Below are 72089 nucleotides of genomic sequence, written 5' to 3'. Positions count from 1 at the left end.
GATCTAAAACTGCTGACTTTGCATCCCCTATTATCCTCTATGTGTAACTTAGGGTATATAAACCCCTGTTAAAAATAAAGCTACAGGCCTTGCTCACCAACGCTTGGTCTCCCCGTGTCATTCTTCCCTTTAATTTCCGGCTGAAGTCTCCATCTGGAGCACGGATATCCTCTGCGACCATTTATTTGCCTGGGCTTCTAAGACCCACTAGAGAAGGTGTCTAAGGTGGGGCACCTTCCGCTATTCGAGAGGGCGTCTGCGGCCTCCGTGGTCAGAACTAACCTGGTGTCACGGGTTATATTGATTTTCCGTGTAAACCAAGCTACTCAGCCTCTTTTCTCCACTGAATTTTCCTACTGAGCTATCCTCATTCTATTACTCTTTATATCTCTAATTACCATTTGAATAGGTCGCCGACGCCGTCTCCCCTTCGAGTACCCTGGATCAGCCGGGGCTGGACCTCGGCACATATCTTTGAGTTGCTCTGCAGAAACTAAGACTCCCACCTGGTGGAGGATGGTGACTACTTATTGACCACAAGCATGCAAACCCCAGGCTGCTTAGAAGCAGAAGGTTGACGATTGAGATTCCTGAAACACCACCCTATTACCTCACCTCCAGCCCTTCAGAAAAAAGTCCCTAAACTGAGCAGGCATCCTACAACCCTCTCCCCTAAAACTGTCTTTGATAACCCTTGCCTAAGAGCCAATAGGGAATTCAAATCTTTTGAGCATGAGCTACCCATTCCCCTTGCTTGGCACCCTGCAAATAAACCCTTACTTTGATGCAAACATCCACCGTCAGAGTTTGACTTTCTATACCGTGGGCACACGAGCCCTTGCCTGGTGACACAGGGTCCTGTGGATCTTTCTGCCTGCCTTCCTAAGACGGCAGCCTGAGAATGGAAAGACAGAAAGGAAAAGATCAAAGACAGCTGGCCGTATCAGTAAATCACCAGCCCACTACTTTCAAAATCTAGATGATGTTAGACACATGTTAAGTTTAAAAAAGACAAAAAATAATTTAAAATCAGTTTGGGGTTGATAGTGGGGGAGGCCATGCCTGAATGGAGAGCAGAGGACATGAGAACTCCCTGTTCTTTCTGCTCAATTTTGTTGTGAACCTAAAACTACTCTAAAAATAAAGTCTACTTAAAAGGGGGAGAAAAGAGGTTTTGGCTCAGGTAGAAAACCAAATTCTAAGCATAGTAATACAATGGCCACCATGTTAGAGTGTGCAGTTTAGTTCCTTTTTTCTTTTCTTTTTCTTAAGCTATAATGAGACCTAATAAGAAAGGTGTTTCCAAAAGTCCAGCTGCTTAAACGAAACAGACACAGAAAGAAAATTCAATTTGAGAATTGCAATTAGCAAATCAATACTGTTTGAATGTCACTTAGGGCTGACAGAAACAAAACCAGGCCTAAGTTCTTGTGTGTGTGTGTGTGTGTGTGTGTGTGTGTGTGTGTGTGTCTTTGTCTGTGCAAACCAATCTAGGTCTGATTTTCAATGCATGGATTCTATATTATGTGCCTAGTAAGACTGAAAAGATATCAGAGTTAAACTTGTACTAGTGTCCTAGTTTAGGTTCTATCAAAGCTGACTCTGAGATAATTCAGGTCGAGTTTTGGGGGCAGGTGACCTCAGGAAGTGCTGGTGAGGGAGCAGGAAAGTAAGAAGGGGTTGAGAGAAACCCAATAAATAAATGGTACATAAATGAACAGTCTTCCCCTCAAGGCATCTGGGGCTCAGTCTCACTAGGGACCCTCTGAGGAGCCACGGAGAAGCTTCTCAGAATGGTCCCACCAAGAGGGGAAGCTGAGCCGTTTATCCACAGGCTCTTTCCCCACTGGCAGAGTGCTGAGTGAGGTTATTAAGTTCCTAAGTCTTCCAGGCCTCCTTGAGCTACACAAATAGAACAAACACCAAAAATCTTTTTTAAATTTAATTTCATTTTTTAAATTTCTTGGCACAGCATGCATTAGCTCCCCATCCAGGGATCGAACCAGTGACAGCTCCCTACAGGGGAAGAGTGGAGTCCTTAACCCCTGGTCCATCAGGGAAGTCCCAAAACATTATAAAGAAGAATTATATTTTTTTCAGACACCAAAAAATTTTAGAACTAGAAAAAAATCCCTGACAAGAAGTCCCTGCTTTTTAAAAAAATTTTTAAGGTAAGAGTGAATTATAATATTCTATAAGTTTCAGGTGTACAACTAATTTGTACAACTAATTCAAAAAGATATGTGCTCTATTCATCACAGCATGACTAACCATTGCCAAGATACAGAAACAACCCAAGTGCCCATTAACAGATACATGGATAAAGAAGATGTGGTGTATATATATACACAACTGAATATCACTCAGCCACGAAAAATATGCCCACCCCTTGAGGTGGGAACTGTCCAAAGCAGCTGCCTATGAACTCCAACAGGGGCCAGCGGAGACAAAAAGAGGAGGGGCAAGGAGAGGGAAGGAAGTTGATGTCTAGTGTTTCTGTTTAGCCTGGAGGAGAGCATAGCAATCCACTCCAGTATTCTTACCTGGAGAATCCCATATGAGCACAGGACACAGCTCTGTTTAGAAAAAAACTTTTCAATAGATGGATATTGTTAATTCATAATGATGTCCTGACATTTTTTGTTGTAATTTGTTTCCTTTCTTCCTTTTTTTCTCTTTTCTTTTCTCCCTTCTCTCTCTCTCTCTCTCTTTTTTTAAGTTAAAACTGAGCTTTGTCAGATTCCAACATTTCCCTGGAAAGCTAGCCTAAGCATCCAAGCTGGCTTACCACCACCTGGTGGCAGTTCCTGGGATTGCAGGCAAAGAGCTTTGGTCAATAACATCCTAGAAATACCAACAACCTCAGACAGGCAGATGATACCACTTTAATGACAGAAAGTGAGGAGAAACTAAAGAGCTTCTTGATGGAGGTGAAAGAGGAGAGTGAAAAAACTGGATTGAAAACTCAGCATTCAAAAAACTAAGATCATGGCATCTGGTCCCATCACTTCATGCAAACAGATGGGGAAACAATGGAAATGGTGACAGATTTTATTTTCTTGGGCTCCAAAATCCCTGAGGACCGTGACTGCAGCCAGGAAATTAAAAGCTGCTTGCTTCATGCAAGAAAATCTGTGACAAACCTAGACAGTGTACTAAAAAACAGAGACATCACTTTGCTGACAAAGGTCTGTCTAGTCAAAGCTATGGTTTTTCCAGTAGTCATGTATGGATGTGAGAGTTGGACCATAAAGAAGGCTGAGCATGGAAAAATTGATCCTTTTAAACTGTGATGCTGGAGAAGACTCTTGAGAGTCTCTTGGACAGCAAGGAGATCCAATCAGTCCATTCTAAAGGAAATCAGTCCTGAATATTCATTGGAAGGGCTGATGCTGAAGCTGAAGCTCCAATACTTTGGCCACCTGATGAGAAGAGCTGACTCATTGGAAAAGACCATGATGCAGTGGAAAATTGAGGGCAGGAGGAGAAGGGGGCAACAGATGAGATGGTTGGATGGCATCATCAACTCAATGGATATGAATTTGAGCAAACTCAGGTAGATAGTGAGGGACAGGGAAGCCTGGTGTGCTGCAGTCCATGGGATCACAGAGTCAGACATGACTTAGTGACAGCAAGTCACTAGAAGCTATGAACTACCCAAATATATCAAATTCTCATTACTATTGTAATACTAACATCTTAAAGAGGTTTCCTTTTCCCTTTTTCTTCCAATAAATTCTTAAGCCAAATCAGAAGAACTGTCTAATTATTATATTCCTGGGAGACAAGTGCTTTGTAAACATGGTGACTAATTAGTGTTTCGGTCTATTTATCATGCTTTGAGTAGTCACTTTTAAAATGCCAAGTGGTTATTAATCATCCTGTCAATTACTGATCAAGGGGAATGAAGCTTAGTTTGATGTCTGTGTCTAAGAGCAGGTCCACTGATAAAGTAATAACTTATTTTAATGTCCAGAATTCATGGCCATGAGGTTGATTGATTTATCACATTGGCTGGAGAAAATGAAAGTCCTGTTTCAGGAAATATCCAGCCTGGCCTAATTTCCCTGCAGAGCTGTGAGCTGTGAGCTGTGAGAATCTGCTTGGTACAATGCACTAGTGTTGTGCTAGGGAAATTCAAGGGTTTGGAGATTGCCTAGAGGTGCAGAAGGAGAACTCCAGGAGCAGAACTCAAATATACTGAATGGCCTACCTCTAACATCACTAACATGTCCTTAATGAACCAGAAAGAAACTACCAGGGTCAACGATTAAATTAAACCAAAGCTGTTTGTTTCAGTCATTCAGGTAGCCACTTGACTGTCTGAATAACAGCTATTACTATTAACCATTATTTTAAAATTAAAATAAAAAAGGAGGGGGGTACTTTCCACTGATCCTCAGCATGCCCATTCAGAACTACATGGTCCTGAGCTAACTGAAGCCTTATGCAGCCTCTCCTGGTTCCTTCAAGAGCCCTGGTCCTCCTCTAAAGCAGTGACCAACTGCAAAGAGGAGTTTTGCCATCCAACTCAGGGGACATTGGATTTCCCTAGTGGCTTAGCCAGTAAAGAATCTGCCTGCAATGCAGGAGACCCAGGTTCAATCCCTGGGTTGCGAAGATCCCCTGGAGAAGGAATGGCAACCCACTCCAGTATTCTTGCCTGGAGACGTTCATGGACAGAGGAGCCTGGAAGGCTACAGTCCATAGTGTCACAAAGAGTCAGACATGACTGAGTGACTAATACTAATGCTTTTTCTTTCAGGAGCCATTGGACTTACACTCTGTATATATTCAATGTACTTTCTTTTCAACACATATCTCACCCTTTCAATTTCTATTCAGAAAGACCCACTGATTTTGCATTTGAATGATGCAACTCCTCTTGTCAAGCAAGCCAGTAAATCCAACTTTGTTTCAGATAGCAGTATGGCCATCTTTGTTTCTTTCTTTCTATGCCGTCCAATATTAGGTTCAGTTCAGTTCAGTCGCTCAGTCGTGTCCGACTCTTTGCGACCCCATGAATCACAGCACGCCAGGCCTTCCTGTCCATCACCAACTCCTGGAGTTCACCCAGACTCACGTCCATCGAGTCAGTGATGCCATCCAGCCATCTCATCCTTTGTCGTCCCCTTCTCCTCCTGCCCCCAATCCCTCCCAGCATCAGAGTCTTTTCCAATGAGTCAACTCTTCCCAGGAGGTGGCCAAAGTACTGGAGTTTCATTAGCATCAGTACTTCCAAAGAAATCCCAGGGCTGATCTCCTTCAGAATGGACTGGTTGGATCTCCTTGCTGTCCAAGGGACTCTCAAGAGTCTTCTCCAACACCACAGTTCAAAAGCATCAATTCTTCAGCGCTCAGCCTTCTTCACAGTCCAACTCTCACATCCATACATGACCACAGGAAAAACCATAGCCTTGACTAGACGAACCATTGTTGGCAAAGTAATGTCTCTGCTTTTGAATATGCTGTCTAGGTTGGTCATAACTTTCCTTCCAAGGAGTAAGCGTCTTTTAATTTCATGGCTGCAGTCACCAAGTAATATTAGGTTACGTGCATGCTAAAGTCACTTCTGCCATGTCCAACTCTCTATGACCCCATGGACTATAGCCCAGCAGGCTCCTCTGTCCATGGGATTTTCCAGGCAAGAATACTGGAGTGTGCTGCCATGCCTTCCTCCAGGGATTCTTCCCGACCCTAGAACTGAACCCTCATCTCATGTCTCCTGCATTGGCAGGTAGGTTCTTTACCACCAGTGCCACCAGGGGAGCCCACAATATTAGAATACCTAATAGGAAATCAAAGACCGATTATTGTGAACATTGCCGGGTCTTATACCAGGGACTGAAAATCCATAGACCTTCAGGGCCCAGGTCAGTAACACAGACCACAGGAGAGGCTGAAGTAGTGCCAAGAGGATGGAGGGAACTCTGCAAACTGGTGAGAAAGTACCTCTTCTTCTAAAGCAGACTTTGATTCTCAGCTCCAGAAACTGTGGATTCCTGGCAATGCTAGTCCACTGTTGAACCATGTTCTGATTTTTTAAAAATATTTATTTCTTTGGCTGTGTCAGATCTTAGTTGCATCATGTGAGATCTTCATTGCAGCATGCAGGATCTTTCATTCTGGTGCATGGGCTTCTCTTTCTAGGCAAGTCCGCATCTTCTGATTCTTTCAGAAAAGTTATAAATCTGTATTTTAATGTGAACATCCTAATGTTCAAAAGAGCTAAAGAAAACATAGCTACAGGCTATGTTTTAGAATACTTTAGACATTGCGCTGGGTAGTGGTGCTAACAAAGGAGCCTGCAATCTAGAAATGAAACAGACATGCAGCTATAAAGGCATTAAATAGAACACTATAATTGAGGACTTCCCTGGTGGTCCAGTGGTTGAGAATCTGCCTGACAAGGCAGGAGACATGTTTCTGATCCGTGGTCCAGGAAGATCCCGCATGCCACGGAGCAACTAGGTGGCGCAACTACTGAACCTGAGATCTAGATCCTGGGCTCCGCAACAAGAGAAACCACCTCAAAGAGAAGCCCGAGTACTGCAAAGAGGAGCGGCCCCCGCTCGCTGCAACTCGAGAAAGCCTGCCCATGGCCAAAAATAAAAAGTAAATAAATTTTTCTTTAAAAAAAGGCTATAATTGAAAGATTCAAGGTTGCCAAGGGGCACAGAGAAACTAGGAATCCTTCTAAAGACTGACTCTGTCTCATTTTGCCCTTGCAATATGTGTCAGACTATTTATTAGGAACTTGAATGTGTGCAAGCCATGTCTCAGGTCTATAATGTTAGTGCAAGAATCCAGGGCCCCAGTAAAGTAAGACTGTTTCCTATTACAAGAACATTCATCTTAGTAACTGGCTGTTGACCTCCCTTCCTCGCCCCTCACCCAGCCCAAGAGAGTAGATTTGACTAAAGTCACACGATGGTTCTCCACCAGCAGTGATTTTGCTTCCCAGGGAATGCTTGGCAATCAATGTCTGGGGATGCTTTTAGTTGCAACAACTGGTGGAAGAGGGAAGATGCTACTGGCGACTGGTGGTGAGTGGCCAGGGATGGTGGATTTTAGTTAGACATCCTACAATGCACAGGACAGCCCCAGTGACAAAGAATTATCTGGCCTAAAATGTCAAAAGTGCCAAGGGTAAGAAACCTCAGCATCAGGTTTACAATCATACGTCCTGCAGGAAATATTCAACATTTCATTTTTATTTACTTTTTGATATACTGTGAACAAAACATTGTCATCTGCCATATCAGTAAACAAAGGATATTGCAACTATCACATCATCGGCTTCTGCAGCTGACCCCAGTGGTGCACCCTGAGGGGATTCAGGATGGAGAAAAGCAGATACTGACCCTAGATAGCTAAGGTGCACATCATCGGAATGATTTCAATGAGCCCAGACTCTGACAACTTCCCATAGAAGAGCACTAAATTCATTAACTTCAGATGTCTGTTTTTCTTTAATTAAGAGTAATCTTTTGATGTTTCCACCTACAGGTTTTTTTAGCAAAAACTCTTCTATAACCTGGCCTCTCCCTTGACCTCTTCAAAGCTGTCCTTTGAAGCTACCAGAGAGGCTGCCTCCCGGGCTCAAGTCCTCAGCAAGTCCACCAAGTAAAACATAATTTTCCATCCATCCCACCCGGACAAATGGAGAGAATAGCATGGAAACATACACGCTACTATACATAAAATAGATAGCCAGGGGGAATTTGCTCTAGGACTCAGGGAATTCAAACCAGGGCTCTGTGACAACCTAGAGCGGTCGGATAGGGAGGGAGGTTCAAGAGAGAGGGGACATATGTATCCCTATGGCTGATTCATGTTGATGTATGTCAGAAACCAACACAATACCATAAAGCGATTATCCTCCAATTAAAAATAAATACAATTTTTTAAAAAAACCATAATTCTCAACTTTTAGTTGTGTCTTTTTTTTTTTTCTTTTCAGTCAACAATATCATGACTGAGAACTTTTTCTCTCTCTCTTCTTCCTCCAACAATGCCCAGCCTAGTTGGGTCTTCTCTGTTATGCAGAGAGATTCAGCTTTGTTCTTGTTTCTACTCCTAAACTGGCACACATAAAACCGATTCATTGCTCAGCTAGACAAATAGCCTCCTGTTAATAGGATTCAGGCTCTACAAAATTGTGTTTACTATTATTAACATGACTGCTGCGTAATCATTTCCTTGGGATCCCACGCTCCTAACCCAAGTGGCTTATCAAAATATCACTTTCCAATAAATCCCGTGTTTTCTCAAGAGGAATTCTGGTAAATTGAATTTTCCTTAACTTTTTACTAGTTGTTTTAACTGATTGTTGTGAACTTTGAAGTGATATTTAACAGAAAATCTAGCTCATCATTGTGGTACTTTTTCATAAATTGTATGAAATTCTGATCTTACTAAAGTATAGGGATTTTAATACATAAAATATATTGTAAGAATTGAAACAACTCACATGACTGGACATCAGATTAAAGCTGACAAATGTGCTATTTTTTCCTGTTTCCCAAAACAATGCAGAGTGTTGTGAAGCTGGCCTAGTTTTTCTCACTGCTCTTTGTCGATTTTTGACTAAATGAAGGTTGTGTTAGAGGAGATGTGGGGAGAAAGGAGAAACCGTGTGTGTGTGTGTGTGTGTGTGTGTGTTAGTTTGAGGAAAGGAAGTGAGACCAGTTACCTCCAGGCCTCACAAGATTGAGAACATAAGGAAACCTCCTCCTGGATATATACTTCTTGCAATACTAAAACAAAATATTCACACGTTACAAGTCAGGTGAAGAGCCCAGAGAGTGACCTGATCTAAGTTCAGAGAACTGGCGTGAGGGGCTACAGTTCCCAGCTGACTGCTCATGCCAGTTCTAACATTGTTGGTTCCACCATCTCTCCTTTTTCTGCCGTGGCTCTCACTCAATGAACATATGATATTAAAGTAAAGGTAAGGTTCTTCCCTCCTCACCTATGAGAATAGAAACAAACAAGGGTGTGCTCGTGGTGTTAAACAGTGCTGAAATAGGGCACATTGCTCTGATGTTACATAAGAAGTGAAATTATCTCATTTACTTGCTCCAGGAAATAAATTCTTGCTCCTGCAAAAGACAGCTATGAGTCAATTAAAAGAGCTTACTTATCTAAACTAATATCTTATTCATCAAGATTAACTTGTGCATTGCAATCAGGGAGAATGCCATCAAAGATGTCAGTTGTGTTTCCCGCTAGAGAACCTATCCTTTGTGCCTTATGGATAGAGAAGAGAAATAGTTTCCTGTGTATGGTCTGGAAGAAAAGTGTTATATTACCAAATAAATATAAAGGAAAACATGCCATATAAAAAAGTAACAGATAATCCTGGAAATAAGCCACTTATGAGACTTCAGAACTTAGCAAAATGGGAGATGGGAAACATGTCAGGGGGAAAATGCATCACTAGCAAAAGGAGAGGGCTTCCCTGATGGTTCAGACAGTAAAGAATCTGCCTGCAATGCTGGAGACCCGGGTTCGATTCCTGGGTTGTGAAGATCCCCTGAAGAAGGGAATGGCAACCCACTCCAGTATTCTTGCCTGGAGAGCCCCATGGACAGAGGAGCCTGGCAAGCTACAGTCCTTAGGGTTACAAAGAGTCGGACATGACTAAGCAACTCACACACACACACAACAAAAGGACAAGGTGGCGACAGAGGATGATGTGGTTAGATAGCTTCTTCGACTCAATGGACGTGATTTTGAGCAAACTCCTGGAGATGGCGAAGGAAAGGAAAGGAAGGACAGCATGCTACAGTCCATGGGGTTGCATAGAGTCAGATGTGACTTAGTAATTGAACAACAACAATAAAGCACAATAACTCTTAAAGAGAGAAGAGGGATCTTTGATACCTAGAGGAGCCATAGTAGTAAAGGAAAAACCCAGTGTCTATATTTTGAGGGCTTGGAAGGTGGAGATGTCTGCCCCATGACACAAATTATTTTTTGTATAAAGTAATCCTTAAGCCAAGTGATAGGTGGTTGGGGCATTATTTTTTTGAGCAAATTCATAGAGAGAAGTCAATTGAGGTGGTTTGAAAGTGATAAAAATGTAATCTGAGAGCAAATACAACACTCTTTCTTAGAATGTTCCTTGAGGAAGTGCTCCAGAAAAATGAAGGAACAAACAAAGAAAGCATAGAATTAAAGCAAATAATAATAGTGCCCCACTAAGTGGTGAAGGGTGGCTTTAGAAGGAGAACTGTGCTGATTAGTCGTGGTTGGGACAGAAAGACGGAGTAAGGGCCATGGAAGGAGGTGCTTGTGGGGGAAAGGGAGGGGAGTCTTCAATGGAATATCTAATCGGTGAAAAAGTTTAGGGGGAAATTGTGATTGTGATTAAGGAAAACAGTTCAGGAGTCAGGGGAAGGGGGTGGAATGAATTGAGAGATTGGGATTGACATACATTCAGTTCAGTTCAGTTCAGTCACTCAGTCGTGTCCGACTCTTCGCAACCCCATGAATCACAGCACGCCAGGCCTCCCTGTCCATCACCAACTCCCGGAGTTCACTCAGACTCACGTCCATCGAGTCAGTGATGCTATCCAGCCATCTCATCCTCTGTTGTCCCCTTCTCCTCCTGCCCTCAATCCCTCTCAGCATCAGAGTCTTTTGCAATGAGTCAACTCTTCGCATGAGGTGGCCAAAATACTGGAGTTTCAGCTTTAGCATCATTCCTTCCAAAGAAATCCCAGGGCTGATCTTCTTCAGAATGAACTGGTTGGATCTTCTTGCAGTCCAAGGGACTCTCAAGAGTCTTCTCCAACACCATAGTTCAAAAGCATCAATTTTTCGGCGCTCAGCCTTCTTCACAGTACAACTCTCACACCCATACATGACCACAGTAAAAACCATAGCCTTGACTAGATGGACCTTTGTTGGCAAAGTAATGTCTCTGCTTTTCAATATGCTATTGAAAATTCAATATGCTATTGGTTGGTCATAACTTTCCTTCCAAGGAGTAAGTGTCTTTTAATTTCATGGTTGCAGTCACCATCTGCAGTGATTTTGGTGCACCCCAAAATAAAGTCTGATGCTGTTTCCACTGTTTCCCCATCTATTTCCCATGAAGGGATGGGACCAGATGCCATGATCTTTGTTTTCTGAATGTTGAGCTTTAAGCCAACTTTTTCACTCTCCACTTTCACTTTCATCAAGAGGCTTTTGAGTTCCTCTTCACTTTCTGCCATAAGGGTGGTGTCATCTGCATATCTGAGGTGATTGATATTTCTCCCGGCAATCTTGATTCCAGCTTGTGTTTCTTCCAGTCCAGTGTTTCTCATGATGGACTCTGCATATAAGTTAAATAAGCAGGGTGATAATATACAGCCTTGACGTACTCCTTTTCCTATTTGGAACCAGTCTGTTGTTCCATGTCCAGTTCTAACTGTTGCTTCCTGACCTGCATACAGGTTTCTCAAGAGGCGGGTCAGGTAGTCTGGTATTCCCATGTCTTTCAGAATTTTCTACAGTTTATTCACTACTATGTATAAAATAGGTAACTAATAAGAACCTATGCATAGCATAGGGAACTCTACTCAATGTTCCGTCATGACCTAAATGGGAAGGAAACCCAAAAAAAGAGGGGATGGATATATGCATGCATGTGGCTGATTCACCAGTGTATCTATATATAGCTATAGATATATACCTGTATATCTATATATAGCTATAGGTGTATACCAGTATATCGATATAGAGCTAGAATCATATACCAGTACATCTGTATGTAGATATAGGTATATATCAGTATATTTATATATAGATATATGCCAGTATATCTATATATACATGCGGAAAATCAAAAAACTTTGCTTGCAAGTAGAGGAACTGGGTGAGTTTGTGGCTGAAAGTAGAGATCAAGTTTTCACTGCATATCCTTTAATATTTAAAAATTTCAAATGTTAGAAATACACCACTTGCACATGATACAAAGTAAAATAACTATGTAAATTCAATAAGATTTCCCATGTTTAGATTTTAGTTAATATTTTTAATTAGGATCCCATACAGAATGTTTTGCTAAAACATACATTTCTGGATACAAAAACAACTAAACAATGGAGCCAAAATTTTTTCTTTTTTTCTTTACTTTTTATTTTGAGACCCCCAAATGACGGAATTTCCATATATCCTTCACCCAGCTTCCTCTTACATTAATATTTTGTACATAAATATAGTACCAACACCAGGAAATCAACATTGGTACAATATCACTGACTAAAAAGAACTTGCAGTCGAAGTACTGATGTTAACCTTGCTGCCCATACAACCATAAAAACATTTAGAAATTTCTTGCTGACTGTAAAAAAAAAAAAAAGTCTAGAAGTAAAAAATTAGCAAGTTTCTAAAATGCTCTTTTTTTTCAGTGTAGCACCCATAGAGATGTTTCTGATGGTCTAGATGGAGGAAAGGATCAAGGCACTTTTCCTGTTTCTCCACTTTGCTAACTGCCGGGTTCTGATTCTTGTTCCCTGCTCAGCAAAGCGCTTCCATGATTTAAACTGGGGTTAATTTTCCACTGATCCCAAGCAAAGAGGTGATGTGGGCTTACATATCACTGTCCCTCCCCCGACCTTTGATTCTGTCACTTTCTAATTTGCCCTCCATCCAGCCAAACAGCTTTCTCAGAAGCCTCAGACGAATGCTTCTGCAACCCCCAAGACCCGTGCTGTTTCCCAATTCCCACATACCCTTTCATGTCAGTCTTGCCTGGCCTTAGTCTCAAAAATGTTGGTACTAGATGAATATGCTGCTCCAAGAAGAGTTCATCTGCAATATGAGAGCACAGCATAGCATAGGCAGCATGATATGCTGGGATGGTGTTGATGGGAGGGGGGCAGGGAGCTAAGGAAACCTGAATGTCTCTAGAACTGTCACTAATAGGTTTAGTGACCTTGGCCAAGTCACTCAGATGCTTTAGGTTTTCATATTTCTATAAAATAAGAGGATGAAGCTAGATGTATATTTCTTAATATTTTTGTCATGAAAGAGATCTTTGAAAATCTGATGAAATAATTATAGAGATCCATACTCCCAGAAAAGTGTACATTGTGCCGAAATTTTTTTGTGTAGCTGAAAGAGACAAAAACATAAAATTATAGAAGATCACAGACTTTCCTCTTTATTTCACATCCTAAAGAAGACACTGTATCTGTTCTACTTTCCTCAGGGCCTTTGTTATACTGCTCAGGGTACTGTGTAGAAAGGAGAATCAGAGGTAAGAAGAGAAGCTGGATTGATTTACCTAAGGGTTAGGGCACTAATGTAGAAAGTGAGTAAGAATAGATCTAGGGTAGATAATGTGTACTTTATCAAAATTAAAAACCTTCATGCTTCCAAGGGCATCATCAAGAAAGTGAAAAACAACCCATGGGACAGGAGAAATATTTGCAAATCATGTGTCCAGCAAGGGACTTATATCCAGGATGTATGAAGAACTCTTACAATTCAACAGTAAAATGACAAGTAATCCAATTTAAAAATGGGCAAGGACTTCACTGGCAGTCCAGTGGTTAAGAATTCGCCGGCCAATACAGGGGACACGGGTTTGATCCCTGGTCCAGGAAGAATCCCACATGCCATAGAGCAGTTAAGCCTGTGTGCCACAACCACTGAAGCCCGTGCTCCACAAGAGAAGCAACCGCAGTGAGAAGCCCACACGACACAACGGAAGAGTAGCCCCCACTCTCCCTCAACTAGAGGAAAGCCTGCACACAGCAGTGAAGACCCAGCACAGCCAAAATTAAGTATAAATAAATTAAAGGGGGGGGGCAAAGGACTGGAATACACATAGCACCAATGAAGGTATACAAATTGCCAATAAAATGGGCAGATGCTCAATATTGCTAATCTCAATAGTCATTGAGGAAATGCAAGTCAAAACCACAATGAGATACTAGTTGGCATCCACTAGACTGGCGTTCATAGAAACAAAGATGGACACTACCAAGTGTTGGTGAGGATGTGAAAAAAATTGGAAGCCTCATTCTTTTCTGGTAAAAGTGGAAAACAATTTGGAAATTCCTCAAGAAGTTAAACATAGAATTCTCATCTGACCAGAAATTCTACTCTTAGGTTTATATCCAAGAGAACTGAAAACACATTTCACAAAAAAGCCTGTGCGTGAATATTCACAGCAACATTATTCAACAAAATGTGGGGAAAGAAACAAATGTCCATCAACTCATGAACAGATAAGCAACAAGTGGTATATCTACACAATGGAATATTATTCAGCCACACAAAGGAATGAGGTATTGATACATACTGTAACATCAATGAACCTTGAAAACATTATGCTAAATGAAAGAAGCCAGGCCAAAAAAAGGTCACATACTATACAATTCTGTTTGTGTAAAATGTCCAGAATGGGCAAATCCACAGGCAGCAGAGTAGTGGTTGCCAGGGGATGGAGGAAAGAGTAAGTGGAAGTGACAGCTAGTGGGTACCAGTTTCTTTACAGAGTGATGCAAATCTTCTGAAACTAGAGGTGATTGTTCCAGAAACTTGTGAATACACTAAAACCCACTGATTCGTAAGATGATAGATCTGGGGGTGGATAGACAGAGAGAATGAAGAAGGGAGCCAGTTTGGGTGGGAATTTGAGGAAGGAAGGAAGAAAGAGGAAACTTCAAGGTACCTGCCTTATAAGAGACACGGGAAAGATGGATGGGTAAAGAGGATTTTTGGTATGTATTGGGATATATCTTCACCTCCTAGAAACTTTAAAAATTACACATTTTTTTGAAGAATATTGAAACTGAATTTGTGGGTTTGGGGGATGGGTTATTGAATTTAAACTGGTTCTATCTAATCCATTTATTATGGTTCTATATAATCCATTTATTTTTGGTGTACACATTCATTCAGTCGACAAATGTTTATGGAGCAACCACTGAGTACCAGGCACACTGGTGAACAAGACAAGAGGAGATGCTGCCCTCCTGGAGCTTACGGGTTAGTGGTGTGTGTGTATGTGTGTGTGTGTAGAGCAGAAGCAGAAGGAGAAGCTCAAGCATGGATTTGGTGAAACAAGCAAAAATATGATTAATTTCAAGCAGTGATAAGTGCTTACTTTTCTTACTTTTTTCACCAAGTGCTATTCTACTCTGTAGAATCTAAGTAATACTCCACTGAGTAATACTCCACAGTGTGCAACCACCTTATTCTACCTATCCAGCTTCCCAGGTGGCTCAGTGGTAAAGAATGCAGGAGGAACAAGAGACGTGGGTTCGATCCCTGGGTCGGGAAGATCGCCTGGAGCAGGAAATGGTAACCCATTCCGTATTCTTGCCTGGAAAACCCCATGGACAGAGGAGCCTGGAGGGCTACAGTCCACGGGGTCGCAAGAGTCAAGAGTCCAAGTCTTGGACTCTACAGTCCAAGAGTCAGACATGACTGCGCGACTGAGCACAGTGATAAGTGCTTTTACTGAAAGAAGGTAAATAAAATGAATAAACAGTGACAGAATTCTGAGGGCTACATTTTAGGGGTTCATGGGGCCCTTAAGCTCACTTGGTTTAAAGACCCCAGATTCAGATTCCCTGGACAACTTAATCTCAAAGCATTTTTTAAATTTATTTTTAAAATTTTTGTAATACATGGAAGAGTGTTACATATGACAGTACATGTGCTGATCACTCCAAATTCAATACAATGGCAGTGATTTGGATCCTGCCAATGTGGAATTTGTGCTGATGGAAGAAGAGCTTAGCTGAGATTTAGTTTATATTATCAATAAAGAGTTTGTAAAATATTGATAACAATATTAAAGGGAAACCACTTAGCTAACTTCCTCTGTTAACTCCGGCATTTCCGCACAGTCCACTGCGACCGAGGCATTGAGACACACAAGTAGGCCCACACCTGGTGGATGCTAAAACCGGAAGGAATCTTGGAGATGATCTAATAATGACTTCAGTCCCTTCAATGTCCAGAGGAAACTGATATTCAGAGGCTCAAGTTACTTAACCAAATTTCCAGTTCAGACTAGTCACAGAGCTGGGATCACAGTTCAGGTGCCCTAATTCTGAGTCCAGTCAGAAGCATTCATTTAAAAACAATTGATATGCTAATGAAAAATTGTCTCTTTATACTAAATCAAGGACCTAAAGTTCCCTCTAAAACAATATATGGCTTCTTTGTTCTGCCTCTACTCATTAACAATAATGAAACAGTATTTTGTTTCATGATTTTTTTTCATTTATTCAAGCTCTCTGGGAAACAAAACATTGCTTCTTAATTGTTTTATCAGTCAACAATAATGACTGATTTTTTTCATTAATTTGGCAGCATTAGGAATAGGAATATCATTCAGTTGTAGCCCTCGACCTCAAAAAGCTAAACATCTAGAGGAGAAAATAAGACACGTTCACAAATAATTAGGATGTCAGCTAGATCTTGGTAACTCTGTCTGATGCTACCAAGTGTCAGGAAATTCCAGAGGAGCAGTATTGTCTGCTTGGGAGAAAGGAAATCACGAAAATATATTCTGACTTTGCAAAGCTTCAGAAAGAACTTCTGGAGTTCATGGAAAGTGTTCAAGTTTTCGGGCAACACAAAGCACATAAAACTACAAAGGGAAATCAGCAATTTCCTTAAAAGTACCCAAATAAACTGTCTTTATTTAACCAAGGGACACACTTTTTTGAATTGATTGCTGAAACTTTTAGAATGCTTAACCAATACTCTGGGCAAATATCTATAACTGCCTCCATTGCTACTGCTAAGTCACTTCAGTCGTGTCCGACTCTGTGCGACCCCATAGACGGCAGCCCACCAGGCTCCGCCGTCCCTGGGATTCTCCAGGCAAGACACTGGAGTGGGTTGCCATTTCCTTCTCCAATCCATGAAAGTGAAAAGTGAAAGTAAAGTCGCTCAGTCGTGTCTGACTCTTTGCAACCCCATGAATCGAAGCACGCCAGGCCTCCCTGTCCATCACCAACTCCTGGAGTTCACTCAGACTCACGTCCATCGAGTCAGTTAGCCGTCATATTTTAAACTGGCCACCACAACCATTTAAGAACCTTTTCAAATGACAGTGTTACATGTGCATAATGAGACTCGATAGTTTGCAATGGAATAAATGTCTTTTTAAAAAACACCCTCAGGTTGGTTTGTGTATAATTTAGATATAGGAAAATTCACACTTTTTAGGTATATAGCACTAAGGGTTTCCACAAATGGGATGCTTTTCTTGTGATTCCTACAGTCAGCAGTTAGCACAGTGAAGACCCCCCAGAACTGAATGGAGAGAAACAAGCTAGGAATCAATAATAATATAAAGCTAACATCTCCACATGTGCTGTGTTCTCAGGCAGTGGGGTATGCCCTTTATATGCATAATCTCAGCTCCTTCTCCCATTTCTATGTGAAATATTCTTTTACAAGTCTCTACAGATGAGAAAACTGAAGCTTGGAGAAGTTGAATTTTTTGGCCAAAGTTACATATTCAGGAGGTGGCAGGCTACCAAGCAGGGAGTAATTCCTGCCTGTCACTGAGTCGTTTTGAGATTTGGGGAAATTCCTTTGGCCTTTTAGGGCTTTTCTTATTTGCATAAGGAGAAGGTCCTACTAGTCTTCTGGTCGTCTGAATGTCATTGCTTCCTTGTCTGAATGTCATTGCTTCCTTATCACAGAGAGCCCCACCATCTTGCATCGCAAGCAGAAGTAAAACATCTGACCAGCAGTAGCCCCAGGGTTGACAGTCTCAGGCAGCAACCTCAGAAGTTAAAGAAATGAGTAATAAAGCCACACACGCTTGGACGGAGCCCAGTCTCCACCCAAGCAAATCTTCTGATTTCCTCATCATCAGCAGTTGGCACGGGGCGAGGACAGTGCCATTTAGCGGAGGTCAGAGAAACAAATGGTGAGGAAGTCCATTCGGCCTCAGCCCAGCAGAACAATGGGGCCCCTGTCCTCTGCCCTGGCTCCTCTGGTCTTGTCACATCTTCACAGACCACGAATAAAGGGATTGGAGTTGGCCGAGCCACCCTCATTCTTTCAGTTTTCACTTCTGTGGTTGCCAAACCATCCTCCAGCACATCACCCCAGTAGCTGCCTGCTCCCATGTCCCTCTCTCAGCTATGAAAGTTCGTTATTGCCCAGTTACCTCTGAAGGAAGGGGGAACAGGAGACTGGAGAGTTGGAGGTAATGTGTGCCTCTTCCCTCGGCTTCATTAGTGAGTCAGGAGACCTACTTTCGAATTTTGACTCTGCCACCCAATGGCTGTGCACTGAGGCACTCCAGTATCTATTATGTATTTTAATTGTTGTTTTTAAAAAGGGGGCTGAAGTCAGGAAGTAAACTGTATTTCCTCTGTAACAGCTTGTTTTTCTTTGGGGTGTTGATGCTGAAGGGTCTGGGGAAGAGTATTGTTTCTTCTTCATCATTCTACACTTTGCTCTTGTCTGTATCTGCTACTTCAGTGCAGCTTCTTGTTTCTGACCTTGCCAGGAGGCTGGAGGGATCTGAGTTCTCCCACCAGGGACTGAACCCAGGTGCCCTGCAGTGGAAGCGGAGAGTCCTAACCACTGGACTGCCAAGACTTCCCCTAGAGCAGACTTTATCCATGTAGAACAACACAGCATCAAGGCATCTTGTTGTTGTTCAGTCGCTAAGTCTTGTCCAGCTTGTGGCCACCCCATGGACTGCAGCATGCCAGGCTCCTCTCTCCTCCACTATCTCCCAGAGTTTGCTCCAACTCATGTCCATTGAGTCAGTGATGCCATCCAACCATCTCATCCTCTGTCATCCCCTTCTCCCTTTGCCTCCAATCTTTCCCAGCATTAGGGACTTTTCCAATGAGTTGGTTCTTCGCACATAAAAGCCTTGGCATACTTAGTTTCTCAGTCGTGTCTGACTCTTTGCGACCCCATGGACTGTAGCCTGCCAGGCTCCTCTGTCCATGGAATCCTTCAGGCAAGAATGCCGGAGCGGGTGGCTATATCCTCCTCCAGGGAATCTTGCTGACCCAGGAATTGAACCCTCCTCTCTTGCATTGCATGTGGATTCTTTACCAGCCAAGCTATTGGGGAAGCCTTGAGTGAGTCCCAAAGCATGGCTTCCTGGCACATTTTGCTTGATGGCACTCAGAGTAAAGGATGCTATATGCACTGTGCATTGAGGATAAACAGACAAAGCAGCCAGAGGGAATCCTCACTTCCTCAGGGGCTCCAATGTCCTAAAGACTCCGGCTACCCAGTCCCCTTGAAGCAACCTCCACTAAGGGGGTCATTAGTTCATCACGCCTACAACATCTGTGTCCCAAGGTCCACTTCTTTTTTTATAGTTTTTTAAAAAATATTTATTTGTATGCACTTGGCCTTAGTTGCACCTTGTGGAATCGTGTTCCCTGACCAGGGATCAAGCCTGGGCCTCCAGCATTGGGAGCACAGTCTTAGCCACTGGACTATCAGGGAAGTCCCCCAATGTCCACTTCTTGAAGAACTGATTTGAACTTTCATACAAATGGACAAATGTGGTGAATGATCATGTTGATGTGAGTGAATCCTTTTGCCTTCCTTCAATAGTTGCCACAGGGGACATTGCCAAGATTACATTATTTATAAAAATAGTACAAGCACATATTTGAACCAATGGTGAAAGTAGACTTGCTTTTGGTCACACAAAAGGGGGAGATTTGAGTTACACAGTTACTGGTATTGGTTTGTTGATGCCAGAGCTTTGGACTGGAGTCTTTGGAAATTCCCTTGGCCTTCCCTTGTGGTTGCAAGATGGCCACAGAGAGCTGGAAAATGACATTAACACCGTGTTCCAAGCCAGTCTACAGAGTCTCTTTCCCAGTGCTCCAACTGCTCATCAAGAAGGACAAAACTTTCCAGAGGCCCTAAGCACTTTCCCTTATTTGTCATTAGCCAGAACTGGAACACATGGGCAACCTCTGCTGAGAGTAAGGCTGAGAAAGCAAATATCCAACCTGTTTCCTAGGATGCCAGTCAGGATGAAGAGGTTTTGAAAAGTCAGTAATGTCTGGCTTGTCATGCAGAGCATTTCTGGTTATAACTTAAAAGGAAAAGCCAGTCTTCATTTCCCAATATTATCCAAGCAAACTGACTTCCTATTATTAAAATATATAAACAGAATAAATTTTTTAATAACAGAACATCTGTATTTCTACAACATCTGCCAGTCCTGTCAATATTTGGCAACTTGGTCCACAATGATTTGCTCAGATTTCGTAAAATTGGAATTCCCACTTTCCTTCCTGAATGATCCAGGTTTCTTTCAAATGCCTTCATATCTTAAGGTCATAAGGTCCCTGAAAAACTGCTTCTAGCCCCTGCTCCATCTTGCTGTTGTTTTTCCTAATTGCTTCACACAGAGACTTCTGGTACATTTAGAGCTCAACATCTTATAGGGAATCAGTCTTCAAGAAATGAGATATTAATGTTTTTATTATTTTAAAGTATAATATTTTTAAATAATATTAAAACTAATAAAATGTTTATTAGTTTATTAAAAACATATTTTAATGTTACATGTGGTTTCATAAATCAAATACAGTAAAAAGCAGAAGTCTCCTGCCCCACCTTCGTCAACCTCAATTCCTACTTCCAGTCAGTAATTTTCTACTCATTTAGCTTTCTTTGTGTGTTTATATCTAAATCCTAAATGACATCATTAAATTGATATTTGTGTTTACTTTTTAATGTTAGAGTCCATCTGTTGACTCTTTCGTACAAAAAAGGATAGAATTTGACTTCTCCATTCAGGCCTGCTTGTGTGTGCTAAGTCGCTTGTGTTCAACTCTTTGTGACACTGTGGATTGTAGCCCGCCAGGCTCCTCTGACCGTGGGATTCTCCTGCCAAGAATACTGGAGTGGGTTGCCATGTTCTCCTCCAGGGAATCTTCCCCAGGGATTGAGCCCTCATCTCATGCATCTCCTGCATTGGCAGGTGGGTTCTTTACCCTCATTCATTCCTGCACCTATTTTTCTCCTCTTCCTATCATCACTATATGGTTATGTCACCTTCTTTTCTTTTAATGCTTTTTGACTTTAGCATTCTGCTCTTGTTTTATGGTTGCAAAATTTTCTCTTATCTAACGATATAAATTATTGTAAGCTTGCTCTCACTGTCTCCGTCTCTCATGTTCTTCATTTGTTATATTTGCTCCTTTCGAAGGCTTCCTTGAAACATCTGTTGATTTTTGGATATGCATTGCTGCCACTAAAAAGCTGACCAGCAGCTCTGTGTAAATAGAATTTATTCAGTGATTAGCATCATTATATTGTGGCCGATGGGGACCCACAAGGATTGGAATCCGTAGGTCTTCTCTCTTGGGTTGGCTGACTTCCCCAAAGAGGAATTCTCCAGTCTCCTGTTGGGGGTGATAGAAAACCAGCTTCCCAGGATTACAGGAACCCGGTGTGGGAAGAGCGCTGTAGGAATTACTGCTCAGTATGAAGATTGTCACTCAGTCTGCTTCAAAGGCATCTCCCCACCCCATCTCCTCCACTGAGCTTGGTGCCCCAAAGCTCAGAGTTTCTCTAGAATTTCCAAGAGCAGAGCTTCTGTGCTCTATTCAGGTCAGCAATGCACAAGCTGCAGGAGCCAGGACAGGGAATCTAAGAGTCTGCTTCTTCAAGAGACTGACTGCTCTCTGCTTTTGGTCTCCTCCACACCCGACTCTTTGTTGTTTGTTTTTTGTTTTCGGCTGCACCACTCACCTTTTTGGATCTTAGTTCCCCCGACTAGGAACTGAACCTGGGCCCAGGCAGTTAAAGCACTGAGTCCTAAACACTGGACCACCAGGGAATTCCGCACACCCGGCTTTGGACAGGTGATGCCTTCCATACCTTGGGCTTTCCGAGGTTCTGCAATGGGCATCGGGTGGTTTCCTACCAGGCATTCTGCCTCAACTCTCTCTGCCATTAAATTTCTGGTATTTTTGTTCTGCCTAGTCAGTTACCACTTTTCCATCCGTTTTCCATTTTGCAAAATAGTGTTGACCTCACTTTCTCCTCTTACTCCTCCCCTGTTCTCTTTAACTTCTTGAATTTTCACCATTTTTATTTATTTTTTTATTCTTGTGTCAGTATGGTTGGGGCTTCCCCGGTGGCTCAGAGGGTAAAGCGTCTGCCTACAATGCGGGAGACCAGCGTTTGATCCTTCGGTCGGGAAGATCCCCTGGAGAAGGAAATGACAACCCACTCCAGTACTCTTGCCTGGAAAATCCCATGGACGGAGGAGCCTGTTAGGGTACAGTCCATGGGGTCTCAAAGAGTTGGACACAACAGAGCGACTTCACTTTCTTTTTCTTTCAGTATGGTTTCATGAAAGAATAAAGATTAACACAAGCATTCAATTTATTACATTTAACTGAAAATAACGTTTCATTTTCAGGTGTCCAATTTCAGCTGGGCATATGCCCATTTAGCTATTTATGTATATATCTGACTGTGTGTATGTAGGAGGGCTTCCCAGGTGGGGTAGTGGGAAAGAATCTGTCTGCAATGCAGGAGATGCAAGAGACATGGGTTCGATCTCAGGGCCAGGAAGATCCCCTGGAGGAAGAAATGGTAGCCCACTCCAGTACTCTTGCCTGGAGAATCCCGTGCACAGAGGAGCCTGGCGGGCTACAGTCCATGGGGCTGCAGAGAGTTGGACATGGCTGAGCAACTAAGCAGAGGCAGTGTGTATTTAGAGACAAGAAAAATATATGTCTACATCTTACACGAGAGGAAGACTATACCTTCCAGTTTCCCTTGTAGCCTGCTGTGCCAATATTATGAAAGTGGAAGTGATGTGTGTACAGCTGAGTCTTGGCCTTAATGTACAACTCTGTGCTTATCTACTCTGTTTTTCCCATGGGATAGAATGTGGATGTAGCAGCAGCCAACCTCATCATGCAGACAAGGATGAAACCCTAGGGGATGGTGGTCAAACAAACGGAAGCAACTCGGGTGTTTGAATGAATAGACCCAGCATCCTGGGCCATTTACCTCCAGGCTATTATGTGAGAAAGAAATTAATTTCATATTGAGGCTTCTGCAATTTGAGGTCTCTTTGCTATGGTCACGCAGCCTATATTCTAATGCAATCCCATTGACTGGTTCACAAAGCAGATCCATGGATAAGGTGCATATCTATTGCCTGGGGTTTTTAAAAATATACAGAATTGGGCTTCCCTGGTGGCTCAGTGGTAAAGAATCTGCCTGCCAATGCAGGAGACATGGGTTCCATCCCTGGTCTGGGAGGATCCCACGTGCGATGAAGCAACTAAGCCCGTGCCCCACAACTATTGAGCCGGTGCTCTAGAGCCCAGGAAACACAACTCCTGAAGCCTGTATGCCCTCGAGACAGTTGTCCACAATAAAAGAAGCCTGCAATGAGAACCCCGCACACCTCAACTAGAGAGTAACCCCGCTCGCCACAACTAGAGAAAACCTGTGAGAGCAACAAAGACCCAGCAAAGCCAAAAATAAAAATAAATAAAATTTAAAAAAAAATTTTAAGGAAGCATCAGATTATTTAGATATGGGTATTTTATATTGGTATTGTTTAGTTGCTAAGTCGTGTCCGACTCTTTCACGAACCCATGGACTGTAGCCTGCCGGGCTCCTCTGTCCATGGGATTTCCCAGGCAAAAATACTGGAGTAGGTTACCACTTCTTTCTCCAGGGAATCTTTCTGACCCAGGGATCAAACCCACATCTCCTGCGTTGGCAGGCAGATTCGTTACCACTGAGCTATCCGGGAGCCCTAAGGGCTGAGTGAAGACTAAAAACCAATAGTACATATTATATTAGAATTATTTCATATTAAATTTATATGTACATATTTTAATATTTATATAGAAATACACACATGCAACATAATTATAAAATTAACTATGAAGTTCAAAAGAGAATAGAAAATGAACATGTAGCATTTTAGAGAATAATCATTAGATCAAGGTACCTAATACATCACTCTCCTGTTTTAACTAGTATCTAGAGTAATTTTATCTCTGAAGTTTTCTGAAGTAAATGCAAACAGACCTTTGAGAAATTAGGCAAACTCTTTGTTATGAAAAGAAGAAAGTGTCAGTTGCTCAGTTATGTCTGACTCTTTGCAACCCCATGGACTGTAGCCCACAGGCTCCTCTGCCTATGGAATTCTCCAAGAAAGAATAGTGTCTATAATTTATACAGTTCCAGACTGTTGTAGAGCTTTCTCATGTAGAGCCTGATCCAGTTCTACAGTCACTGTAGGGCAATTTGAAACAAAATATGTAAAATATATAACGTTTCCTGACCTAGGAAATCAGCAATACAGATTTTCTGAATTAAAGCTATCTGATAAACTTCACTCTATTCATGACAAAGAACAGGGCTGGGAAGCAAGTGTTCTTGTTATCTCAGGAAAATTAACATTGGCTTGATAGACTGAGCATGACAGCATTTTTCCAATGATCTATACTCACGGTACAGGGCCTGTTTGCCATAGCACATGGTAAGCCTTCCAAAGCTGTTTCTAAACTCCTCTCAAATAGGGGACTGGGGTCCTGTTTTTGTACAACCCGGGAGCTAAGGATGATTTCTACACTTTTAAATGGTTGGAGAAAGCTCAAAAGAAGAAGAAGATTTCAGGAATATTATATGAAATTCAAATTTCATTGCTCACAAATGAAGTTGTATTGAAACACAGTCACATCGATCCAAATACATTTTATCTGTGGCTGCTTTTGCATTGTATGGCTGAGTTGAGTACTGTGACCAAATGACCTGCAAAGCCTAACATATTTACTGTCTCAGTCTTCAAATTTTGCTGACCCCTTCTCCAGAGAGTAGAAAGTAAATACTCACTTTCCCAGAGATACTTGTAAGGGAGCGGGGGAGGGGGGATCATGTGACCTAGTTCTGACCAATGAAATAGCCAGGAAAGTTTGCAAGAGGGACTGTAGAAAGATAGTGTAGATTCTAATGAAGCAAAAGAAAGAGTTGACACCTCTCTCCTTCTTCCTGACTTAAACATGGATGTGATGTCTGGAGCTGTGATGACATTTTTGTCACTGTGATGAAACCAGCATGAGGTTGACTGCATTTTTATCAGTTATATTACTTTTTATGTTCAAAAATCTAATGCTTTCTTGGGTCTCTGGCACTGGAATTGATTTGAAGCAGTGTATAGTTTTTCTAAACCCAGTTTTAACAATTGTCAACAAGGGAAAGAATAACTTAGATGGATGCTTCCCATGAGAAACTTTTCATTTCTTTATGAATTTGATTGTGGTCACATTACCAGTTGAGGGGAGTTCAACTTTAGCCCAAGTTAAATCTATCTGCTGGTGATAGACAGGGAAGCCTGGCACACTGCAGTTCATGGCATCGCAAAGAGTTGGACAGGACTGAGCGACTGAACTGAGAAAGAGAAAGTGAAGCTCAGAAAAGATGGTCACAGTCATAGAGTAACTGTTTCCATGGGATCCAGATTTTTGGCAAATATTCAGTCATTAATTTTGAGGCCACTTGGACAAAAGAGGGAATTAAGGGGAATGCATGACAAAAATCTCCCTCAAATGTATGGTGACCTTCCAGAGCCTTGAGCCTGTCATTCACATTGAATTCCCAGTAGCTGGGAAATTGCAGCGTATCATAGGCTATATAGCTAAGCTATACTGAAAAGCAGAGATGTTACTTTGCCAACAAAGGTCCATCTAGTCAAGGCTATGGTTTTTCCTGTGGTCATGTATGGATGTGAGAGTTGGACTGTGAAGAAAGCTGAGCGCTGAAGAATTGATGCTTTTGAACTGTGGTATTGGAGAAGATTCTTGAGAGTCCCTTGGACTGCAAGGAGATCCAACCAGTCCTTTCTAAAGGAGATCAGCCCTGGGTGTTCTTTGGAAGGAATGATGCTAAAGCTGAAACTCCAGTACTTTGGCCACCTCATGCGAAGAGTTGACTCATTGGAAAGGACTCTGATGCTGGGAGGGATTGGGGGCAGGAGAAGAAGGGACAACAAAGGATGAGATGGCTGGATGGCATCACTGACTCGATGGATGTGAGTTTGAGTGAACTCCAGGAGTTGGTGATGGACAGGGAGGCCTGGCGTGCTGCGATTCATGGGGTCGCAAAGAGTCGGACATGACTGAGCAACTGAAGTGAACTGAACTGAACTGATAGCTAAGCTAGAATTATTCATTTTCCAAAGACTGGTTTATTTTTTCTTCCTTTTTTAAAAATAGTTTTTATTGCAGTATAGTTGATTTACATGTTGTGTTAGTTTCAAGTGTGTGGCAAAGTGAATCAGTTATATACACATCTCCTCTTACAGACAGTTTTCCCATATAGGCCATTACAGAGTGTTAAGTAAATTTCCCTGTGCTATACAGTAGGTCTTTCTTGGTTACCTATTTTATATACCATAGTGCGTATATCTCAATCCCAATCTCCCAGTTTATCCCTCCTCTCCCATCCCCGCGCCCCATCCTCCCCAGTAACCATAGGCAAAGATTGGTTTAAAAGTTGCTCTCTGCAGCATTAATAAACAAAAGGCCCCCTACTGTCCCTCCAATAGGCCAAGGAAACCACTAGTTCTGCCTTCCCCCGACCATGGCCAGCCACCTGCTTGGCTTGGGGTTGAGGGGTTCTCACTGCTAAAACCAGGGAAGTCCCAGCAAACTGTGACAAGCTGGCCACTCTTCCGTGACTCCTCTGCCTGAGATTCCCCGTTGTGCTCACCTAGATAGTTCTCAATCTTGCAAGCCCAAGTCAATTCCATCCCCTCCATGTCTCCTCCCAGATCCCCCAGCCACAACTCATCTCTCTACATGGCCAAAGCTCTGGGCTGGTGTGCATCTTGTGACCTCTGCTTCCCTCTCTCTCCTGTAAGATTGTTGTTGCTGTTGTTCAGTCACTAAGTCCTGTCTGACTCTCTGTGACCCCAGGGACTGCAGCACGCCAGACTTCCCTGTCCTTCACTATCTCCCAGTTAGCTAACTCATGTCCATTGAGTCAGTGATGCTACCTATCCATCTCATCCTCAGTCGCCCCATTCTCCTTTTGCCCTCAATCCTTCCCAGCATTAGAGTCTTTTCCAATGAGTTGGCTCTTTGCATCAGATGGCCAAAGTATTGGAGTTTCCGCTTCAGCATCAGTCCTTCTAATGAATATTCAGGGTTGATTTCCTTTAGGATTTGCTTTGATCCTGATTTGAGACTGGTTTAATCTCCTCCCTATAAGATACTTTCTTCTTATAGCCCTCAAGAGGGCAAAACATATGTCTTGGGCTTTAGTTCTTTATACTGAGTCAGTGGTTGATCAACATTGTCAAATTGGGAAGATGTTCAGAACTGGGCCCCGAGCATCTTCCTCTGTGCTGTACCCAGATTTCTTGCATTTGCTGGCAAAACCACACCTTGCAGCCAGGGCCTTGGCCCCTCCACGAAAATCTCAGAATTGCCAGGAGACGCGGGAAATTCCAATTGAATCTAGTAACCACAAACAAAGCTGAAAGTAATTCTTCAGCAGATTCTTGCCAAATAATTCTGGCAGAGAATAACCCTGATGGAACTCAGTAAATTAGCAGAAAACACATTACACTCCCCAGATAGAGGATCAGACTGAAGTCACTGTGTCCGTCTGTTTCTAGAGCCCAGGGCAAAGAGAAATCACAGCCAGGATGGAAGAGAAATTTCTCCTTTGAAATAATGGCCCTGGGGCAGTTTCTAAGCCTATCAAGATCTGGAAAGGAAAATAATATCTGCAACAAAGTTGGGCCAAAAGAATGTGGTAACAGCTCCAGAGTATTTCAAAAGTTCAGTACCAATAGCTCCTTATGAAAACAGGTTTCTTGGGTCACAAATGACCACTCGGGTAAATTACCACTGCTCTGCATAAGCTCTGTCACCTAAACATCTAAACTCAGCAGTTGTAGTCAAATTACCCTGGTGGTTTGTATCATCAAACTCTCAACAATAACTGTGTGAATACATAGTTCTAATGCTCACATTGCCTAGGCAGATTTAAACAGCATTTTATTATTCTGTTTTCACTTGACTATTTGATCTTTGGGCTAGTTGCTAATATCATCTGTCTACTTGGCATAGTACAGGAAAAAAAGGGGTTTTAGGGTCTCCTCTAACTTCCAGCTAAGATTTTCAACTGTATAGATACCTAAGTAAGAGACAGTGGATTCATAACAGTAATCAGCTAAACAGCAAAGATCCTTATCCTGGTGGTCTGGTAGAGCTAATGAAACGTGAACCGCTAACCAAGGAGTCAGTCCTGACATCACCAGGAAAGGGTAAAGAGGAAGATAAACCTTCTTTTGGTGGGGCGTCATTTCTGAAATAACATTGCTCCTGTCACCTGTTACTGAAAGTCTCCAGGACAAGGACACGCCATGAAATGGAATGTGAACCGTCCTTTAACGTGAAATGTATCATCATGAGACATCCTCCTCCTCCACGCAGTCCTCCTTGCTTTCTTATTGACTCTTCCTTATTTTCATGGTCCTTGACCTGACCTCTGACAAAAAGGCAGTTTCTTGGTTGCTCCTTGCTAGTTAACTTACCCTTCTCTTTCTCTTCTTTTTCTTTTCCCTGGATTATGGACAGAGTAGAAGCCATAAGCCATAAAGCTGACAAAAACCTGAATGACAAAGGAAGATAGAAAAGGGGAGGCATGTGGATGGATGTTTGATCAAGGCCTTTCCCTGGCCGGATGTCACCCCTCCCTCTGGAGCTGCAATGCTATTCAGCTGGAGGTCTGCTCTTGTCCTGAAACAACAGAGTGTGTTGCTTCCTTCAGGAACATTGGAGTGTCACTATGCCATATCTCCTGTGTTTACTCATAATAATAACTTCACTAAGTTCCATCAATTGTATATTATTTGAAGTCAACTCCATTTTAAATAGTATAGCTAGTTCCCAAATGAATCATGTTTGCTCTTATTCTGAGTGATTTAAAATTTCCTTTATCTGAGTATTATTTCAACAGGAGTAATGAAAAAAAAAATACATATGCATCAATGTATCTATATCTATCTGTATAAGCCCTTCTGCGTTTCACTAAATGTAATATGACTTACATTCCATATGTATGGATACAATGTTATTTTAAAGTTAAGTGAATTTGAAATTACAAATTATGTGATCCTATTCTTAGAGAATTGGTCCATCTAAGATCAGAGCATTCCTTTATTTCAGCATGACATGTAAAATGCAATGTCAAACTTAAGATCAAGTCTCCTTCCCATTTTGAATTTTTAAAGATGGTGAGCTGGAAAAGGCAAAGAAGGAGAAGTCAAACAGGAGACACTTCTTAAATTTGGAACACACGGCAAAATTTTTAAAGTTACTTAGGAAAACACATATACATATGATAGATATACACATGTGGTAAATACACATGTGATACATATACATATACACATGTGATAAATAAAATGAATTTTAAAATACAGTTTGGAAGGGGGAAGAAATAAACTAGGAGTTTGGGATTAACACATATACACTACTACATGTAAAATAGATAACCAACAAGAACCTCCTACATAGCACAGGGAACTAGACTCAATATTTTTTAATAATGTACAAAGAAAAAGAATCTGAAAAAGAATATATATATGTTCATACATATATAATATGTGTGTGTGGCACATATAACTGAATCACTTTGTTATGTTTACAACACTGTAAATCCACTATGCTTCAATTTAAAAAATAATAAAATGCAATTTGAAGAAAGTGACCTTTCCCTGGCTTAATGCTCTATGTAGTTTCCCACCCTGCCAAATCAAGACTTCTAATTAAATGAGTATTCTTCATACAACATTTTTTTTTTCATATAACATTTTAAACTTTGACAACAAATACTAGTCCATTGATAAGCCTTTCTTAGTCCTTTCGATGGTCAACACAACATTTTCCACGTCACAATGGGTCCTCAGGGTTGTTCTCAGCGCTGAGAATGGCTCCATGCCCACTAGGTTAGGGGAGTGGCTTGGACATACAAGAATAGAATCACAGCCAGGCAGACCAATAAGGAAACTTCACCATCAAATCCCACCTTTTCATTTGTAGGTAAAGAACACAAGGTCACTTACAGAGTCACACGGTCAGCTAGAGACAGAGACAGCACACACCCCAGGGCTCTTGAGCCCTACACCCAAAGAATGGGCTCTGGCCAGGGGACCAGATGTCATGTCCAAGCTCCACCACCCACCATCAGGGTTGCCTGAGCAAAGCCCTTAGCTGCTCTGAGCCCCAGTTTCCTATGGGATAAAAATAGTACCAATCCATAGGGCTATTTCAAGAGCTAAATGCCATAATGCACATAAAGTACTTAACCCTGAATCTGGTCCATTGGAGGTGATCAATAAATATTGATTGTTACCTTTATATGATAATATTAATTAGTCTTCAGCTACAGTATTAATAAAATATTTGGAAAAATTAAAGTCAAAGCAGTATTGTACACTATAATAAAACAGCATGTCCTTTATCCAATAAAATACTTCGAGTACTGGAAACACCTGTTTTGATAGGGAACACCAGAAACATCACAGGCCTTATCAGTTTTGTCATCCAAAGTGCTGGCATCAAAGGGGGGCCATTTTATTTCTGACACGTTAATAAAAGGAATTTTTGAGCTTCTTCCTTTATTTTGGCAAATGTCTGATGACTTGAGTTTACAAAACATCTTTATTGAGACATAATTCACACACCATGGAGTTCACCTATTTGATGTGTAGAGTTTAGGGGTTTTCAGAATATTCAGAGTTGTGCAACCATCACTACTATCCAATTTTAGAACATTTTCATCACCCAAAGTAGAAACCCAGCACCCACTAGCGGTGATTCACTTGATTGGGAATCTATCAACTGCTTGACTAGTTTTTGAATACTTCTGGATCTGAGAAATTTCACACTTATTCCTACCACGCGAGCGAGACCACAGCCGTTTCCTGACTTGCTTCCTCCTCGCTCACCGTCCTCTGCTCTTGCCGCATCCTGCACACCTGCGCTTTTCGGTTAGCCCTGCCCTGGCTTTCTGTTTGTCTTTTTTCTTTTTGCTTTTTCTTTGGCTCCTGTGAGCAGCACGGGCATTTTAGTTCCCCAAGACAGTGTTAGTCACTCAGTTGTGTCCAATTCTTTGCCACCTCCTGGACTGTAGCCCGCCAGGCTCCTCTGTCCATGGAATTCTCCAGGCAAGAATACTAGAGTGGGTTGCCATGCCCTTCTTCAGGGGATCTTCCCCACCCAGGGATTGAACCCAGGTCTCTGGCATTGCAGGCAGATTCTTTACCATCTGAGCCACCAGGGAAGCCCTCCAGAGATCAAATCCATGGCCCCTGCAGTAGAAGTGCAGAGTCTTAACCACTGGGCCACCAGGGAAGTTCCTGTTTTATTTTTTATCCCAAGTGAATTTGAAGGACTGACTCTTCAGTAGGAGAATTTGCAATGCTCACTGTTGTGTTACCCTGCTTATATTCAATCTCAAGTTCAAGTTAATTTAGCCGTGTCAAGGTGTGAACAAAGGAAAACCACTCCATCCAGGTGAAACATCACACTCACACAACTACAACTTGGGCATGAAACACATTTATTGGTCAAAACTTTACAAACAACTTTTTAAAAAACATACAGCCACACGTCCAACATAGAAAATATAAAAATCTATCATCTCCTATAGGATTTAACATGTAATAAATTGTTACTCCCTAGTATTGAATGATAGAGAGGAGGCAGTCTCAGAGACATTTCTCTGGTTTTTACTTAGAGACTTAAATTATTTCTTAAGAAACACCATGAGTAAAAGTCACTGCAATGCTGGAGAAATTTTGGTAGCACTCTGTGTTTTGTAAATACCAGGCAAGTGAGACAATTGTTCGAACTCACCACATGTCTTGGGGGAACACAGGCAAATGAGGAAAGTACAGGAAAAGTCAGTAGGTAAATCTGCATCTCCCACTAAATGTCATCATGAAGACAGAAAAATGGCCAGCGAGGGACCACAGAGATAGAGCCAGAAGAAACCTTGGAGACCATTCACTCCTAACTCTATTTACATAGGAACTCAATGATCCCAAGTCACTTAGTCCATTAGTGGAAGGCCAGAGACTAAAGGGGGATTTAACATGGAAGCCTGGAGAGTAGAAAAGAGTGGGATAGTTATTTTCTCTGATTGTATCGATATGACTGCAGCTCAGTAAATGAGGGCTTGAAATCCAGCCAGAAAGACCTGAAGCTCCAAGTTGGTCTGCAAATGGAACAAGGGAGAATCATGCAAACCCTTGGGAATACAAGGAAAGTCAGATTTATCTTTATTCTCAATAGAGCCTAAGATAATTCTTAACCAGAATTTAAGCGCTATCAAAAAAAAAAAAAAAGCAGCTGGATGAGGCCAGAGCCAGAATGGACACAGGGCTTGGAGCTGACCAGGGAGACAGAAGCCCTGTTTGCACCTCTGAGTAATGAGCTTTCTTTGGCCACATTAACAATCACAACGCGGCTGAGAGGGAAGATCTTTGCAGGGTCTGTCACTCACTCTGGGCCTGAGACACCTTGCCCCATCCTGCAGCTCTGATACCGGAGGTTCCAGGGCCCAAGCTCGCTGTTGGAAACTTGGACTTTGCCCAGATGCATCACCAAAATAGCTCTTGCAAAAGGGAAAAATCAACAATGCGGTGTACTGGCCTCAAGAAAGAAAAATGTTCTCCATCCCAATAAGACCGAGCTTGCTCCCGAGTTGTTAATCCCTTGCCTTAAGTGTATTTTTAATCCTACTCTACTTTTTTGGACACTTTTGCTTTATAGGAGGATTCTTGGGTTTACCAATCAACAGTCACGGGACGGTGGTACCTCCTATTCAACCTAGAACATGGAGTCAGTTCCAGTATGTATTCAGCCTCACTGGGGTTCAACTGCTCCATCTGCAGCAGAAGAAACTGACAGACTCTGCAGTCCCTTCTGGCTCTAATACTTGGCTCCCATGGCACCATCCATCAGACTTCCAGGTCAGTGCCTCAATCATTCATGCAGAAACAGCAGTAGTCTGCTCTCTTGGGGCCAGGATCAAAACATACACAACACAGAGATTCCACCACCTAGGAAATCCTCACCCAAGAAAACCTATCTGTGAATTGAGATAACCTTCTTTTTCTCATATAATACATTAAGGCACTCAGCTGATGACATTTGGGAAAGATTAATTAAAATAACAAAAATACAAGTCATGAGAAAAATCCCTTTGTTTTAAATATAAAGAATTGCTTCTGCGTTTGCCATCCCAGAGAAACAGGAGCAACTACTTGGTTATATTGACATTTGCCTTGTTTTCCTCCTTTAAAAAGATATACAAAGCCTACTAGAAGGAACTCTCCTTAGCCGCACAAATAGACATTTTATCATTTAATTAAAAAAACAAACAAACATGAGAACTAGCAACCTTGGGCTATTGGGGAAAAAACTGACAGATCCCATTAACACTGTCTCTTGTTTCAGAGGAAAAGAAGACAGATAATCTGCCCCACACGTGTTTTCTGATTTATCACAAGTTTGGCAATCTGCACCAGTGAGGTAGTTCAGAAGAGATGCAAAGTTGCAGAAGTAAGGACACTGAATCTAGACTCCACCTCCTGTGTGTCCCATGACAGAAATGGAACTCCTACTGGAAGTAGGGCTTTTACTCTTAACCCTATACACACAGTAAAGGGTCACTTATCATCAGTGATTTATAGAGACTTTGTTTTCACAGTCATGGTGAAGGGTTTGTGTAAATCATGGAGCATCCCTCGCCCTGGTTCCCCTTGAGACAGAGCAAAACAGGCTGGCTTTCATAAGCACCAAAGCTGCAGCCTTCAATGAGTGTAACAGACCTAGCTGGGTATAGACAATTTCAATATTTCTAGCTGCAGGACAAAGGAAATGACTCAGCCTGTACATGGTGTGCAAAGGAAACGGGAGAAAGAAATGTCCAGATCAAACAGCATAAATGCACATTTTCTTAAGGCAACAGGCCCTTCCGGTGTCCTGGGGTTATTTTTGTTGTTGTTTTGCTATTTAAATTTTATGGGCAACTACACATTAGATCAGCACCTCTAAAACTGAAGAGATCTCCATCAAGTCATACTAATGAATACAAAATATTGCTCACATTGTGTTGTAGCAGAAATTCCTATCAAAATATTCCCTTCCCATCTGCAGGACAATATGGGACTTAAAACTATGCTTTGAGTTTAAGAAAGGACTTCTGGCCTGGCTGAATTAAGACCTCGGAGACCCTAAGAAAGGAAGAAATAAACTCCCTAATACACACCTAAAAATAAGATTTTACGTGTGCCAAAATTAAAGAGACCGATGTCTAGATTTTTTAAATAGCAAAATTCTAGATAAATTAAACAGAGCAGAACTCTTCCCATTTTTCAGGGCTTCTGTTTACTACAGATGGGCTTTAACTGCTCGCTAGACAATCCAGTGGAGGCTGGTGGTCAGCCTGGTTCCTCACTACTGTGAGATTAAAATTCATAACATGGTGAAATTGCAAAAGACTGTGTCATGAGATTTTCATAAACTTTTCCAAAAGAATGAAGTTCATGGGTTTTATACTTAAAAGCCTTTGGTTATTATGCTTATTTGGGCCTCACAACTTTGCTCACAAAAACTCACCCCTGACCAGCTAGAGCGTTGTTTAGTCGATAAGTCGTATCTAGCTCTTTGCAACCCCATAGACTGTAGCCTGCCAGGTCTTCTGTCAATGAGATTTCCCAGGCAAGAATATTGGAAAGGGTTGCCATTTCCTTCTCCAGGGGATCTTTCCGACCCAGGGATGGAACCTGTGTCTCCCACTTGGCAGGCAGATTCCTTACTGCTGAGCCACCAGGGAGGTAGTTAGAGGGTAGTTGTGTGGTTTCACGCAAATGGTTCTCCTTTTACATTTGTTTGGTATTGAGTAATACAAAAAAGAATTTATAGTCAAATTATCTGCATCTATTAAAACAGGATGAGTCCGGGGAATTCCCTGGCAGTCCAGTGGTTGAGACTCTATGCTTCTTCCACTGCCGAGGCCTGGGTTTGATCCCTGGTCAGGGGACTAAGATTCCACAAACCACGAAGTGCAGCCAAAGAAAAAGAGAGGATAAATAGTGTCCTATTTCCGGCTTTGACAAAGAAACTGATCTAATTTTAAGACCACAGGTCAGTGGACTCCTGGACAGCCCAACCATATGAAGCCAAAGGGATGCCGGCCTAAAAGTCTTCTATAGAACAATTGAGAAGGTTCCCTTTTCCCTGTATGAAATGATCTTCTACTCAGGCCATTACCCAGAATGATTGTGTTTTGCTGTTGCTAAACCCAATCTAGGCTCTTGCCCAGGACCTGCTGTTTTAAAAATTATGGGTTTTAACACATATTAACAATAAGTTAGAACAACTCAATAAAGTTGCCCCTAAATACTGAGAGAGAAGGAGGTATAGAAAGACATGTAGCAGCAGAGATCATTTGAAAACTAGATAGTCTTCTTACTTAATAAATACTTAATACTTTTCGACTAATTCTCAGAATCTGCCTTCTGACTTGCTTCTTACAAACCAGCCCACAGTATTGCCAATTACCAGCATAGGACAATCAGACATAAATTATCTCCTTCTGAAAGTGGGTCTTTTCTTAGAATAGGTTTCATCTTCTGGTATAACTTTAAAAATTCTTCACATTATGGCAAAGTTTGTGTGTTCACCTAGAAATACATCCGTTAAACAAGCATTTATTTCATGTGTAATAAGTGTCATAAGTTGACTCAGGCCCACAGGAGACATCTGTGAACAAAAAGGACAAGCTTCCCACTCTTGGACCTGATATTTTGGTTTAGGGAGAATTACCCAACCCGAGTCAACTGTGAACTGGTCACATCTCACCAGAAAAGACACTTTCTTTCAGAGCTTGTCTTACTTGAAGAGGCCATCAGGGGAGAAAATTAAAACCCCTGTATTACCATGAAAACCTCTTGGAATTTCAATATCTTGTGTGTGTGTATTAGTCATTCAGTTGTATCTGACTCTTTGCCACCCCATGGAGTGTAGCCCACAAGGCTCCTCTGTTCATGGGATTCTCCAGGCAAGAATACTGGAGTGGGTTGCCATTCCCTTTTCCAGGGGATCTGCCTGACCCAGGGATCAAACCTAGGTTTCCAGCATTACAGGCAGATTCTTTACCATCTGAGACATTAGGGAAGCCCTTCAAAGTTTTTTTTTTTTTCTTCAAAGTCTTAAAAGCCATCAAAAGTTATGTTTTCCAAAAGACCTCCTTATCTGTAGCAAATGAACATATTTCTAAGCAAATGACAATGATGAATATTTCTGAGCATGATGAGAAAAGACAAGAAACGCTCTCATCCACATGGGTTTCCATATGGTGATTCATCTTATTTCTAAAACGGCATAAGAATTCTGCAGTGTTATATAAAAACGCGTTGGTTGATATGACCTAAAGGATCAAATGATCTAAGTCTTAAAAGTAACATTATTCACTAACAAATGGTCTGTTCAAGCAGGAAAAAAAAAATTATCTCCTCCAGCTCTATATGGGAAATTATTTTACACACTTGTCTCATAAATGTCCCAGCTGTGCTGAACAACAACTGTCACACTCAGTGAAAACACCACATTAAATTATTGTGATATTCAGTAAAAGGGTCTAATTATCTTTTAAAGCTGTTATTGTTTTTAAGCACATGAATAATTCTAAACATTTTCTTAACTTGTTAAACAATTTTTACCTTCCTACTTAAAGACACTTAAAAGGCTTATCATCACCTCCAACCTTACCCTATAGTCACCCACTGGATTTTTAGTTACCACAGATAAATATCAACATCTGTCACCATACATAATATTTTACAGTTGCAAATTTGATTCCATTGTCAAAGAAAAAAATTTATTTAGAATATCTTTTCTTTCAGTGGGATGTTCTCTCGCTCTCTTGCATGTCTTCTAAGACAACAGTTATCTAAAAATGAGAGTTTCATTTTCTGGAATACCATACTTCCCTTTGTGTTCTTCAAATAATTTTCTCAGCTCCTCCATGTAGGTCTGATGCAACTCCTCAATCTGCTCTGAGGTTGGGTTCAGGGTCTGACGAACAGGGATTGGGCGGCCAACTGCAAAAAACAAAGAATGCATCATTAAGTAAGAAACCAAAACCACTCCACCACGGACTACCACCTCTAATGGACAGCTCTAGAAAGATCTTCCAATCAGAAGCTGTCAGGCCTGCCAGCTCCCATCCCTTCTTCATTTCACTGGCTGCCTGCAGTGGTCACACCATCTCTTCTGGTGACAAATGAAGAGCCTTCCTTCTCCGCACATGCTGGATTGTCAGGGCACTGGTGGTTTTGACTTGGAGTCAAATGAACGACTGTGCTGCTGCAGCTGTGGAGTACAAGCACATGGCTGTGTGTGCACGTCACCAGCTCGCTCCCTCTGGTACAGCTGACAGCCAGACCACAGTGCTCTATTATCACTGCCCGGGGAAGTCTTGACTCATGAGCCATCAACCCTCTAATCTGGCTCTTTGTAATGTCATCCTAAAAAATGAAAAGAATATACATCTTCACTGCCACGAATCTGGACTAGAAAACATACCTAATCACAAGGGTTCCACTATGTGTGACAGCAGAAAACAAAACCAACCAAAAAACTTCATAGAGAAAATTATTAAATAAATCACAGACCATTCATTCAATGGAATTCCAGGCAGCAATTTTTTTTGAAAGCTGAAATAATATTTTTGAAACTATGTATGGTGACAGATACTAAATAGACTTACTGCGGTGATCCTTTTACAATATACACAAATATCAAACTAACACTTGAAACTAATCTGTTATATGTAATTATATATCTCAATGTAAAAAAATGAAATATATATGTGTGTTCACACACATATGCAAAAGTCTAAAATGCAGTAGGAAGGGGAAAGTTGCAAAATAATACAGCATAATCCTATTTATTGAAAATGTTCTATATCTAGGTGCATTATAAGCATTTAGTCTACTAAGAAAGTCAGCCAAGAGACACTGCTAGCCCTTACATGGAGGGAAGAAGGGAGAGCTGGGGGACTTATATTTTATCTGTATTGTGTCAATTTTCTACAATGAGAAGGCACTAGTATTACCTGTATAATTAAAAAACGGATTAATTTTTTTAAACCTAGCATTTATATAATAAATAACTTTTACCTCACTTGTCTCAGATTAAAGATTAGATACACGTGGCTCTGCCACCTGCTCTTCAGTCCTCTCTGCTGTGCATTGCGCCCTCTGCTGGCCTAATGCTGCTACTAATGCCAAGAGCTGCAAATGTACAGGATGCTGCTGCTGCTGCTGCTGCTGCTAAGTCGCTTCAGTCGTGTCCGACTCTGTGCGACCCCATAGACGGCAGCCCACCAGGCTCCCCCGTCCCTGGGATTCTCCAGGCAAGAACACTGGAGTGGGTTGCCATTTCCTTCTCGAATGCGTGAAAGTAAAAAGTTTAAGTGAAGTCACTCAGTCGTTTCCGACCCTCAGTGACCCCATGGACTGCAGCCCATCAGGCTCCTCCGTCCATGGGATTTTCCAGGCAAGAGTACTGGAGTGGGGTGCCATTGCCTTCTCCAATGTACAGGATGGTCAACGTCAAAGGCTGAGCAGAAAACTGCTTATTACTTTTAGTCAGCTTCGGCATGAGGTCAAGTGGGGCTGTAGTAACAGAATGGCACTCGCAGGGCTTCCTTTGCCTACGTGGAGTCTCCTCATGCTACCTCCAAGGCTCAATCCATGTCAGTAACAAAGCATGATTAGTTAAAAAGAAACCAGAGAAAGAAGAAGTGATAAATAACAGTGAAAGAAGTGTGATAATAGTATGGGAGGTTAGGGAGTACAAGAAAGGGAATGATACAGACACAAACACACACATAGGTATCATAATGCATCATGTATTAAGATCTATATTTATATACAAGGTTATATATAATTTATCCATCCTGTGTGTGTGTGTGTGTATATATATATATATATCCTCACAGCAACATTAGTATTCCCAAATTCCTATATTTTTAGCTAGATATAGCCTCAAGAAGCTCATATAGAGTTTTCCTCGAAAGCGTGGATATCAAACATATATAGTAGGCAGCAGTCCTTTGTGATTCAACGTAACAGCATCACTGTCGGTTGTGGTTGCCTTTTTTCCCCCCAACATGGTTTGTGAGATCTTAGCTCCCCAACCAGGAACTGAACCCAGGTCCAGGGCAGTGAAAGCACCAAGTCCTAACCAGTGGGCCACCAGGGAACTCCCATGTCAGCTGTGGGTGAAATACAGACTAGGAGAGGCTAAAAACTGATGGAAACAGGAGCTGGTATTGCACAAGAGGCAACAGGCTAGATCACATCCAGGGCTAACTCCCCAGCAGGTACACCCAGCTAGCAAGTAACTTCCTCTCTGACCTTAATTTTCACATGTATAGGATAAAAGTCATATAGTCAAAGCTATGGTTTTTCCAGCAGTCATATATGGATGTGAGAGTTGAACCATAAAGGCTGAGTGCCAAAGAATTGATGCTTTCGAATTGTGGTGCTGGAAGACTCTTGAGAGTCCCTTGGATAGCAAAGAGATCAAACCAGTCAATCCTAAAGGAAATCAACCCTGAATATTCATTGGAAGGACTGATGCTGGAGCTGAAGCTCCAATACTTTGGCCACTTGATGTGAAGAATCAACTCATTGGAAAAGACCCTGATGCTGGGAAAGATTGAGGGCAGTAGGAGAAGGGAGGGACAGAGGATGAGATGGTTGGATGGCATCACTGACTCAGTGGACATGAGTTTGAGCAAGCTCCAGGAGATAGTGAAGGACAGGGAAAACTGCCATGCCGCAGTCCATGGAGTTGCAGAGTCAGACATGACTTGGTGACTGAACAACAATAGGATAAAAGAATAGGTGATCTTGAGGCTTCCTTCTAGCTCTAAGGCTTCCTTCATGGCTCAGACAGTAAACAATCTGCCTGCAGTGCAGGAGGTCCAGGTTCAATCCCTGGGTCAGAAAGATCACCTGGCGAAGGGAAAGGCTATCCACTCCAATATTCTTGCCTGGAGAATCCCATGGACAGAGAAGCCTGGCAGGTTATAGTCCATAAGAAGGCAAAGAGTCGGACATGACTGGACGACTAGGCACACACACATTTCTAGCTCTAATCTTTATTGTTGTTTGATCCCCACCCACCCAAAAAAAAAACTGAGAAGTTTATAGGCATAGTGAGAGATCTACCTGTAAATCTACTAGCAAATTTGTGGTTTCATAGAAATGGTTTGTTTTCTTGTGAAATTATCATGGAGAGAGATTAAATGCAACTGTTCTGGGTGGGAGGGGGGATTTATAGTGATACAGGGTCTATGTGGTCTAAGAAGATGAAGTCTTTTATTTTGCTCCTAGATTACTCAGATTGTTGTTGTTCAGTATCTAAGTTGTGTCAGACCCTTTTTGTGATTCCATGGGCTGTAGCCTACCAGGCTCCTCTGTCTATGGGATTTCCCAAGCAAAAATACTGGAGTGGGTTGCCATTTCCTTCTCCAGGCGATCTTCCTAACCCAGGGATCGAACCCATGTTTCTTGCATTGGCAGGCAGATTCTTTACCACTGAGCCACCTCAGAAGCACTTACTTCAATTAGGACTTGTGAATTCTGAATTATTGAATCCTATTTCCTAAAAGCTAGCCTATAGTTCATTTCAATCCTGTTCTTTTCCTACTAATAGTTTTATTATATTTCAAAGAGCTCAAACATGCCCACATACATTGAATTTATCATCATAAGACTTTTCCCTTTAAACTCTGATTGTGTTTTTCTTATTTAACCTGTAAAGAAAATGAGATGCTGAACATTTCCAAACTTCATATACACATACAGAAAAACAAACAGAAACAGACATACACAGAAGCCAAAGGGAATTAAGATTTAAATCCAACACTTTTGCCCCTCATTACTAAACTAACCCAAAATTGGATTGGAGAGTAAGAAACCTTTCTAATTACTTTTTAGGGATAAAAACAGAGGTAACAAAAGAAAAACTTGCAAATCTGAGAAGCACCTTTGGAGCCCTAGAAGATCATAATTCCCACTTTCCAGAAAAAGGAGATTTTTACTATTAAGGAGAAGAAAGCTGTTTCAACATGAGACTGGGTTAGTTGCAGACTGCTGCATGACTCCCTGTTTATAACACAAAGGAAAAACCGGTTGCATCAGTTTATTTATAGAGATGCAGTTTTGATTTCTGGGTCAGAAAGATTCCCTGGAGGAGGAAATGGCAACCCACTCTAGTATTCTTGCTGGAAAATTTCATGGACAGAGGAGCCTGGTGGGCTACAATCCATGGGGTTGCAAAGAGTCAGACATGACTGAATGATTGAGCACAACAACAACAATCCCCACTTTATACTTAAAATTTAAATTAGGTTCCTCTTTCTTTCTTTCTATTGGGTTGGCCAAAAAGTTTGTTCAGATTTTTCAGTACGATGTTATGGAAAACCTTAAAGAACTTTTTGGCCAACCCCAATATTTCAGAAAAATCCCTTAGCTGTTTTATCCCTCACAGTAGAATAACTAATTGAAACAAAATGGACTACTTTTGTCCTCAAGTGGGATCCAAACCAGTTTTATTCAAATAAGGTACATTCCCTTCCCTAATTTTTTTTATAAAAAAAATTCAAACCTATAGAAAAAATAATACAATAAGCACTTGCACGCCCTTCCTCTAGACTCACCAATTTCAAACATTTTGCACACATACATACACAGTATGTATATAGATATACACATGTATTATTATTTTTGTTTTTGTAGAACCATTTGAGAATAAGTCATAGACATCATTGATTTGATCATGCTCATGCCATAAAGACAAAGAAAATTTTAAAAACAAATCCAGTTTAAAGTAGACTAATGAAATGTGAAAATTAAATGCAATGTATGATCCTGCTTTGGGAAAAAATATTGCCCTTCACCAAAACCCACAACTAAAAAGAAAGTGACTGTAGCAACTGATGAAATTTGAATATGGAGTGTACACAGTTAATAGCATTTAATTGACGTTAAATTCCTGTATCCTACTGATACTATGAAAGAGAATAATCTTGTTCTTAAGAGAGATACATAAAAGTAATGAGGAACAAATGGTCATGTTGTCTGCTGTTGCTGCTGCTGCTGCCGCCAAGTCGCTTCAGTCGTGTCTGACTCTATGTGACCCCATAGACAGCAGCCCATCAGGATCCCCCATCCCTGGGATTCTCCAGGCAAGAACACTGGAGTGGGTTGCCATTTCCTCCTCCAATGCATGAAAGTGAAAAGTGAAAGTGAAGTCGCTCAGTCGTGTCCGATTCTTAGCGACCCCATGGACTTCAGCCTACCAGGCTCCTGAATCCATGGGATTTTCCAGGCAGGCGTACTGGGGTGGGGTGCCATTGCCTTCTCCTGTTGTCTGCATTTACTTAAATAGTTCAGTGATAACAATAGTATAAAGTGTATTTGTGATATTATTAGAGAGAGAAAAAAATTGTAGCAAAAATGTTAACACACTGTGAGTCTAGGAGAAAGGAATATAGGAGTTCATTTTACTACTCATGAGACTTCTGAGCATTTAAAATTTTTCAACATGAAATTTTAAAACTTAAAACCAACACCTACTACAACACATGAAATTTCCTCTTTTAAATATGAAGTTTCTCTTGTATTTTACTTTCTTGCCCAAACAACTTTCCATCACATTACTGGTACTGGCTCTACAACTTGAACTTATTAGTGAATTGAGGGACTTTCCTGGTGGTCCAGTGGTTAAGACTTCGCCTTCCAGTGCAGGGGTGAGAATTTGATCTCTGGTCGGAGAAGGCAATGGCACCCCACTCCAGTACTCTTGCCTGGACAATCCCATGGATGGAAGAGCCCAGTAGGCTGCAGTCCATGGGGTCGCTAAAAGTCGGACACGACTGAGCGACTTCACTTTCACTTTTCTCTTTCATGCATTGGAGAAGGAAATGGCAACCCACTCCAGTGTTCTTGCCTGGGGAATCCCAGGGAAGGGGCAGCCTTATGGGCTGCCGTCTATGGGGTCGCACAGAGTTGGACACGACTGACGCGACTTAGCAGTAGCAGCAGCAGGAAGCTAAGATCCCACAAGCCTCATGACCAAAAATCAAAAACATAAAAACAGAAGCAATATTTTAACAAAGTCAATAAAGACTTTCAAAATGACACACATCAAAAAAATCTTAAAAAAATACCATGCGTGTGTGTTTGCTCAGTCATGTCCGACTCTTTGCGGACTGTAGCCCACCAGGCTCCTCTCTTTATGGGATTTCCCAAGCAAGAATACTGGAGTGGGTTGCCGTTTCCTTCTCCAGGGGATCTTCCTGACCCAGAAATCGACCTCACATCTCCTGTATTAGCTGGCTGGTTCTTTACCAGCGAGCCACCTGGGAAGTTTATTTAAAATTTTTGTTACTACGTACTTGTTCGATTTTTGAAAACTTGAGAATTACAACCAGACAGGCCTAACTAAAGACTAATTTGTTGATTCACAAATGTGTCTTGAGCTCCTACCCTGAGAGCACCGGGACACAGCAGAGAACAAAGAGTAAAATCCCTGTCACCTGGAGCTCTGTGAGGCAGAAACAAAAAGCAACATTCTTGCAAGGAACTGGGACTTTTTACAGCTGTTCTTGAAGCCTAAACTCACTTCCTTTTTCTCTCCCAGTTGTCATGATAGATGGGACATTGAAATCAGCTTCTCTCTACTACTGTGTAATAAAATACAACATATGTGAACAGTTTATTCTACTTTGATAAACTGATAATAACTCATAAAATATGTAAATGACATACTACTTCTGACACATGTAGAGAAAATACATGGCAGTTTCTTTATAAATTATGTCCAATGAGAATGACCCTGAAAAATCATATCATATCATTTCCCTCATATGCCCCCAAAATACCAATGACCATACTTTGCACATAAGGGATCAAAACTGACTAATATTATGACAAAAAAATGGAACCACTTATCTTGAAAAATGTAACTGCAAGCTTATCTCAGTATTCCTATTACACTGATTAATCAACTGAACTGAACTGAATATTCCATTTGAGTTAAAAGCAGCATTTTAAAAAATGTCATGTGACTGCAAGAGAAATGCAAAGCTATTACCACTGACAGCAGTGAACTCCCATTCCAAGGGAGCAGATCTAAAGAAATGTCTGAATTTCATTTAATGGGCCATTCGTGGTGAAATTATTACTTCCACTTCATATGTGTATATAGTCTGGCTAATCTTGCTATTAGCAATCGACTCACCACTTTCTCCTTTTCCACCCTCCAAACCCCTTTTCAACCTCAGGAGCAATTATTTTCTTCCTCTGTTCTTCTATTAACATGGTTGTTACCCTCCTCCCCCATCTCAATGCCCCCCAAACCCAAACATGCCATTTTTAAAAGGAAAATCAGTCTGCGAGTGACTGCTCAGTTGATTTAGTCATGTCTGAGTTGGTGATGGACAGGGAAGCCTGGCGTGCTGCGGTTCATGGGGTCGCAAAGACTTGGACACGACTGAGCGACTGAACTGAACTGACCCTTTGCGTCTCTCTAGACTGTAGCCTGCCAGGCTCCTCTGAGATTCTCCAGGCAAGAATACTGGAATGGGTTGCCATGCACTCCTCCAGGAGATCTTCCCAACTGAGGGATTGAACTCACATCTCCTACGTTGCAGGCAGATTCTTCACCCACTCAGCCACCTGGGAAGCCCTATATTAGAATACATATAAATATACCTAGTTGGGAACAAAATGCTTTGTGGTAGAAACTGATGCCTATGAACTAAACCTGATGAAGACATCTATTATACACAAATTTTCACAAGGGATTCTGATGTAATGTATTCAAAGACTTGCTATGTTATCATCTTCTAGTATAGAGAAATAGATTCATCATAGAGTATTAGGAACGCCACTTCTAAAATTGGATTGTATTTGGAGTGCAATAACAATATTTTTAAAAATAGTGGGTTCCCATTCAAATGGAAAATATAATCATTTCATAAATAAAAGGCATACTGTAAAGGAAGGTCAAATAACATCTATAGGACTATTATTTTAGGAAGGGCTTACTCAAAGCTACTTCAGTAACAATAAACATTGCTCAAAGTAAGATAATCCTTTTGCTCGGTTTAACAAGCCTCCAGTATTTGATGTACATACCAACAGTGTGAATGGGCTTCCTATAGGGGATTAGGCCAAAATTGTATTGAAAAATTCCTCTGGCGTGGAATAGTGGCAAAGCAAATCCCATGATCTTCTGTAGTTTCTCCTGCACATTTCGAAGCCATGATCCTTCGGGGTTGCTAACTTGTTTAAATAGTTCATTTTCACCAAAAGAAAACACTGGCACCAAATAAGCACTGGAAATAACAAGGAGGAAGAATAAGCATTTTCAATGAAAAGGATTTAAATATTTCATTTAGCTCAGCTGACCTGCAACAGATTCCTCACAATTGTTTAATGTCCCCAAGCCTCCTTGGAGTGCTAGGTTTATGTTCCATGTATTGAAACTGAATTCCTGAAGTCCTTTGCGGAGGTACCTCAGCAGTCTTAGTGATTTGTGGAATTTTATTCTATAGAAAATCAAGGTTCCAGAAGTTTCTTTTTCATTTATGGTTTTGGCCATGGCTCATTGGTTCATTTGGTTGGAAATCTATACTGTGCCTATGAAATTTTGTATTTTGCTTGTTTTGCTCTTATAGACAAGTTGAATGGCTGGATGCCATGACACTGAGTTATCTTAGAGGGAAGGTTGTCTTCTATTTCCCATAAACATTCACATCTGGATTAATTGTAAGGTCAGTGATGAGGTCTGTCTTTAAGGGCCAGAAAAATTACTTCTTTGAATTCAGTTAATAATGGGTTAGCTTCCCTGACCCAGTTGCCTGAAATGAAAAGCCACTTACCCATGGGTCAAAGCAATTTTCACGAATCCCTTCCGCTGGCGGATGAACAGAGTGAACTTTCCAGGATGGGCATCCAGTGATTCCTCTGCACCCCCGAGCACAATGACTGAGATGTTTCCACCTCCCTCTTTGCTTAACACGTGGGACACACTTTTCTTGGAAACTGAGACTGGCCCTTAGTGAATAAAACAAAAGGCGTTAACTAATTGCCCTTTAACATTCTTATCTTAAGAATCTATAGAAACAGTTCCCATCCTTTTTGGCATCAGGGACTGGTTTCATCGAAGGCAATTTTTCCATGGGCCAGGGGGATGGGGGGTGATTTGGGGATGATTCAAGTGCATTCAGACGGGTTCCAAATAGGAAAAGGAGTACGTCAAGGCTGTATATTGTCACCCTGCTTATTTAACTTCTATGCAGAGTACATCATGAGAAATGCTGGGCTGGAGGAAGCACAAGCTGGAATCAAGACTGCCGGGAGAAATATCAATAACTTCAGATATGCAGATGACACCACCCTTATGGCAGAAAGTGAAGAGGAACTAAAAAGCCTCTTGATGAAGGTGAAAGAGGAGAGTGAAAAAGTTGGCTTAAAACTCAACATTCAGAAAACGAAGATCATGGCATCTGGTCCCATCACTTCATGGCAAATAGATGGGGAAACAGTGGAAACAGTGTCAAACTTTATTTTTGGGGCTCCAAAATCACTGCAGATGGTGACTGCAGCCATGAAATTAAAAGACGCTTACTCCTTGGAAGGAAAGTCATGACCAACCTAGATAGCATATTAAAAAGCAGAGACATTACTTTGCCAACAAAAGTCCGTCTAGTCAAGGCTATGGTTTTTCCAGTAGTCATGTATGGATGTGAGAGTTGGACTGTGAAGAAAGCTGAGTGCCGAAGAATTGATGCTTTTGAACTGTGGTGTTGGAGAAGACTCTTGCAAGTCCCTTGGACTGCAAGGAGATCCAACCAGTCCATCCTAAAGGAGATCCCTGAGTGTTCACTGGAAGGACTGATGTTGAAGCTGAAACTGCAATACTTTGGCCACCTGATGAGAAGAGTTGATTCATTTGAAAAGACCCTGATGCTGGGAAAAATTGAGGGCAGGAGGAGAAGGGGACAACAGAGGATGAGATGGTTGGATGGCATCACCGGCTCAATGGACATGGGTTTGGATGGACTCTGGGAGTTGGTGATGGACAGGGAGGCCTGGCATGCTGCGGTTCATGGGGTTGCAAAGAGTCGGACAAAACTGAGCAACTGAACTGAAATGAACATTTATTGTGCACTTTATTTCTAGTATTTTTACATCTGCTCCATTTCAGATCATCAGGCATTAGAACCCAGAAGTTGGGGACCCCTGATTTATGGCACTAGCAAATATTAAACAAAATTTCTACACTGCTTATATTTGGAGCACTGTGTGGGTTTATAATTTTTCCATAGCCAAATCTTCAGTAATATATTCCATCAATAAGATCTAACATTTTGGCAGGTGATGGGTTAGGTCTTTAAAATGTCACTTGATTATTTCTAGGTCTACCAGTTGTTTGAGTAAGTTGTGTACTGCTAAATTCTACAGACTGCATTCATATTGCATTTTAAGTAAAAGGTATCTCCTGAAGTTGTTCAGTGCACAACCTGCACAGCTGTATGTGGTAGTCTTGATCATTTCCCTGGCAGATCCTTGCTCAGAACCAAACAATATACCCTCCAAGAGGTTGCACTGATCTTCCGTACACCAATGATTTGTTTTCAGGTATTCTATATGGATTTTTATTTCTCAAGCATGGATTTATAATGTAAATGGTTTCAAAAAAATTCAGACATCTGACAAATAACCTATATCAATTGCTAAATCTGTGCATGGTTCCAAAATGTCTAGTTTGACTTTGGTAAATTGTTTAAGACATAAGGTATATAACTGTTCAGTCTTTGTATGAGGCTTTCCCATGTAAAAATAAGTTTAAAGACTCCTTTTCAGATTTTAAAAGCACAATGTACTCTTGGAAGAAAATACTATGAACTCTTGAAGAAAAAGAATAAAGATGAAAACACAAACAACTCGTGACCCATAATTCAGAGATAATCCCTTCTTAATGTCTTATTGTTTCCTTCAATTCTTGATTTTATCCTTTTTTTTTTTGTCATAAAAGAATGCACTAGCTTTATCAAGACATAGCACTTCATCTCTTAAAAGAAATTACATGCTCATTTTACTGTGCTTTTCTATTGCTGGGGGAATATAAAATAAGGACCGGATTCTGAAAAACCAGCTACTCTCTGCAGAGAAGAGGCAGAGGAGAGTGGGTTAGAGGGTAGAGAACCTGGGCAAAGAGGGGTGTGAACTCTCGTTGAGTTCAGGGCATGGCCATTCTGCTCCGTGTGCCCTGAATGGGCGCAGAGGCATCACTTCCACTGGAAAAGAGAGCCCCTTGGATTTTCAGACACCTGGCAGTCCTCTCTTGCCTCTGTCCACTTCTCAGTTTCCTCCTGAGTCTTCCCTTCTTCAGATCATGCTTAAAAGTTGGTATTTCTCAGGGCTGTTAGGGACTAAAGGTTTATATTCTTCCAAAATTCATATGTTGAAACTCTAATCCCTAATAGGATGGTATTAAGAGGTGGGGCCTTTGGGAGATAATTAGTGCACATGAGTGGAGGCCTCCTGAATGGGATTAATGTTTTTTTAATATTTATTTATATGTTCTAATTAATTAATGTGGCTGCTTGGGGTCTTAGTCGCAGCACTCAGATCTTCAGTTGTGGTATGAGAACTCTTAGATGCAGCATGCAGGATCTTGTTCCCTGACCAGGGATCAAACCCAGGCCCCCTGCATTGGGAGCATGGAGTCTTAGCCACTGGACCACCAGAGAAGTCCCAGGATGAATGTTCTGACAGGAAGAGGACAAACCTAGTTTGTTCTCTCTTTCCACCACGTGAAGATACAACAAGATGGCCATCTGCAAACCAGCACGTGAGCCATCACCAGACATCAGATCGTCCCAGCCTTCAGACTGCAAGAAATAAATTTCTAGTGTTCAAGCTATCCAGTCTACAGTGTTCTCTTATAGCGGCTGATGTCTTTAACCTCATCTCTCCACAAGGATTCAACCACCACTCACGTGTGCTGAGTTAGCCCAAACCCATCTCCAGGGAGTTTTACTCCGGAGGCTCCAGGCCTACACCTGCTGTTGCTCAAAGGACATCTCTACCTCAACAGCTTAGAGACACGTCAAACTCCATGCTTCCCAACCCAGTGCATGAAATTTTTCCACAAAGTTGTTTTTCTCCCAATATTATTTATCAAAGCAATTGGGACTATCATCTATCCAGTCCCCCAAGTCAGAATGTAGGTTCCTTCCATATACAGTCCCCTCTTTTCAGCCACCATGATCATTCATCACTCACTCGTTCATTCATTCATTCATTCAAAAACACTTACTGCTACAGGTTAGACACTGTGCTAGATGCTGATAAGACAGTGAAATACAATTGCTGCCCTCATGGGCTGAATCAGTCACTAAATATTGTTGCACTGTGTGTGTGCCCAGTCATGTCCAACTCTTTGCAACCCCTTGGACTGTAGCCCACCAGGCTCCTCCAGGCAAGAATCCTGGAGTGGGGTGCCATTTCCTCCTCCAGGGTATCTTCTCGAGCTAGAGATTGAACCTGCATCTCTTGAGTCTCCTGCATCAGCAGGTGAATTCTCTACCACTGAGCCACCTGGGAACCCCAAGTTTTGTAGACTCTATCAACTATTTTTCATATCGATTCCTTGTTCTCTAGTTCCACTACCACAGCCACTGTGCCAGTTTAGCCCTTATCACCTGTCCCTTGATGACTGAAATAGGCCTTTTCATGTTCATAGTCTCCAGGCTCATCTCTACCTTATTTCCAAGCTGCTGCCTACATGACTTACTGTGCAAAATCCTATCAGGTCCCTACTTTGCTCAAAATCCCTCACCTCATGGCTAACCTACAAGAAAAAAAATCTAAAGTGTATATATTATAGATAAAGCTGCTATGATCTGATCTCAACTGCCTGCTCAGCCTTAATGAGTAGACATAAAGAAACATGAACCACATCGTGTACTCTAGCCAACATCTGCTGAGTACAGATTTACCAAAATGCACCCAGAGGAATAGCATGGACATGGAACTTGCAAAGACTTATAGCCACAGAAATCTTGGTAAGAGTGAAAGACCATCAGCAGAGGATTTCTGAAATGCAATGGGTTACTTAGGGCTTCCTAAGGTAGAGAACCTCAGTGGTAAAGAATCCACCTGCCAATGCTGGAGACATGGGTTCAATTCCTGGGTTGGGAAGATCCCCTGGAGAAGGAAATGGCAACCCACTCCAGTATTCTTGCCTGGAGAGTCCCATGGACAGAGGAGCCTAGCATGCTGCAGTCTATAGGGTCGCAAAGAGTTGAACACAACTTAGCGACCAAACAACAACAATGGGTTCCTTACTAAGTGAGGTCTGGGGCACATGGCTGTCTGTCTTTCCCCACCAAAGAGGCAGTCACCAAGGCAGGTGCAGAGTAGAGAGGCAGCTTTGGACCAGGGGCAGTTCTAGGAGGCCAGTTCTATGAAGGGATGAGAACTCCCTAAACTTAGAGACAAGGACAGTCCAAACTTCCCCTGGCTACAAGTTTGGAAGTTTTTATTTAGCTTTAGGAGATTTCAGGTGACAGCAACAGGGAAGATCTCATGATGTCATAAGCCAGGGACAGTAGACCGGCTTCATCTCAAATGCCAGTTCTAGAAAGCAACAGTGGCTCCTCGTGGACAAAGACCCTATCCTTGGTTATTTGTGGTTGACATGGCCTTCAAGAGGGTATACCTTCATCTCTCCTGCCACAAATTTGCCACACCTGCTTCCAATTATACTACCCAAACTCACCTGTGGCTATACTTCGACTCAGCAAACAGTATAATGTAAATGGGGCTTGCCTACTGGCTCAGATGGTAAAGAATCTGCCTGCAATGCAGGAGATCTGGGTTTGATCCCTGGGTCAGGATCCCCTGAAAAAGGGAAAGGCTATCCACTCCAGTATTCTTGCCTGGGAAATCCCATGGACAGAGGAGTTTGGCAGGCCACAGTCCATGGGGTCACGACTGAGTGACTAACACACACACATAATGTAAATATATTTCTGTGATTTTTTGAAATTAAAAAAAAAAAAAAACTTTTCCTTTTAACTTTCTTCCTTTTATAAAACTCTAACCCAGCATCTGCAAAAGAGGAAAGAGAAGGGATTTTTTTTTCCCACGCTTAGTTCAGGAGATGGGGGATAGTGCGCCCTCTAGTGGCCAGATGCAGGCACAGCCTAAACTGGACACAGCCCAGGGCTATATGTGTGAAGGTCCATAAGCAGAACCTGGAAACCCAGGCAAGGATGTTCAGTGATTTCCAACAAGCTATCTAATGACAACAGAGAGTTGAGAAATTAATAAGAAGTAATCAAAACCTGGGATACCATGAGCAATTCTATCTCTGAATATGCTCTGATCCTGAAATTACAATTTTCCCAAGAGATTATCCATTTTTCATTATGTCCAAGAAATGCAAAGACAATAATAATTAACCTACACAATGATCATAAACATAAAGCTCTTTGTAGTTACTATAGCTCACGCTTAGTAAATTGGTCAAGTTGGAAAAACCAAGTAAATTGAGCCTCTTAAGTTGAAATAAGAGCTATTAACACAATCTCAGACTTCTGAGACACACTCATATAATATCTTTACAGAATTTTTACTGAATTTTATTCTCAGAATTGGGAGAATTATGGTTTCTCTAATCTGAAAGTCTTCCACTAATTCAGAGTAGCAGAGTAAAATTTCTGAGTCAAGTTGTGCTTAATCTGGGAGGAAAAAGACAGCAGATTCAGTGTGGCCATTATTCCAAGACACATTGGAGGGCATTTTCAATTTCTAGTATTCATAAAAGCAGACATAGCACCTCTCCAAAGGTACCATTTACTACTTATTTGCTCCAAGCATGATTCTTTCTTTCTCATCTGGATACACAAAATGCATTCATTAATTTATGCTTTCATTAAATTAACATCTATTAGACATTCCTAAATCCCAGGTACTATGCTATATATTATGCTAGTTACTTGGTGAATTATGGGAAAAAAAAATACACAGTCTTGTGGCTCAGACAGTAAAGAATCTGCCTGCAGTACAGGAGACCCAGCTTCGATCCCTGGGTCAGGAAGATCCCCTGGAGAAGGAAATAAGGAAATGGCAACCCACTCCAGTATTCTTGCCTGGAGAATCCCATGGACAGAGGAGCCTGGCGGACTACAGTCCATGGGGTTGCAAAGAATTGGGCACGACTAGGCGACTAACACTTCCACTTTCTTTCTGTCTTCCTGGTGTTTCCAGTCCGGTGGGGGAAAGCAAGAACCATCCAAACAGCATATGAAGTGTGAGACAGGGATAAAGACAGAGTTGTACTCTGCTGCTGCTGCTGCTAAGTCGCTTCAGTCGTGTCCAACTCTGTGCGACCCCATAGACAGCAGCCCACCAGGCTCCCCTTCCCTGGGATTCTCCAGGCAAGAACACTGGAGTGGGTTGCCATTTCCTTCTCCAACGCATGAAAGTGAAAAGTGAAAGTGAAGTCGCTCAGTTGTGTCCGACTCTTAGCGACCCCATGGACTGCAGCCTATCGGGCTCCTCCGTCCATGGGATTTTCCAGCCAAGAGTACAGGAGTGGGTTGCCATTGCCTTCTCCGAGAGTTGTACTCTAAGAAACCATAAACCTGGTTGGCTTGAGAGAGAACATTTTGTGTGGTCCTGCCACTCCAGAACACTGTGGAAACAGTGATCTGCTTTCACTTACCACTGCTCATCAGATATTCCCGGAAGAGCGGACACCGGAACCAATATGGCAGCACGTGAAGATAGGAGGTAAAGCCGGGAAACAGCTCCTTGAAGGCGGAATAATTTGTACAGAAGTTTCCAAAGGCTCCAACCACAAGCACTCCATGGGGGTGAAACCCAAATATGTAGTTGTGACTCGGATCCAAATCCCAGGTTTTGATGAGCTACAGTGCATTTATGTTGACATAAAAAAATAAAATGTTGCCCGATTAGTTTCCAATAAGAAACAAAAGGATGCAGTTCTACATTCAAGAGGAAATGGGAAACTTGACTCGTTTTAGTTTCCTGGGACAGTGTGTGTTTGTTTCTCAGTCATGTCGGACTCTTTGCGACCCTACTGATTGCCCGCCAGGCTCCTCCATCCATGCAAGAATACTGGAGTGGTTTGCCATTCCCTTCTTCAAGGGATCTAGGGATGAACCCAAGTCTCTCCTGATCTAGGGATGAACCCAGATCTCTCCCATTGCAGGCAGTTTCTTCACCATCTCACCCACCAGGGAAGCCCTCCCTGGGGTAGAGCTGTATTCACATTTTTCAACTGTGTCCTGAGCCCTTCACACACAGCCTGCTAAATGTTGTCAATTTAGCTTAGACTCCATTTAGTAACTTGGGCTGAATTTCAGGCTCTCTTCCTCTAAAAAGGGAAAAGCTTGAAAAATATGTGATAAAAACACATTTGCATTTTTTTCTCAGCTCAAAACCATACTATGTAAAATAATTCTACTCACATGAATTGGAAAATAGTCCTTAAAGTACCTCCAAATGGCCCAGTTTCTGACCCATTCAGATCTTCTGCCTCCTTGCTCTGGGGTTTGCCAGTCAAAGTAAAGCCATGTCAAGTAAGGAAGGTAGAGGAACCAGTAGTTGTGTATGATCAGGAACACGATAATTCCGAGGCATACCTGTGCTGTAAGAAAAGGGAAGACCTCAGAAATTGGGGTCTGTTAGAATCTTCCCGCTGTACATACAATCACTGGGTCAAGGTGTTGTTGTTCAGTTGCTGAGTTGTATCCGACTCTTTGCGACCCCATGGACTGCAGCATGCCAGACTCCTCTGTCCTCCACTATCTCCCAGAGTTTGTTCAAATTCATGTCCATGAGTCAGTGATGCAATCTAACCATCTCATCCTCTGTTGCCCCCTTCTCCTCCTGCCCTCAATCTTTCCCAGCATCAGGGTCTTTTCCAATGAGTTGGTTCTTTGCATTAGGTGGCCCAAGGTAGGAGGACCTAATATTTTCCAAGTATGTTTAACTGAGCCTCAGTTCAACTGAGATAATATAACAAGACAGCAATGTATAGTATGACTTAACATTTCTTGGATGTATAGTATATGGCAACTTCTGTATTGTGGGCTTCACCAAAATATTTTTAAGTTTAATCCTCATATAGCCACAACATCACAGAAGCAGCCGGAACATTCCTAATGTAATTTTTTCCTTTTTTTCCTGGGCTTCAATTTCTTGATTTTGTTTTTTAAAAGTCTAGAAAGTAATTTTTCACAAAAGGGTATAATTTAGAAATGAGATACATGTTTTAGCTGTTTATTTTCACATATAGCTGTTTAACAACGTTGTCTTTGTTTCAGGTGTACAGCAAAGTGATTCAGTCATATGTATCCGTGTCTGCATGCTTGCGCGTGCCTGCTAAGCTGCTTCAGTCGTGTCCTATGGACCACAGCCCACCAGGCTCCTCTGTCCATGCAATTCTCCAGAATATTGGAGTGGGTTACCACTTCCTCCTTCAGGGGATCTTCCCAACCCAAGGATCGAACCCTCATCTCTTACATCTCCCACACTGGCAGGCAGGTTCTTTGCCACTAGCACCACCTAGGAAGCCCAATACTTGTGTCTATTCTTTTTCAAATGTTTTTCCTTTTTAGGTTATTACATAACATTGAGCTAATGTACTTTTTACAGTAGGAAAAATTGCAGCTTAAGGAGTTTGAGTGAATTGCTCAAGACACACGAATTGTAAGTGGCTGACCCGTCTAAATTCAAGGTCCATTGTCAAAGCCCATGACCCTACCCCACCGCCCCACTGCACCCCCAATGTGGAGGAACTGTCATTGACAAGACAGATGCAGAAGAGTTCCTACTACAAGTGTTCACCTTGATTGAGCAGTTATTCATCATATGCCCATGTAAAGGGCACATTTCACTGAGAAACTTCATTTTCAGGAACTCTATTGCCAGAGATAGAAATAAAAGAGAAGAAACTCTGTGCCTTAGCTCACCTACTTCTTGCAACATTTCACGGCAGAGCAATTCTAATTATTTGTGCGCCTAATGACGTAGACTCAAATAGATGCAGCAGGAACTGATAAAACTTGACCTGGGCAATAGGGACAAGAATATTTGCCTTTAAGTAATACATTAAGCTAAGCTACACATTTTCTTCTTATGTCAATGCTGTGTCAATGCGTGCAAAGTCGCTTCAGCCATATCTGACTCTTTGTGACCCCATGGACTGTAGCCCACCAGGCTCCTCTGTCCATGAAATTATCCAGGCAAGAATACTGGAGTGGGTTTCCATGCCCTCCTCCAGGGGATCTTCCTGACCCAGGGATTGAACCTGTGTCTCTTACGTCTCCTGCATTCAGCTGCATTGGCAGGCGCTACCACTAGCGCCAGCTGGGGAGCCCACGTGTCTATGCTCTGTGTCAGATTTTTTTTTAAATTATAAAAACAAAAAGATATCAATGGGGAAGAGCACAGAGACTTAAAGCCTGGCACAGAGTAAATGCTCAAAAAATGCCAGCCATTACTACTACTCTAAGGAGTAGCATTGCCTCTTTCTTCTTTATTTTGTGCTGAGTCACTAATCTCAGGCTGACTTTATCTCCCAGCTCCTGTCCATTCTCAACTTTGTCCCAGTGGTTGGGATGCCACACCTGCACTGCCACAGTGTGACCAAAAAATTTTTAATAAACAAAAGGATAACAATAAGAATAATAAAAGAACAATGATGGTGAGAGCAGCTGTTTTGCCCCTTTCCTATTCGCCCAGTTCTGTTCCCTTCTAACCTTAAAAGAACCTAATTATAGGAATGAGATCACTAAGCCATTGAAACTAACTCTGGACTTAGGCTCTCCTGAATGCACACCATGCTTTGCCTCACCTGTTGATCCTTTCCCTAGATAAAAAGAAGTGGAAATGAAGAATTATACAGTTAACAAAATAACTAGCTCTCTACCCCCAAGCAATACTGCAGGCAGATCATACAGGCAAGATAATATCTGAAGAGTCAGCCAGCCTGTCCTCATGGAGAATGATGTAGAACTCAACCTCCTGCCTGGATGATTCACTGGGATGCTTCCCCTTCCCACATTTCCCCTTTTAAAAATCATCATGACTGAGCACAATCTTCAGAGCTGGTCTCTGGACACGAATCCACCTTCTCCCAGGTGGCTGGCTTTCCTTATGAAAGAATCTTTCCTTTCTACTGACACTTGTCTCTTGAATTATTGGCTTACCAGCTGAACCCAGGTTTGGTAAAAGTGGCATATACGAAAATTCCAAATAAATGTTAGTTATCAGCCACCATTAACTGTTTGAGACCTTTATAAATACCAGTTTCATATGGCTCAACCCAGTTTTTTATTTATTTCCCAGTGCTTATATTACCTTGACAAAAATTGTAAAAACAGGTAAATAAAAGGAAAGGAATATGACAAAACATTTACAATAGGTATCTCTGGGTGAGAAAATGGACTTTCTCTAGTCTCTCCTAAAAGTTCTTCTTTGGTTTCTAATTTTTCTAATAACTAGCATGAATTATCTTATAATCAAAACTTCTTTTTAAAAATTAAATAAAGTGATTCCACTAAAGAGAAAAAAAAGTAAAGAAAACACTGCAGAATAAGTCTACTTATGTAAGAATATTTTCATCTTTAACATGATTTTATTAAATTACCATGAACAAATCTCATCAGAAAAACACTGTGAAAACTTGTGGAAGTTTATTTATTTGCATTAAATAGTGACCAGTGATCAATATTAAGAAATTATTAAAAATATTTAACTTGTATGTGTATCATTTCCACTTGTATTTAAGAAGTTTTCATTTGTCCCCATAAAAACTATTTCTATACTTATTTTAGCCATTAACATAGTATAAAGAAAGGAGAGAATTCAGAGGCAAGCAAATCCTTTAGCACATCACATTCTTTTCTTTTTTATTCCTGAGGCATTGTGTTTTAAAACATCAATCAGTGCCATCTGCTGAGTATAAGACTGCAATTTTAACATTCCTCTAATTTTTAAAATGCTTGCTTTAAAAAAACTTCACTTCCAGAGATTCTTAGGATGACGATGATGCTAAAACACAAATCTAAGAACCCCTCGAAGAATTTTGCAGCCTAGTATTCCTCATATGTGGGTCTGCTCCATACTGCCTTTTAAAAGTATTGACTTACAAGGATTCACACTTTTCTTGGTTAAAGATGAATTCATTATTGGAACTGTTTCTTTGCCTAATGAAGTCAAATTATAACAAGGATTGAGTTGAAACCAGTCCCGTTTTCATACTATTTCAGAAAGCTTTACAAGCTGAAGGACAAAAGAAACATAAATAATTTGTAAAGCTACAAACTAAAAAGCACAAAGATAATCCATGATAGAAGAGGCATATAGTGTTCATGCAAGTCCAAGAATCTAGTACAAAGCACTAGAGTGAACATTAAAACGTGCTACCTCAAAATCTTCCAGATTAAGGGAGACTAAAACGATGTAATTTAATACACGTAGATTCCTTTGCTATAAAGGACATTAGTGGGGCAACTGGTGAAACATGAATAGGGCCCCTGGATTAGGTCATAGTTCAGTTCAGTTCAGTCGCTCAGTCGTGTCCGACTCATTGAGACCCCATGGACTGCAGCACGCCAGGCCTCCCTGTCCATCACCAACTCCTGGAGTTGACTCAAACTCATGTCCATTGAGTTGGTGATGCCATCCTACCATCTCATCCTCTGTCGTCCCCTTCTCTTCCCACCTTCAATCTTTCCCAGCATCAGGGTCATTTCAAATGAGTCAGTCAGGTCATAGTACAACATCTTTGGATTTGGACACAATCACAGAAAACTAATCAATCTGATCACATGGATCACAGTCTTATCTAATTCAGTGAAACTATGAGCCATGCTATGTAGGGCCCCCAAGACAGATGGGTCATGGTGGAGCGTTCTGACAAAACGTGGTCCACTGGAGAAGGGAATGGCAAACCACTTCAGCATTCTTGCCTTGAGAACCCCATGAACAGTATGAAGAGGCAAAAAGATGGGACACTGAAATATGAACTCCCCAGGTTGGTAGGTGCCCAATATGCTACTAGAGAAGAGTGGAGAAATAACTTCAGAAAGAATGAAGAGGCTGAGCCAAAGCAGAAACAATGCACAGTTGTGGGTGTAACTGGTGATGAAAATAAAGTCTGATGCTGTAAAGAACAATATTGCACAGGAACCTGGAATGTTAGGTCCATGAATCAAAGTAAATTAGCAGTGGTCAAACAGGAGATGGCGAGTGTGAACATTGACATTTTAGGAATCAGTGAGCTAAAATGGACCCAAATGGGTGAATTTAATTCAGATGACAATTATATCTACTACTGTGGGCAAGAATCCCTTAGAAGAAATGGAGTAGCCATCATAGTAAACAAAAGAGTCTGCAGTACTTGGGTGCAATCTCAAAAATGACAGAATGATCTCAGTCCATATAAAGGCAAACCATTCAATATCACAGTAATCCAAGTCTATACTCCAACCACTAATGCCAAAGATGCTGAAGTTAAGTGGTTCTATGAAGACCTACAACTAACTAACACCAAAAAAAGATGTCTTTTCATCATAGGGGACTGGAATGCAAAAGCAGGAAGTCAAGAGATATACCTGGATTAACAGGCAAGTTTGGCCTTGGAGTACAAAATGAAGCAGGACAAAGGCTAACAGAATTTTGCCAAGAGAACACACTGGTCATAGCAAACACCCTCTTCTAACAACACAAGAGAAGACTCTACACATGGACATCACCAGATGGTCAATACTGAAATCAGACTGATTATATTCTTTGCAGCCAAAGATGAGAAGCTCTATACAGTCAGCAAAAACAAGACCAGGAGCTGACTGTGGCTCAGATCACGAACTTCTTATTGCCAAATTCAGACTTAAATTGAAGAAAGTAGGGAAAACCACTAGACCATTCAGTTTAGCTCAGTTCAGTCACCCAGATGCTTTGCAACCCCATGAACCGCAGTACGCCAGGCCTCCCTGTCCATCACCAACTGCCAGAGTCTACCCAGACCCATATCCACTGAGTCGGTGATGCCATCCAACCATCTCATCCTCTATCTTCCCCTTCTCCTCCTGCCCTTAATCTTCCCCAGCATCAGGGTCTTTTCAAATGAGTCAGCTCTTTGCATTAGGTGGCCAAGGTACTGGAGTTTCAGCTTCAACATCAGTCCTTCCAATGAACACTCAGGACTGATTTCCTTTAGGATGGACTGGTTGGATCTCCTTGCAGTCCAAGGGACTCTCAGTCTTCTCCAACACCACAGTTCAAAAGCATCAATTCTTTGGTGCTCAGCTTTCTTTATACTTCAACTCTCACATCCATACATGACTACTGGAAAAACCATAGCCTTGACTAGATGGGCCTTTGTTGACAAAGTAATGTCTCTGCTTTACAGTAGAAGTGACAAATAGATTCAAGGGACTAGATCTGATAGAGTGCCTGAAGAACTATAGATGGAGGTTTGTGACATTGTACAGGAGGCAGTGATCAAGTCCACACCCAAGAAAAAGAAATGCAGAAAGGCAAAATGGTTGTCTGAGGAGGCCTTAGAAATAACTATGAAAAGAAGAGAAGCGAAAAGCAAAGGATAAAAGGAAAGATATATCCATTTGAATGCAGAGTTCCAAAGAATAGCAAGGAGGGATAAGAAAGCCTTCCTCAGTGATCAGTGCAAAGAAATAGAGGAAAACAACATAATGGGAAAGACTAGAGATGTCTTCAAGAAAATTAGAGATATCAAGGGAATATTTCATGCAAAGATGGGCTTGATAAAGGACAGAAATGGTATGGACCTAATAGAAGAAGAAGATATTAAGAAGAGGTGGCAAGAATACACAGAAGAACTGTACAAAAAAGATCTTCACGACTCAGATAACCACGATGGAATGATCACTTACCTAGAGCCATACATCCTGGAATGCAAAGTCACGTGGACCTTAGGAAGCATCGTTACAAAGCTAGTGGAGGTGATGAAATTCCAGTTGAGCTCTTTCAAATCCTAAAAGATGATGCTGTGAAAGTGCTGCACTCAATATGCCAGCAAATTCGGAAAACTCAGCAGTGGCCACAGGACTGGAAAGGGTCAGTTTTCATTCCAATCCCAAAGAAAGGCAATGCCAAAGAATGCTCAAACTACCACACAATTGCACTCATCTCACACACTATCAAAGTAATGCTCAAAATTTTCCAAGCCAGGCTTCAACAGTACGTGAACCGATAACTTCCAGATGTTCAAGTTGGATTTAAAAAGGCAGAGGAACCCGAGATCAAATTGACAACATCTGTTGGCTCATCAAAAAAGCAAGAGAGTTCCATAAAAACATCCACTTCTGCTTTACTGACTATGCCAAAGCCTTTGACTGTGTGGATCACAACAAACTATGGAAAATTCTTCAAGAGATGGGAATACCAGACTACCTGACCTGCCTCCTGAGAAATCTGTATACAGGTCAAGAGCCAACAGTTAGAACTAGACATGGAACAACAGACTGATTCCAAATCAGGAAAGGAGTATGTCAAGGCTGTATATTGTCACTGTACTTATTTAACTTATATGCACAGCACATCATGAGAAATGCTGAACTGGATGAAGCACAATTGGGAATCAAGATTCCTGGGAGAAATATCAATGACCTCAGATATGCAGATGACATGATACTTATGGCAGAAAGCAAAGAAGAACTAAAGAGCCTCTTGATGAAAGTGTAAGAGGAGAGTAAAAAAGTTGGCTTAAAACTCATCATTCAGAAAACAAAGATCATGGCTTCTGGTCCCATCACTTCATGGCAAATAGATGGGGAAACAGTGGAAACAGTGGCTGACTTTATTTTTAGGGGTTCCAAAATTACTGTAGATAGTGACTGCAGACATGAAATTAAAAGATGCTTGCTCCTTTGAAGAAAACCTATGACCAACTTAGACAGCATATTAAAAAGCAGAGACATTACTTTGTCAACAAAGGTCCATCTAGTCAAGGCTATGGTTTTTCTAGTGGTCATGTATGTATGTGAGAGTTGGCCTATAAAGAAAGCTGAGCACCGAAGAATTGATGCTTTTGAACTGTGGTGTTGGAGAAGACTCTTGAGAGTCCCTTGGACACAAGGAGATCCAACCAGTCCATCCTGAAGGAAGTTGGTCCTGAATATTCATTGGAAGGACTGATGCTGAAGCTGATACTCCAATACTTTGGCCACCTGATGTGAAGAACTGACTCACTGGAAAAGACCCTGATGCTGGGAAAGACTGAAGGCAGGAGGGGAAGGGAACAACAGAGGATGAGATGTTGGATGGCATCACCAACTCAATGGACATAAGTTTGAGTAAACTCTGGGAGTTGACAATGAACAGGGAGGCCTGGCATGCCGCAGTCCACGGGGTCTCAAACAGTCTGACACAAATGAGCAAATGAACTGTGGAGTAACAGAAATTAAAAACAAAAATAAACAAATGGGACCTAATTAAACTTAGAAGCTGTTTCACAGCAAAGGAAACTATAAACAAAGGGAAAAGACAACCCTCAGAATGGGAGAAAATAATAGCAAATGAAACAACTGACAAAGGATTAACTTTCAAAATATACAAGTAGCTCATGCAGCTCAATACCAGAAAAACAAACAACCTGGTCAAAAAGTGAGTAGAAGACTTAAACACATGCTTCTCCAAAGACGACAGTTCAGTTCACGCTCAGTCGTGTCCGACTCTTTGCGACCCCATGGACTGCAGCACACCAGGCCTCCCTGTCCAAAGAAGACAGATAGCTTAATATGGAAAGATGTTCAATATCTCTCATTAGAAAAATGGAAATCAAAACTAGAAATCAAAAGTTCTGGGGATGTAATGTATAGCATAGTGACTATAGTTAATAATATTGTATATCTGAAAGTTGCTAAGAGTAAATCTTAAAGGTCTCATCATAAGAGAATAAAATTGTAACTGTGTGGTGACGGACTTTAACTGAACTTGTGGAAATCATTTTGCAACAGAGAAATCAAATCATTACGTTGTATACCTAAAACTAATACAATGTTGTAAGATTGAAAAACAAGCACTTAACATTTATCTCAAGGAAAGAGTATTTGATTTCATGACTAAATGAAACAATTTGCTATTTTAAAAAATATATTTCAAGTGCTATTGGTAATAGTTTAAACCCATTTCCTGATGGTGGAAAGAAAAATGCATTCCAAGATCTTCATTTAGAGATTTTAAAAGACATAGTTAATAAAATTTCTGTCACCATTGAAAGGAGATATTACAACTCTTTAAAATAATTAAAATTGAAAGAAATAAGTGTTTATCCTTATCTTCCCTGTAAGAAAGGAATTGTAGGGTAAGCGATGGCCACAGATGACAGGAAAAATTATTCCTGGTGTGAATTCTAGCTAATATGTGAAGAAAGAATGAGACAATATGAAAATTACCATTTTGTAGTCCCAAATAAAAGTTAATCTAGTCAAGGATCATTAACAGAGACTAGGTGAAAGATCATTGGTCAATGGGGAACTTTTATCTGCACCCATGTCAATTACCAGCCCTCACATTACTTCTTACCTGGACCCACTGACCACTCTTAGACACTAATAATGGGACAACTGGACATTACATGGATCTGACATAATGTGACATGAGCACCCAGCAACACCTTGGAATAGGACTGGCAAAAACACTTCACCTAAATCTCATCAAGGTTTTAGCTCCAACTTCCCTTTTAGAAGAAATACAGAGACTGATGCTGAAGCTACAATACTTTGGCCACCTGATGTGAAGAGCTGATTCATTGGAAAAGATCCTGATGATGGGATTGAAGGCAGGAGGAGAAGGAGATGACAGAGGATGAAATGGTTGGATGGCATCACAGACTCAATGGACATGGGTTTGAGCAAACTCTGGGAGATGGTTAAGTTTAGGGAAGCCTGGCAGGCTGCAATCCATGGGGTTGAAAACAGTTGGACACAACTAAGCAACTGAACAACAATAGATAATTGAGGAACAAGTTAGCCCTCCAAAATAGCAGAGGAATCCTGAAGGTATCTTGCAGAACAGATAACCTGGCTCCTTGGAGGTATAGTAATTGTTGAAGGTCACAAGGTGAGTGGTAGAGCTCCACATACCACATGTGAGTGGATTGGACATGGCCCACCACTCCTAATTTGAGTCAGACTACAGTGGCTTGACAGACTATTTTTTTTTTTAACTTTTTATTTTGTATTGGGGTAGCTGATTAACAATGTTGTGAGTTTCAGGTGAACAGCGAAGGGACTTCGCCATATACACACTTGTATCCATTCTCCCCCAAACTCCCCATCCAGGCTGTCACATAACACTGAGCAGAGTTCCTTCCATGTGCTATACAGTAGGACCTTGTTGCTTGTCCATTTTAAACATAGCAGTGTGTACATGTCCACCCCAAACTCCCTAATTATGCTTTCGCCCTATGGTTCCATCTTCACCCAGCCCCTCCCCATAACCAAGTAACCAAACCATAAGCCTCCCTTCTCCATTTTCCCTCCCTTCTCCACTTGATAGGTTTCTAGAGATTTGGTCATCGTCTTTCCTACAGCAAGGGACACACAACTACAAATAGAGATTCCTCTTATAAATGTGAATATTACTTACAAAAGGGTAACTCCTGCTGGGTTTTCAGAGTTTTTTGTTTTGTCTGTTTTGTTTGGTGCTTTTTAGAAAATAACCAGCTTCAAATAATTAATAAACCAAAGAAACATATTTTAGAGTGACAAATTCTGCTTACCTATGGATGGCAATACAGACCTTTCTCAAGTAGCCACAGACATACACAGATACAAGCATCAGCAAGGGCCATGGAAGGAAAAGACAGCAGGCTATCAGAGATGTGCTGACTGGTGAGTGAGGTCAGTCTCCAGGTTCAAGACATTAAACTGGACAGCAGAATGGTTAAAGCAGGAAGTCTGGGTAGAGTATTCAGGTTTGCCCCCAGCTCCTCCACCACCTACTAACCCGTGAAAAATTCACTCGACCTCTTGGTTCCTTCATCTGTACAATGAGTGCAAGAAGGCACAGTCCTTACCTCAAAGGGCTGTGGTGAAGATTACATGGTTAACAGCGTATGGTGATTAGCACTGTAGAGGTAGGCGGCACGTGCCCATTTGTAGTTGGCAGAGAGCACCTGGCACACCCCAAGGCCTTGATAAGTGTAGCTATTATCTCAATGGTACTTTGACCAAGAGCAAAACAAAATATAATGCTGTCCCAACAGTCTGGCCTAGGAGGACTTAATGAGCTAAGGCTTTCAATTTCCTCTTTTAGTAAACTCAAGCTGCACTTGGGAGAATTTATTAAAAAAAAAAAAAAATCCCCATGGGCAGGTTCCATTCTGAAATAAATGAATTCAAAATTCTTAGGGAGAGACTATGGGCATCCTATTTTTTAAAGGAAGTTCTCCAGTCATTTTAATTGCAGCCTAGGTTGAGAACCATCGATCCAAGACATTCAAAATGTAAGAGGGTTCAAAACTGTAAACCTCTACAGTGCAATGAGTTATTACTGCTACTGCGGCCTCCAGTGCACAGTCCATGGTCTTCGAGCATACAAATAACTAGTCTTCTGAAGCGGCTGTGTGTGCTAGTCGCTCAGTCCTGTCTGAGCGGTTAGGTTCCCAATAATTCCTGTGCTCTCATACCAACCCCCTTTACCCTGACCCCCTGAACCCCTTTACTCCAGCAGCAGAACAAATACCCGGAGGAAAGGCGCACAGGTAAGTCCCCTGCCCCATCTAGTGACTGGCTCCTGTGTATTCCTGCTGCTGCTGCTGCTGCTAAGTCGCCTCAGTCGTGTCCGACTCTATGCGACCCCATAGACGGCAGCCCACCAGGCTCCCCCGTCCCTGGGATTCTCCAGGCAAGAACACTGGAGTGGGCTGCCATTTCCTTCTCCAATGCATGAAAGTGAAAAGTGAAAGTGAAGTCGCTCAGTTGTGTCCGACTCTTAGCGACCCCATGGATTGCAGCCTAACAGGCTCCTCCGTCCATGGGATTTTCCAAGCAAGAGTACTGGAGTGGGGTGCCATTGCCCTCTCCTGGGCTTAATTTAAGAGCCGGCTAGGACAACATTCTCCGGGGTTGAATTATTTACAGGCAGAGGCCACCCAGCCCAACTAGTGCATGGTGCATCCGCAACAAGGTACCTTTCCGCATCCCGGAAACCTTCAACACGGAGAAGCTAACCAAGATATTTGTCCTTAGGGTGGAGAGAAGGAAGGGATCAGGTTTCACATCCTTGGGCATTGAGTCCATTTCCGAACCCGTAATTCAATAAACAAGTTTGTCTACTTCGAGAGGCTTAAGTGCCATGTCTTCCAGCTCGCTTGGGTCGTGGTTCCATTTGGATGTATACATGTGTCAAAACCCATCGAGCCGTAAATCTGGGCCTTTTACTTGGGGTAAAGGTACGCCTCGATTTTTAAAAACAGCACTGGGGAAAATTAAGTCGGAAATCAGTCGTTCGCTACGAGCTTCACGTGAAAGGATGAATCAAAGAGGGGAATCCCAAATTAGTTACCCACGCCCCGTGTGATCTGACAGATTAGGCTTACAAAGGGAGTGGGGCTGGAGAGTCTAAGAACGTCCCTGGAGTTTCCGACAACGACGGTCCGGAAAGGAGCAGACGGAGCCCCAAGCACCGCGCGGTTTCGCCTGGATCTTGCGCTGCCAGGCGTCCTTACCGAACAGCAGGAAGGACAGCAACCAATGCAGCACCGCAGCCGTCTGCAGCCGCCGCGCCAGCGGGATGTTGAGTGGCGCAAACTCGACCTTCATGGCCCGGCCGTGGCGAGCGAGGGCGGCGCTGAGGGCGGTCGCCTGGGACCTCGTTGCTCCGCTGCGCCTGCAAAGTGTGAGCGGCCGCCCGGGCCAGCACCTGGCTCCCGAGCGCAGAGGAGGCAGCGACCGCCCGGGACTGGGCGCGGACTGGACTTGGTCTTGGGTGGGAGGGCCCGCCGGGGCTGAGGCTGGGGGCTACCAATCACGAGCGCCGGGGCTCGGGAGCAACTGCGGCGCCCGGAGCGCATTGGCTGACTCGCCAGGGCGCCGAAGAGAGAGCGCAACGCTGGGGCACAAGGGTCGGCAAGCGGGGTCAGCTGGCAACCTGCCCAAGCCCGGCAACTCGGGTTCCTGCAATTAGCCTAGAAACCCGGGGATCTCCACCGAACCCTGGCCGTTGTTCAGAGATCGATTACTGTGCGTCCGGCTTCAGCATCCGCCCTTAAACCCACCTCTTCCTCCTAAAGTGTCTGCAGCTGGAGAAGGGTTAGGCTCTCCCACCAGCTGGAGGTAGGAGCAAGAGTTAGCTTCTCTGGAGCTTGGTACCCATCTGTTTATTGGTCTGTGTCCCCCACACCACTCCCAAACTCTGGGGGACTCCTCAGCTTTGTGTCTCAGATTCCTACACCTATCCTGGAAACCTTTCGCTTACTCATTCATTGGACATTTATTGAATACCTATCACTTGCCGGGAGCAAATCTGGGCGCTGAGGATACATACACTAGCTCATTCATCAATTCTGCTCTCAGTACAAATTGAGATTGGAGGGTGAGGGTGGGGCGGGGAGAGAAACAAGAAAAATTAACCACACCATTGGGTGTGTAATTGCAAAGTGAAACCCTACTGTGAATGAATGAGAAGGTTCTAGGATTTAGACTGGAGGGTCAGTCTCAGAAGAAGTGACCTTGAATTTAATTATAAAGGTGAATCTAACTCAAGCAAAGGGAAGCACATGTGCAAAGGTCCTGTGGCTGAAACTAAAGTATATAAACATACTTCATTTACTTCATACATTCAAATATAATGGGAACTCAGAGAACAAGGAGATTGTAGTGAAATGATGCAAAAACAGTGGCTACGAATCAGATCCTTGCAGGCTGTGTTTAGGGTTCAAGTCTTTACCCTAAGATTTGCCACGGAAGGATTCCGTTTATGATATGCTAAATAAATGGAGTGATTCTAAATTGTGCCTCGGGCTTCCCTTGTGGCTCAGCGGTAGAGAATCTGCCTGCCAATACAGGAGACACAGGTTGGATCCCTGGGTTGGGAAGATCCCCTGGAGAAGGAAAGGGCAACCCATTCCAGTATTCTTGCCTGGGAAATCCCATGGAGAGAAGAGCCTGGTGGGCTGTAGTCCATAGGGTTGCAAAAGAGTCAGACACAACTTTGCAACTAAATAACAGATTGTGCCTCATCCTATGAGCACACACTACATTTTCTTTATAATTCTTACTGTAGAGTTGACCAACACCAAGTGGGAGGTAGCTGTCAAGTCATTGCTAGAGGGAGTTTGGAACAGGGCAAATCAACATAGTTGACTACCAATCCCCCCACCATGCCCCTTTCTCCTTCAACATTTTAATAGAAAGTTGGATAAAAACAACAACACCTGAGTAGTTCAGGGGAGTAGTTTGTGACTTTTTTTATGCAAAACTTGCTGGGATTTTTTTTTTTTTCCTAATTGAGAAATCACTTTTTTTTTTTCGGCCCCATTTTCTTTATTTCAAGCCACAGGTCTACTTGGAGGGTCATGCAGCAAGTGGCTTGTAAATAAAATCAGAGTCTATGAATAGCGTCAGCACATTAAGAGACAGAATCACTGAATTCTCTCCTTAGGTCAAGATCTTTGGGATCCAGGAGTTGGTATTATTTATGGCACACCTGAGAGGTACCTGGCTCCGATTAACATTACCATGCTACTCACTACAAAAAAGCCCAAGGGTAGACTACTGAAGATGCCAGTGTCACCATTTTGTGAAGACTTAGTGGTAGCCCAATCCATGGACTTCATTACAGCTTTCTTCCATGTGGAATAACGAATTTCGCTCTCCTTGGCGTTGATCTGAGGTTCAAACCGCTCCATCGTGACAGCTGACAAATCCTCAGGCTCGAGACTCCACACGCCGACCCCTTCTGCAGCCCCTGCTGCCATGGCAGCTCCCAAGGCAGTCGTTTCCGGCATGGAGGGCTTCACTACCGGGATATACAGAATGTCGGCTTGCAGTTGCATCAAAATTTTGTTGTTGGTCATCCCTCCGTCCACCTGCAAATGACTGAGTGGAATTCCACAGTCGCGGTTCATGGCGTCCAGAATTTCTCGGGTTTGGAAACAAACAGCCTCTAGTGCAGCAAAAGCAATATGGCATTTATTGGTGAACTGAGTGAGCCCACAGATGATCCCTCTGGCACTGGGCTCCCAATAAGGGGCATATAGGCCTGAAAAGGCTGGGACGAAATAGCAACCATAAGAGGTACCTACTTCATTAGCAAGTTTTTCAATTTCCTCTGAGGTCTTTATAATTCCAAGATTGTCCCTTAGCCAGCGAACAACAGCACCAGCTATAGCTACCGAACCTTCTAGTGCGTAATATACTGGTTTGTCTCTGCCGAGCTTGTAAGCCACTGTGGTCAGAAGGCCATGTTCAGAAAATACACACTTATGGCCTGTATTGCATAGTAAGAAACAGCCTGTCCCATACGTGTTTTTGGCTTGTCCATCCTGGAAGCACAGTTGTCCCACCAATGCAGCAGACTGGTCCCCCAGACACCCCGATATGGGCACACCTTCCAAAGACCCAGCTTTCATTAGGCCATAGATCTCAGAAGAACTCCGGATATTTGGGAGAATTTTCATTGGAACTTTAAAAAACTCACAGAGCTCTTTATCCCATTCCAAAGAGTGAATGTTGAAAAGCATCGTCCTGCTTGCATTTGTTACATCTGTACAATGGACACCTCCACGGGCTCCTCCTGTCAAGCTCCAAATAAGCCATGAATCAATGGTCCCAAAAAGCGCTCTATCTTCTTCAACTGCCTTTTGAACTTTTCTCACGTTGTCAAGAAGCCAACGAAGTTTCACTGCGCTGAAGTAAGTGCTCAGTGGAAGGCCCGTCTTGGTCTTGACAAAGTTGTTATTTACTGGAATGCTTTTACTAAGACTCTCAACGGTAGACTGGGTTCTCAGATCGAGCCACACCACAGCATTGTATAGAGGTTCTCCAGTTAATTTGTCCCAGACTACAGTGGTTTCCCTCTGGTTACTGACACCAATAGCTTTTATGTTGGAAATATCAATATTGAGCTGTCCAAGTTTCTCACACGTTTTCTCTATACACTCATACACGGACAGCAGGATTTCCTTAGGGTCTTGTTCCACCCATCCTTCTTTAGGAAACTCTTGTTTTATTTCCACTTGATGATGACTAAGTAGTTCGGCTGTTTTTGAATTGAAAACCAAAAAGCGCGTCGAGCTGGTGCCCTGGTCCACTGCTCCCACCAACGGCCCCAAAACTGCTTTCTTCGTGGCTGCCATGAAACTAGCTTCGGTCGGTGGGCGGGCGAACGCGTCCCGTTTCCCAGGTGACGGCGGTGGGGGAGGGGAGGACGGCGAGCCCAGAGGGCCAAGCGGCGCGCAGCCTCAGAACGCATTATCTGCACCAAGCTTCTCGCCCCGCCCCTTCCACTTCTAGACTTTGGACCTCCCACCACTGCTACTGGGAATGTTGAGTATACGCCGTGTCACACATTCTGCAAAGCCCTTTGCCAAACAGAGCGCATCGTAAAGCAACCCTGTGAAATTAGCTCATTTGTCAGTTAATGAAGGCCAGGGTCAAGGTCAAGCAACTAGCAGAGTGACAATTCAGCTTTGTTTACAACGTAGAGAGGAGAGTCCTCCCTTCTTCAGTTGACCCAAACGTGAAACAAGTATTTATGCAGTACCTGCTTGGCACCAGGCATAGCCCTCGGTCCTGATAACCCAAAGGTGAATTAAGACAGGGTCACTGAGACTGAGAATTCACACGCATTCATTCATTGACTATTTATGAAAAGGCGTCCAGGTGCTAAACACTAGGTGGGGGTACGGGGATGGGCTGAATAAGAGGGGGTGAATAAGAAAGATCTCTGACTTCATAGGGCTCAGAGTCTAGTGAGAGAAACAAAATAAGCCAAATGTGTGCTAGTGCCCTGAAAGATACAAACAAGTTCTAGTGATAGAGGATGAACACCTAATTATTTTTTAAATCAATTTATTTAATTGGAGGCTAATTACTTTCCAATATTGTGGTGGGTTTTGCCATACATTGACATGAATCAGCCACGGGTGTACATGTGTCCCCCATCCTGAATGCTCCCTCCACCTCCCTCCCCATCCCACCTCCCTCCCCATCCCACCTCCCTCCCCATCCCATCCCTCAGAGTTGTCCCAGTGCACTGGCTTTGACGCCCTGTTTCATACATTGAAATTGGACTGCTTCTTTCACATATGGTAATATACATGTTTCAGTGCTATTTTCTCAAATCATCCCACCTTTGCCTTCTCCCACAGAGTCCAGAAGTCTGTTCTTTACATCCGTGTCTCTTTTGCTGTCTTGCATATAGCGTTGTGGTTACCATCTTTAACACCTAATTATTAATAGAAGAGATTGGAAGTAACAAGAGTGGAAGTATGGAGACCCTAAGGAGGCTTATGTGAGAATAGAGGATGCTGGGTTGGCCTACTGTGTTAGCAAATAGAGATGGATTTGACATAAGCTTGAGAGATATAAAGACTGACAGGTTAATTGGATTCACAATATATTGGTGGGTAAGACAAGCGGGTTACCCAGAATTCCTATTCCTAGTCATTTGGAGTTCGCTCTCCTGAATTATGCTCTTGTCACTTTCCCGGAGCCCTCAGCAGGTAGAAAAGAACTGTCATATCCCACCACAACTCATTTGAGCAAAGTAGGGACCCATGAAGTTCTATCACAACTTTAATTAGCAAATAAATCATTCATTCACTTGTTTAACATTCAACACACTTATTTTGTACATATTGTGTACATATTGTGTCCCAGGTTATTGGAGTTAAATGGTGAGAAAGTTTTAATTCATCAAGCTATTCAAAACAACTTTTCTGTATGAGTTTTGTTGATCTCTAGAAATAAAACTCGGAGAAAGCAATGGCACCCCACTGCAGTACTCTTGCCTGGAAGATCCCATGGACGGAGGAGCCTGGTAGGCTGCAGTCCATGGGGTCGCTGAGAGTCGGACATGACTGAGCGACTTCACTTTCACTTTTCACTTTCATGCATTGGAGAAGGAAATGGCAACCCACTCCAGTGTTCTTGCCTGGAGAATCCCAGGGATGGAGGAGCCGGGTGGGCTGCCGTCTATGGGGTCGCACAGAGTCGGACATGACTGAAGTGACTTAGCAGCAGAAATAAAACTAATAGGAAAGCATGAACCTTAGACATTATATTTCTAAACTATGCATTTTGTGGAGTAGGGAGATTAGGGCAGAGAAGCTGATTTGTCTGTGGCACCCCAGCTAGTTACTGGCAAGGAGTAGACCAGATGTCTTTATGACTGCACTAAAACAGATGAGAAGTGATGTCCTGTAGGATCATGGGTTTCAAGCTTTGACTTTAGCAGGGGTTTTTTCTTTTAAATCTTCAAATAACTCCAATTTATAAAAGAAATCAAAGTGAAACTGCTCTTATTGGAAATGAACAGGGACCCTGACTGCCACTTTGTCAGTATCTTCCTCCTTCCCAAGGTAACTGTATCTTTAGCAAAATGAAACTAATATCATCAAATAATTACAGAACTGAAACCATTCAGTGTCATTTTCAGGGGCTCCAAAGAGTTCTAGTACCACAGTCCTTTATGTCTCCGCACAGAAAGAATTCAGCGAGAGGCAAAGTGATGGATAAGATGGATATTAGAATAGGATGCTTGTGAGGCTTACAAGCAGGTAGGAGAGGAGGGATGCCACACCCCCCAGAACTTTATGGGCTACAGTTTTATAATCAAAAGAAAAGTGAGGAGGGGGAGAAGAACTTCTTTGTCTTTCTTGAGTAGGCATCATGCTTCCATCATCATTTCCTCCTCCAGGCTGAGA

At 42.2% G+C, this 72089-nt stretch overlaps 2 protein-coding genes across 3 annotated transcripts; both read right to left on the bottom strand.

Annotated features, from left to right (window-relative positions):
* Positions 1–31573: 31573 nt before the first annotated feature.
* Positions 31574–66132, bottom strand: MOGAT1 (monoacylglycerol O-acyltransferase 1). Of its 2 annotated transcripts, none has more exons than XM_061386386.1 (6): positions 65889–66132; positions 53635–53813; positions 52866–53070; positions 46006–46180; positions 45260–45459; positions 31574–37141 (listed from the first exon to the last, which is right to left on the bottom strand). In XM_061386386.1, exons 1-6 carry the CDS (start codon positions 65980–65982, stop codon positions 36987–36989), a joined length of 1008 nt encoding a protein of 335 aa, XP_061242370.1. In that variant the 5' UTR covers positions 65983–66132; the 3' UTR covers positions 31574–36986. The 2 variants fall into 2 exon arrangements, with proteins under 2 accessions (XP_061242370.1, XP_061242381.1); XM_061386397.1 differs by lacking the exon at positions 31574–37141 and adding an exon at positions 37148–37567.
* A 1471-nt stretch (positions 66133–67603) lies between these two features.
* Positions 67604–69575, bottom strand: LOC133229686 (glycerol kinase-like). Its single transcript, XM_061386375.1, has one exon. The coding sequence runs from the start codon at positions 69516–69518 to the stop codon at positions 67857–67859; it is 1662 nt and encodes a 553-aa protein (XP_061242359.1). The 5' UTR covers positions 69519–69575; the 3' UTR covers positions 67604–67856.
* Between the last annotated feature and the right edge of the window lie 2514 nt (positions 69576–72089).

Source organism: Bos javanicus, chromosome 2 (assembly GCF_032452875.1).
Source record: "Bos javanicus breed banteng chromosome 2, ARS-OSU_banteng_1.0, whole genome shotgun sequence".
NCBI classification, from domain to species: domain Eukaryota; kingdom Metazoa; phylum Chordata; class Mammalia; order Artiodactyla; family Bovidae; genus Bos; species Bos javanicus.
Note: the sequence above shows the minus strand (reverse complement) of the source record. Positions and strands in the feature narration are given on the sequence as shown.

Coding starts and splice junctions, on each gene's coding strand:
- MOGAT1 (XM_061386386.1), bottom strand. CDS start 65,982: ATGAAGGTCGAGTTTGCGCCACTCAACATCCCGCTGGCGCGGCGGCTG. Junction 45,460..46,005: donor AAAATTGCTTTGACCCATGG/GTAAGTGGCTTT, acceptor TGTTATTTCCAG/TGCTTATTTGGTGCCAGTGT. Junction 37,142..45,259: donor GAAGCCCATTCACACTGTTG/GTATGTACATCA, acceptor TGTTTTTTGCAG/TTGGCCGCCCAATCCCTGTT.
- LOC133229686 (XM_061386375.1), bottom strand. CDS start 69,518: ATGGCAGCCACGAAGAAAGCAGTTTTGGGGCCGTTGGTGGGAGCAGTG.